General features: G+C 34.8%; 2 protein-coding genes across 2 annotated transcripts; one reads left to right on the forward strand and one right to left on the reverse strand.

Moving 5' to 3' along the window:
* Positions 1 to 978: 978 nt before the first annotated feature.
* LOC149571548 (uncharacterized) lies at positions 979 to 44,194 on the reverse strand. The gene is made up of 5 exons (XM_089813065.1): positions 43,403 to 44,194; positions 20,192 to 20,228; positions 19,765 to 20,001; positions 19,616 to 19,663; positions 979 to 2,033 (listed from the first exon to the last, which is right to left on the reverse strand). The coding sequence occupies exons 1-5, from the start codon at positions 43,702 to 43,704 to the stop codon at positions 1,551 to 1,553; spliced, it is 1,107 nt and encodes a 368-aa protein (XP_089669191.1). The 5' UTR covers positions 43,705 to 44,194; the 3' UTR covers positions 979 to 1,550.
* Positions 44,195 to 47,558: 3,364 nt separating this feature from the next.
* LOC149571549 (uncharacterized) lies at positions 47,559 to 48,215 on the forward strand. The gene has a single exon (XM_089815704.1). It carries the CDS (start codon positions 47,559 to 47,561, stop codon positions 48,213 to 48,215), a length of 657 nt encoding a protein of 218 aa, XP_089671830.1.
* Positions 48,216 to 72,089: the final 23,874 nt, after the last annotated feature.

Here is a 72,089-nt window from a genome sequence, read left to right on the forward strand (position 1 = left end):
GGAGTCTACTAATAATTTCATTTTAAAAAATTGGGTTTAGGTCTGTAAGGTTGAGATGGAATATGCAACCCATTAATAACTTCGGATTAGAACATGTTATCGAGGTGGAAATAAAATATTTGGGAATGACAGGGTACTAACCATGATAGACTTAACCAGTGTATAAACGGGATGAATGTATTGGAATATGTTGATAGACTGGGGATAAATGTAGGGGGAATACGTGTGAATAGGACATGTAAACATATGGAAGAATGAGCCCAACTTTGCACAAGAATGCACCATTTATCAATATTTAATTGTACCAGGATATTCTCTCAATAATGACCACAAAACTAAATGGAATTGGCATCAGTATGCAAATTCTGGCATCACAATAAGTGGTGCTTATTTTCTTTAAATTCTTTGATCAACAACAGTGCATTTGTTCATTATTTGAGGTTTTACTTTATAGCAAACTTCCATTATCAGATACAATGGCATTTAAGACTTGGAGGCTTCATGGTGATCAGCTCCTTGCTGCAGAAATATTTTTCTTCCTAACACATGTCATCACCACACCAAGCATTAAGCAAGCTCTAATCTTATGTTGATGCCCAATGGACAATAAAGTGAGATCACTTTCAAACACTGCTAATCAAAATTGAAATCTTCATCTGTATTACATCCATAAGGAGCTATTGCTGACTAGCTTTACATTGTATATGGTGTCTAAAAGCAAACATCATGATCAAACTTCAACATTGCATTTTCCAAAGAAAAGAATTGCAGACAAGCAAAACAAAAGGCCTCAAAATGCAAGTTACAAATTTAATTTATCACAAAGCCAAGATCCATTTTCTGATTACAACCTAGTACAAATGCAGAAAATTGAACTCTATATTTTTAGTAAAATTCAGCAAAGAACCCAACCATGCTCTCTGTCTTCGCTCTTTTACACAAGGCTCCAAGCATGGCCATCAAAAGATGACAGAGATGTAAACAAAAAGAACAGCAGCTTCAGACAGGTTTATTTAATCCTCAACATCAGCTACACCATCCTCTTCACTCACCATTACAAGTAAAAGGAAAAGCAATAAATCACGCCAAACAGTACATTAAATGCAGTTATACACATCTATTAGATGTGAAAAGAGAAAGATATGCAGTTCTCTTATACAAAGCTTTGGGATATACTAAAAATTACAGTAATGGTACACCTTGAACGAGGCAAATTTACTACAACAGATCATCGCAGTGCCCCAAAAGTCACCTGGTGAAGGATGATATGTAACACAATTAGTGAAATCCAGTTCTCATGCTTCAACATTCACCAGACAGACTGTGATGCTTGAATTCATTTACTGTTACCATAGTCCAAAATATGCAAATTTTACTTAAGGCACTCTCATTCAGATCCTCAGTGTGGTATTCCATGTTCTTCTATTCTGTAGCTGCAACAGATGAATTAGTGAGTGAGTTGACAGTTGACACAGAAATGTATAGGTTGATATTTCTCCTGACTAAAGCCAAGTAACTTCACAGGCTCATGGCACAATGTTCTCCCGCTTCTAACTTGTCCTTGCTTTGTCTGTGCAATCAAAACTCTTTCTTGCTTTCTCAAAGTGATCAGTACTTTTTCTGGACTTATCACCACGATCAATGCTTTTCCGTGACTTCTCACGTCGGTCTGTACTACTCCTTGCTTTTTCAGTTCTATTGTCCCGCCGATCAGTGCTAGTTCTTGATTTTTCTGGATGATCAATGCTGCTCGATGATATCTCTGATCTATCCACACTTTTCCTTGACTTTTCTGGCTGGTCAGTACTCTTTCTTGATGGGTCAGAGTACTCAATGCTCCTTCTTGAACCATTTCTTGGCAATGGTACCTTTCCCACTGTTGAAATAAACTTTTTCAGATGCCTTATATATTCTGGATACAGCTCCAAATTGCAATGACCACCACCGTTTAACCATAAAGGTTCATACTTCTCCTTGCAGAGCTCCCACAATTGTTTACCATGTGAGAAATCAACAACCTCATCTGAAGTTCCCTGCAAAGTAATCATATTTGACTTCAATATCAATCTTTGATACAAAAAATCATTATCAAGAAATGTGGTAAATGAAGGCCTGCAACACAATTCCAAAGAACAAAGACAAGCAATAATCTAGCAACATAAAGGAGAGATCAATATATATCCTAAATTTTTCGGCAAATGTAATTGACTTGTTGAGGACATTTCCTGGACAGCTCTCTATGCTAAAAGTCAAACTGAACAATGAAAATCCAAAGTTTTAGTGGAAAATATTTTCTTTGTCCACTTCTAAGTTAGGTTTCACTCATAATAAGTTCACCTAAATTAATTTGAAACTAGATTCAAAATTGATCATGTAATTAAGGGAGATTTAATCTCTAAGACAGATCGCATAGTTGAAACCCTAGGACGAGCCATTTATCTTCATGTCCCTCAATGTATTTAATCTCCAAATTTACCTTTCATCTAGAAGACCTAATCTTTGATGTTTCCCCGTCATATTTTGCTTTTTAAGCTATACATTATTTGAAAATTCAAGCAAGACTTTTATACAGATTTCAACAACAGAGGTTTCTATTCATGAAACTAAAAGTATATATACACAAATAAAGGTCAAAGCTTTTTCATTAAAAAATAGCAAAATACTGAATAAATATTTTCTTAAACCCAAACCAGTTTTGAAGAGGCATTAAAATCAAAAAAACCTTGTTAAAGAGAAGACTAATACCACAATAATTGGTTGCTACAAATTTTGTGCTAGCTTCTTTCCCTACCAAAACAAGTAACAAGAACCCACCTCAGAAGTCTCAACCTCAAGAGGAGTATTTGCCATGTTTGAATAATCTAAATCAATAGTATTATGCCCAAACAGATGCAAGAGAACTGAGACCAAAAAACAAGAGACAAAGGACATTTGTGATTAAAAATATTAAGAAGAACAAGAAATGGTAGCAATTGGTTAAAATTGGCTGCTCGCACTAGTGCCACCAAGTTAACATAATGCACATCCTAACAATGAAGACATTAAGGAGAGCATATCCTTTCCAACAAATGCTTAATGGAGCCCTTGAAATGCAGCTGAACCGAATAGATGAATTGTTTCCCCAAGATCCTAAACCAAATTGTACTTACAGATCATAGTCAAAATAGGTAACCTTACAAAAACCTATTGCCTTTAAAGGTGCAAACCTACACACACACACACACATATAACAGACCATACTCCAAATAGGTATATATATATATATATATATACGGAGACGCGTCCCCACTGTTTTTGGGTGCGGCACCCAAGATGAGGGGACGGCATTCCCACGTCCCCAACGGCGCCACCAACTTGTCACCACGAGGGGGACGTCCCTGCATCCCTGTTTGGGGGCTTGGGTACGGGGACGTGTCCCTCGAACCAGCTGGGGACGGCCAGCCGGCCCCCTTTTTGACACAAAAAAATGCAAAAAAAAACATTTAAAAGGTTTTGTTTTGTTGTTTTTTATTGTTTTCTGTCCCTGAGCCTCAAGTTGACATGGATGATTAGACACCTCTAGGCAGCCTCTACTGCATTTTGGCGCCCCTTGGGCCATTAGTACTTGACGTTTTGTAGTTTGTACTTTGAGGCTTGGATATTTGAAGTTTGAAAGTTGAAACATTGAACATTGTGATCACATCATAGTTGATGCTACTTGATGTAATTAAGTTTATGATGCCATTGAATAATTGATGAGATAATGATACTCATACTTTTGCTAAATTGATAATTAGATATCTATGACTTTTGAATTTGCTTAATTATTTAATTTATTTGATAGAAGTTAGAACTTAGAACTTAGATCTCTTTTGTTGTTCATAAATCATTGTTCCATGTTCAATGCAATGTAAAACTAAACTAGCAATAGCGGTCTTGATGAACTTATACTTCATATTTATGTCTTATATTGGTATACATCTTTTTATAATTAGCATTTTAAGTATCATATGTATAGTATATACTATATACCCCCATTCCCCCCTCCCATCCCCCACTGCCATCCCCAAATTGAGGCCCCTTTGTCCCCGTCTTTGAAACTTGTTCCCTTGTCCCCCCGTCCGCTAGGCTGGTGTAACTCTGAAATATATATATATAGACCCCTGTCCCCACCTCCCATCCCCTGCTGCCATCCCCAAATTGAGGCCCCTTTGTCCCCCTGTCCTGGAAACTTGTTCCCCCGTCCCCCTGTCCCCCAGGCTGGTGTAACTCTGATATATATATATATATATATATTGCAAGAAAACTCAACACAAATTTGAAGAAAGAATAAACCAATTGAATCAATGAGTTTATAATAGTAAGCATATCACATTCATATCTCAAAAGTCATTCCACATCTGATATAGCTGAAAAGCATACCGTCTGTAAGCCAGTTAAAATGTGGTGAGACAATTGTGGACCAACCAATGAATACTTGCGAGCTGAGTGCAGTGTCACAAATCAATTCATAAAATAAAACTACATGCATTATATCCCTTGCATAGTTCTCTTGAGTGCTCATATAGTGCCAAGATGCTTCACATTTTGCTATACATCTAGCCATATTGCTTCACTCACAGCAGCATATATCAGACTCAGCAGTTCTGTGCAGTGCACCACCAACACAACCTTGGGATTTATTTGACCATAGTTGAAACAACTGGACTTAGCAATAACTTTGCCTGACCCAAAAAATCCGCAATATCTTCTGCTTTCATGTGTGCACGACACCTGGGAAGCCCTGCACCACAGGAATTGGCCTAGTCAACTCTCACTTACCACTATAGCATCCAGCACATGGTGGCGCACTATGCCAAAGGTAATCATACCATATGTATTTGACACAAAATCCTATCCACATGCCACATGACGACATGTTGGACACATCATCAGAGACATGGCTGTCAGCTGTTGACCAGCACATATAAATCCTATGATTGAAAACCATGTCATGTCACTTTTCCTTGGACGAGAATAATTAATAATATATTTTATGTTGGGCACAGTAATTTAAAATTTGGGCTCAACGTAACAATATTATTATGATTAAAATAAAAGGTATTTTAATTCTTTAAATACTTGGAAGAAAATTTAAATCCAAAGACCCAATTTAGAAAGGTATATCAAGGAATTGCCTGGCCTAATTTCATCATCACAATTTCAATTGGCATTCTTCATTTTAAGCGTCTTCAATTTTGTATCTAACAATGAAAACCTTTGGCTGTATTTCTATGGTCCACAAGCATGAAAACCCTCTTAGCTCTCCTCTCTGGAGACAAAGATGAAAACTCTTGACTCTCGCATTGTCGATTCTACATCAAGGGTTGCATTGACCTTTGAGCTTGGTGTGCATGAATTCTGGATTGGCAATAAAGCATTTTCAGACAAACTATTAATCACTGATTTCCAGAGTTGTTATCATCATTGAATGCCATCGCCATCAGTGGAGGAGCAAGCACTTTTATTGCTAATCAGTTGCATCCTTTTGGAAGGTGCTGGCAAATTATACCTATTTTGAAAGTATACGTGGTGAATTTCCAAGCAAGAGTTTGATTGAACTAGTGTAAACACTATTCTACAAATCCTGCCACAACAGTTTATACCATTTGCAGCCTTAAAGGAGGAGATTGCAGCTAGGTAACAGGTCTACATTCAGCCGCACCTCATTCTATGGGTATCAATTGCCATTTTGGAGCTTTGCTCACAGGAGATAGAAACATTGTACAATCAGATCATGGGATTCCTATCATTTTAAAAAGTGTCTGATCTAATATATGACAGCCTCCAACAACAAGCAATCAATCCATCCTTGGACCTGCTGTTAATCCTTCACATCCGTGACAATTCTCAGCATTATTTGGAGGCTTGTACAGGCCTGTTTATGACTGTAACCAGCACAGGGGTGGCCAAATAAGTTGTAGATATCCCCCCAGCTATTAGACTGACTGTAGCATCAGTTGGTGAGTGCATTTTGGCTTAATTCTTAAGTTTCTTACTTCAGTATAACAACATTGCTTATTTACAGTTAGTTTTTACATTGAATAAAATATTATCTGGAGAGGTTGCAAACTTCTGTCATATAGATTACCAACAATAGTTGATCTGAATTTTCTTATACACCAGGTGACGTTAAAGGATCTCAATTTCTTTCTGTTTCAGTTTGTATCGACGTTACAAGTAGTTCCATATAGCTGTTTCTCTTTTGAAGTTGAGAAAAATACCAAAAAATGTAAAGAAAGGCAAAATTCTACATTGCTCTTACACAACATATGGTTGTGGGAAGTCAACAAGACAGACAATGCAGTCCAACTAGGCAATTCAGCGCTCCAAATGGATCTTTTGTGAATCTTCAGGATCGCTGCAAATGTAATAATATTGCCTTCAAGGTATATATGTTCCAAAAGCAGCACTCCTAATATAAATAAGTGTAAGCCATGAATAGACATGTCCCTTTAAGGGAAATGCCTATTTGTTTATTAATAATTAATATTAAAACCATAGTTATAGTATTAATATATTATATTAATCTATAATATATATCCATAGTTATATATATTATTATTATATTAATTTATCTCATATAATAATAAACACAAATATATAATTATATATAGGTTTATCGAACTGAAGCTACCACACATCAACACTCCCTCTTAGCTAGGGAGGATAAACACAAGATACATATTACCTCAATATAAGAATACCTTTGATCAGAAGATATTCAACATTTTGATATTACATTTGATTTCATGAGTATTGGTCTTCCAGAATACCAACATATGATATTCACTAATTACTCAAATAGGGTTTTGATATCACATCTAATATCAAGAGTATTGGTCTCCTAGAATATCAACATCCAATATTCACTAAGCACTCAAATAAAGTGAGATATCACATCTAACATCACGAGTATTGGTCTCCCAGAATATCATATGATATTCACCAATTACTCAAAATAAGGTTTGATATCACATATGATATCAAGAGTATTGGCCTCCCAGAATATCAATGATATTCACTAAATACTCTGCGTAATGGTCTCCCAGAATGTTGAGATGCAAGACATTCACCATTTACTAAATTTGTTTGATCTCATAAAACAAGTTATTGTAATATTGTCACCTTACAACAACTTCTCCAAATACAAGTGATGATCACTTGGAAATCATCACTTCCCCATGATATACACTGGGGTAAGCCCAATAAAATCACATAGCCACGTGGTATATTCACGAATCACAATCCTCTTAACTGCTACAATTTATTGATCACTAGAGAATCCTTCTCAACGTGGTTTACTCCCCCTGTTTAATAAGATCAAGATCGCCAAAGGTTAAACAAATCACATCCTCTATCTTGCTCCCTCTCTTTCTAGGTTGCCCATAATGAAATATCAAGCTCCCTCTAAATCTCAATCTCCCTCTTTTCATTGCAAGAACATTCTCGGAGGAAAAGATCAAGGCACATAGCTTTTATAAAAATAAGAGAGAGACTACAATAATAAATAGTATGCGTAATGACATAAAATCATTTCAATAACATAGATAAAGATGTAATTTAAATATATACTTTGAATATTGAATGCATATATGCATGTATTCAATATACTAAGTATATATCTTTAATCTATGGCTTCACATATTATTACTTTATATATTTATATAATCACCATATATTGTTTCAGCTATACTATCTCATATAATATAACTAGAAAATAATATTTAATAATGAAACATATTACTATAATATAAAATGAAGATATAACAATAATAATGTAAAGAAAATACATTACCTTACATAATCTATGGGACATGATGCTCTATCAATAGTCATCACCATTGAAAGGGTGTCTCATAAGACTTGGCATTAGACATCATTTCTATCTATTGTTTGGCTTCAAGTATCAATTATTCGTGTCTTTACACTTGTGTACATCCTTTTTATTGGATTATTACTAATTTGCATGTTTACAAACATATAATATACTCTCTAATCTTATAGACGAACGCACTTATTTCAAGTAGTTGTTGATGTCACTTTATTCATCAAATTTATATGTATGTATGTCATAGTTTGACCACATAGGAGCCACGTAATTTCTTTTCCCAAGACACATGGGCCCCTATCTCCCTACGATGGTGCTTGGCTTATCAAAAGAGGGCTTGTACTCCAAGGCGGGCGAGTGGTGGTTGCAACTAACATAAACATTTTGACTACCCTCTATGCATAATGCTTCTAATGTTCTCATGGAGCATGATAATCAATCTCTCCATCTCCGCACTCTTCTCACCAAGACAATTCCCTATTCTTTTACCACGCCAATCCTAGTACTCACCACCAGCAAGTATATATGAGCAACCCAACTCAATATTGAGCTAAATATTTCAACCTCTATTCTTTTGAACTTTGGAGTAAGTGTCATGCCAGTTTTGTGTGAAAACCTAGTGTTGTCCCACTCCTATACTTTTTAAGCTTTGGTTGTCCATTCTTGACAATAACCTGCTGAACTGAGTATTTTGATTCGCACCACCAACACTAGCAGTGTTACCAATAGGAGTATTTGTGGCATCGTCACCAACAATAGAGGAATGAGAAGTGGTTGCACCATCACCTCTTTCCTCCATCAATTGAATATATTACATCTAAATTCTTGTCAATTGGGACAAGCTGTAATAGTCAATTGTGACTTGAAGATGTTCTTTATCTATTATGAGGATTGTGCTGCTTTCTCCGTTACCTCATCAAAAATCTTTGTATGTTGAAAATTGCTTAACCACCTCCTCATATTTTTCAATGTTTAGAGGAGATCCACACAAGATTCATTTATCATGAAGTTAGTATACCCCAATACCTGGTTAGATCATGTAGCATGGCTCCATTTCCGAATAGTTACCAAGATTGGGTATCGAGAGAAAGATCTTGGGTGATTAATGAGCCTGCCTTCGTACATCCAGGAACCTTGCAAGTATCGATGTGCACTGGAAGTATTGATTGACGCAGATCAATAAATGATTATCCTAAGTACCAAATGATGTGCTACAAAATCTGCTAATGTCACTCGGGCTAAGGAGAAGCGACACCGGTCTGAGGCACTAGCAATGTTGACCCCAAAATTTGAAAAATAACTAATAGATCTTTTGTCGTATTTAGGTTGACAAAATCATATCACACACTTGCAACATGGCTCTAATACCATGTAAATTTTCAGGATTGCTGCAAATGTAATAATATTGCCTTCAAGGTATATATGTTCCAAAGGCAGCACTCCTAATATAAATAAGTGTAAGCCATGAATAGACATGTCCCTTTAAGGGACCATGTCTATTTGTTTATTAATAATTAATATTATAACCATAGTTATAGTATTATTATATTCTATTAATTTATAATAAATATAAACCATAGTTTTATATATATATATTATTATTATATTAATTTATCTCATATAATAATAAACACACACATATAACTATATCTCATAGATAATAATATAGGTTTATCCAATTGAAGCTACCACACATCATCTTTATATGTTCACACTATGCACCTGCTTTCACAATCCATGGTCCTTTTCTTGATCATGGGAATTCACATTCCTAGCATTATTTGCAATTCAATCTCACGTATTCACCCCTGTTCTGCCACTAAATTGAAGAAGTATTTTCAATAACATCACACTTTCTGAATGTGTTATGGCTTTTTGCTCCTTGTCCTTTATGTTCCAATGCCATCTAGAATTTACAATATTATCTAGGTGATTTGCATCACCTAGATAGGGTAATGATTGTCCTCCTATGCTTAAATAAGATCAGCTTGTAAAGATTTTGCGGATTCACTCAAAGCAGACTATTACAGTTACCCTATTAAAAATGCTGATATAATTGAGAATCAATCATAGAACATTTTGGAGACTTGCAAGTCTCCAATCAATTATCAAGTTGATTATTCTATAAGCTCTATGACTTCTTCCCTAGTGAATTATCATTCTCAAATATATGCTTGGATAGCTAGCCTCTATTCCTTGAATCATAGTAGTCATTATTTTTGATAAAAAAGCAGCCAAAAACTAGGGGGCTGAGACCTATACATCGGTAGTGGAACCACCAACAAAAACCTACTGACAACCAGCACAAGACCAGCTGACAACCAGCGAACAACCAAACAATCCCCCTAACGGTTCATATAAAAAACATAATAAACACTATACCAGTATATAGAGTTACTAGTAGTCACATAGTAGTCATTGTTATCATAGTAGTCATAGCTATGTTGATTAACTCCTCCATTTTCCATCTTCCTTACTTATTTCATGAGTTCTTTTTCCCCACCCGAGCAAGAACATGCCACTTTTATTGTCCCCTGTCAAAACCTTAATTTATCTTATATTTTTAGATTAGATTCTCCTCTATCTACTTTTCGATGTTAAAATTTCTCTATATATTTTGCCATGAGAAAAGGTGTTTTTTCATTTAATTAATTTTATTATACTATATTTATTAATATTAATATTAATGTTTTGATATTAATGCACATCATATATGCTTAAATTTATTTAGTTTGATTATTAATTTAATCATTGCAGAAATCATATTTTATTGTTTTATATAATAAAATTTAATCATCATTTGATTTGTTTTCACACTTTAACATTATTATTATAATGTAATACATTATGTGATATTATAACATGAATATAATATTATAATTTTATCACTATTTTATTCATTTTATTTTTTATTAATTATTCATTTATAATTTAATTATATAAATCTTGTTTTGACAGGGATATCACACTGTGAGGAAGATTTTATTGTTTGGTTTTGATCAATTTTCACCTCGAAAATCATGTTTGGTTTCTCTGATTTTTCTCAAAAAATTGTGGCTTTTTGTAGTCTGTTTTGGGTCATCATGCTCATATATAATGTATTATAATGTAATACATTATGTGATATTATAACATGAATATAATATTATAATTTTATCACTATTTTATTCATTTTATTTTTTATTAATTATTCATTTATAATTTAATTATATAAATCTTGTTTTGACAGGGATATCACACTGTGAGGAAGATTTTATTGTTTGGTTTTGATCAATTTTCACCTCGAAAATCATGTTTGGTTTCTCTGATTTTTCTCAAAAAATTGTGGCTTTTTGTAGTCTGTTTTGGGTCATCATGCTCATATATAATGTATTATAATGTAATACATTATGTGATATTATAACATGAATATAATATTATAATTTTATCACTATTTTATTCATTTTATTTTTTATTAATTATTCATTTATAATTTAATTATATAAATCTTGTTTTGACAGGGATATCACACTGTGAGGAAGATTTTATTGTTTGGTTTTGATCAATTTTCACCTCGAAAATCATGTTTGGTTTCTCTGATTTTTCTCAAAAAATTGTGGCTTTTTGTAGTCTGTTTTGGGTCATCATGCTCATATACAAAGTTTGGAGGGTTTACCAAAATTTCCTCAAAATTCTGCTAGTTGCTCTCAGTGTTTGTCTTTGTCTCCAGGGAAAAGCAGCTACATTATCGAACATCAGGTACGATGTTTTTGTGATGATTTAGGACCAAATATTTTTCTGATTTTGGGAGGCTTAGTGGTAGAGTCAGTGTCAAGCTTTTGTCTCTTGTTGTAAAGCATTCTAAAGAGGGGGATGACCACCTCATTCTTTTTTGGACGGATTTTGGCTACTCTTGGTCATTGGCATTTTGCAAATTCTGGGAGGGTCTCAACAACAGCAGAATGTTTTGAAGAATTTGTGACCAAAAGACAATATATAAATTTTTGCCTCTAGAGTCGATGCTAAAAAAAAAAATACACAATCAAATGCAGAAACAAAAAAAATCCATTTCAAATGGATTGTGGATATCTGATAAGATCAAAAGACAACAGTTAGAGAACAACCATTACAAGAGGGTATTAGAATATTATGATGTTTCTTTATGGTCATCTTAGTTAGTCTTTAGTTTATTAAGAAGTTTCTATTTTCATCTTTAATTCACAATTGTTTCTTTTAGAAACATCATCTTTGTAAATCTACATAAGGAATTTTCATCTCCTCTCTTTAATACAACAATTATGACAGCATTGATTTACCATAATACATCCTGGAAAGCTAAAGAATACCTGTTTTTTGCAATATTAATTTTGATTTGCTAAAATGGCTCTTCTCCAGGGACGTCAGAACTTTTGGGTTGAGAGGTTCTTCTATTGCTAATCAGCATGGAGTTTGCACATATAGCTAAGCAATTGGCCCTTCTTGACAAGCACACTTTTCTGTTTTAAACTGGCTGACATTGACTTTTGTGGTAAGGATTCCATTGGTTGGAGCACCACTTGTTTCACTCAATCCTATCTTCTTTCAATCAATCTGCTCTCATATCATCGAACAAATCCCCAATTCTGTCTGTTTTTTGTTATGATCTATGTTCCCCTGAGTTTCTGATACAAGGACGGTGGCACAGATTTTAAAAATGGCAAATTTTGTTGGCGATTTTGGGGACAGGGGGGACGGCAAACAAGGACAGCTATATGTATATGTATATGTATATGTATATATATATAAATATATAGTTTTAAAACTCGGTATTGGTAAAAACTCGGCGAAAAATTCGGCAATAAATCAGCACTTTTATTAAACATTTGAAAATATAAAATTTCTTAAAATATTCTTAAAAACGCATACATATATCAAATTTGTAGAATATATAATAATTTGAAAATTAAGATATCCACCATATATCATTTAAAGTTCAAACCAATATTACAGTATTAGAAAATAGATTTACAAAATAACAAACAATAAAATAAATACTAAAACCTATATAGGTTTTAATTAAAAATAAATAAAATTAAGTTTTAAAGTTCTAAAATTTAAACAATGAAACATTACAAAGTTTAATTTTAAATATAGGTTTTAATTATAAATAAATAAAATTAAGCTTTAAAGTTTTAAAGTTTAAACAATGAAACATTACAAAGTTTAATTTTAAATAAATATATTAAAAAAATTAAAAGAAAATTTTTAAAATACCTAGTTTGAAGTCGATACAGGCTGGGAGTCGATGGTGGCTGGAAGTGGGTGCCTGCAGATGCAGGTAGCCATGCGGCCATTGAATGGAAGGAGCCACCGAAAACAAAGAGCCGCCGTAAAAGTCTAAACAATGTGTGCCTCAGGATAAGTACAAACTAAAAAAAAAAAACCCTAACACGCAAGCATCAATGACCGACGACTTTTAACCGATTTTTTGCAATGATATTCTCATTTTCACGCAATATATTCTGATAATTTCGCCGCGAGTTTTTCCTTTATTTTGCTGCCAATATATGGTGCGATATATTCGGCCTGTAAAGTGGACCGCGAGTCTGGTGATATATCACCGATATTTTAAACTATGATACACACACACACACACACACACACACACACACATATATATAGGGAGATTTTAAAATATACATAGAAATTTGCAAATATACATGTCATTCATATGAAACTAAGGACAAAGCATGTCATTTAAACATTATAGAACCATAACACAACATTTGAATGCCATATAGGAAATAATATCCAATTTTAGTACTCAATTGTCAAAATGCATATCAATATCAATGAATGATATCATAAGGATAAACATGATAAATCTGAAAATCTAAATCTAAATATGCCCAAAGCTATACACCCAAAAGCTAGAGGGCTGCCATAAAGTAATAACTAATAAATATCAATGTATCATAATCATGTTCACGTTCAACATAAAAAACAAAACATAGAAAAATGAAGCAGATCGTTGCTCCTATTCTACCTCTTCTTGCAAAATTAAAACTCCAGCCAGCTGCAACACAAAATGTAAACCAAAAAAATGACAAAACAACTAAAATGTGGCATCTTTAAACCTTTTAGAGCATTTGGAGGGGTGGGGCCAAACTGGGTGACCTAGTTAGGAGCCTTAATATTATTTTTTTGCGTATAAAAATAATTTAAAATTTAAAATTTAAAAAAAAACATTTGGGGACAGTTGGTCGTATCGTTACAGTCGGGGGATGTTTAGGCATCCCCTTTCCATACCGGGGACAGCCAGCCGTCCCCCTTTTTCTCCAGCCATCCTTGAGTTTCAAGGATGTCCCCTAGTACTTTGCATTTTTTGGGGACAGCTAGGGGACATCCCCTACCCGTCCTCCCGTCCCTGGGATGTACCTGTCTCAGAAACAAGGGTATTTTGGCCGGGGACGCGTCCCCAAGGAACATAGGTTATGATTCTTTGACCAAAAGTTTTGCTGCATGATCACTTTGCCCCTCAAGTTCAACTATGTATAATGTTTTGCTTCATTCCATCAATTTTAGATCACAAATATTATCCCTAGTGATGGATCATGGAGTGCAATCTATTGATGCAAAATCAAACGCATGGCTTTCTATAGATACTCTTTGTATAAGTTATACTTGACAACCAGTTAGCCCATGACTAATGTGTGGTTTAAGGGTTAAGTAGGGTTTATCCTTCAACCTTAACCATAGGGTTGTTAGATGTCAGGATATATGAAAATGTTCATATTTTACAAGATAATGAAAAGACGCTTTAATTGGGTTAGACTATAATCGCAGGGTTAATCAAAGTGATCCTTTCCATTATAATATCATAGTTAGAAAACTCAGCGGACTCGCGAGTCCTGTGCCTGGCCAAGTTGACTTGCCAGACTCACGAGCCAAGGCCCTAGCGAGTCCAAGTCAATGACTTGTGAGTTTTAGGAAGGACTCTTGAGTTTTTAGTAAGGACTCGCATTTTTTTAGGAAACGTCAAAGCAGACCTAAAATACTTGTTTTTATTTTGTCGAGTCCTAGCCGAGTATTTTGCTGAGTCTGGAGTCTGAGTCCGAGTCTAAATCATATTTTGGGCTGATGAGTCCACAATGAGTCCAGTTTTCAAACTATGATTGATATTGTATGGTCAAAACCCTACTTGAGAGTATCATTCTATGTCAATTGAATTTATGCTAGCATACAACCATACCTACCATACAATGTTTGGATTTTTAAATAGCACCCAAGCTAGACAGGCATCTCTCAAAACTACATCGAAAGTACTACTTATAAACATGGATGGATCCACTTTGGTTGGTTGTATATGCATACAGGGATGCAAAATGTTTTGATGCTTTTTGCTCTCACCTCTAATTTATGATGGATATTGAACTGACTTAATTAACGGGCAAACTAAAGTGATCATTTGGTTGGAGAAAGGTGGATATTCTTATAATGTACAACTCAAAGCAAGGAATATGGGATGAGATTCTATCTTGCATGTAAGACAGCTAACATAAATAAAATCAAGCTCTACATGGCTCTTTTGGGAGAAAACCATTTCAATTTTGTTTGGGGATCCATCCATTGGCACCCATAAATTTAGCTCCCATCATTAAATTGACAAGAGACAAATCACATGCATAGAAGGAATTAGTCAAAGAAAAGAAAAAGTTCATTGAATGTGTTCAACACATTAAGGAACAGGTGCATGGCATCATAAAGAAAGCTAGGGTCATGCACAAGCAGTTTAATGTAAACGAGTATTGGTGGTAAAGTATGGTTGCATATAATTCAAAGATTGAAAGATCACAAGAAAGAAATCAAAGCACTCCCTAAGAGTCATGAATCATAATCAAGAAGGGAGGAGAGAATGCGTTAGAGCTAAATCTTCCACCCAAATGGGTATCCAATGTGGAGCTCCTCTGCCCATATTTCCAACCTTTTTGGGCTTCCTGAATATGATCTTGATTGCATTATACATACAATGACATATAAAAATCCTGTATCCAAGATCAGAGCAATCCAAAACCATAGAATGCTACTAGAACAGGTTGTCAAAGTAGGTCAGCCTGTCCACCAAGGAAAGTGGTTCACCAAGAGCTAGATAAGAAAGAAATTTACAAAGTTCTCACAAGCAATATTTCTGGAAAGGCGTTTCATGACTAAGTCCCAGGAACATGATGAAATGGAGTTTGTCACCTGTCAAGAAGTAACTGATCTAGGTTATAGTCCAGAATATAATTCCCAGGGATCTGAATTGTGGATGACACCATTTCCATTTTCTAAGAAATATGTGTCAACATTTATCATCAAGAAAGTGACGAAACCCAACTTTGTCTATCTAGTTGTCTAAAAGGCAAGTCCAATGTGGATTAAAAATGTTGGAACTCTGAGTTGTTATGGCAAAGGTACACAAAATCAAAGAAAAAACAAGCGGGCCAACAAATCAATTCCAGTTCCCAATATGCATGTACAACTCAACATCAATTAAAAATTATAACCATTGGATGTGGCTTCAACACTCCAATAACTGTCGGAAGTAAAACAATTCCAACTTCCAGTACTCTATTTTCATTTGCCATCCTACATTAGTCTCTAAAGGTGTATCATTTGTAGGTCCAGTTTAAGAAGGGCATAGATTGAATGTCTTCTCAGATATTTTTAATATCGTACATTACCATCATATGATTAATATATTCCATATCAATTTTGACTTCTGTGTGTTAAATGCATTTATTTCCTCTTGCTTTTCTCTCCATTATTTTCATGAATTTAATGTCTTTGTACCTCATTCAATTTGACAGATTAATGTTTTTTGCCTGAGTAACTCCTACGGCCTCAATGAAGACTACTTTTGAATAATAGGCAATATAATGCTCATTAAGATTGGATTTATTCAGGAATATCTCCCAATATGAGAGCTGAACTCAGTAAATTGCCCTATAAAATGATGAAGTCACCAATGTTTTACCATTAAATCAAATTGCATTGGTAGCAGAAAAAATTCTTATTCCACAGATTACACACATTTAATCAGCTAATAAACCAAACTTAATCCACTAACCTCAGCATGCTCCTAAAGCATGTGAAAATACCAGGGAAACACGGGGACACATTCCAATTTTTGGGATGTCTTGGGGATGTGGACACCTTGGGAATGTTCTCAGGCCATCCCGAAAATAGCACGAATCAGAGGGACTGTACCCAAAACATGGGGAAACAGAACGTTTGTAGGCCGACCCCACAACCTGACCATCCCTTGCAAAATATAAGGGGTTTCTTTTCTATTCAGCTATGTACAGACTAAAATAAAATTTCACAAATTGATGCATCATTTCACCAGGCAAAATACTTAGCATGATATGTAACATAAATTTTTATGTTTCATACTCTAATGTTTTTTACTGTATTTTTCATAGTTACACCGCCCTGGGGGACGAGGGGACAGCGGAACGGGAGGATAGAGGGGCCTTAATTTAGGGATGGTGGGGGGATGGCAGGGGGTCAGCGACAAGGGATAGGAGGTGGGATATATATATATATATGGTACTTAAAATGCTAGTTATGAAAATATGTATTGCAATATAAGATATAAAGATGTAAAAGAGTAAATACTTGAGCATTGCATTGAATTGGAACATCGAACATTAAACATAAATAGTCAACATCGGGGTGTCTCCCATCCTTGGTGGAGGTGGCGGAATCTGGTTGCGCTGCTAGGGACGAGGGGACGGAGTCCCCAAGTCACCAATGCTTTGAAGTCTCCAGGACGTGGGGAAAAAAGGGGGGGACACATCCCCATGTTACTATGGTATTTTTAAACTTTTTAATGACTTTATTTTAAAGCATATTTCATATTTTATTCTACATTATAAATATAGTTTTCTAAAGAAAACATAATATAAAATGTGTTATATTTATTGTATTTAATATTTAATGTGTATTTAATAATTATATAAATTCTACATTATTTAATAATAAAATAACATAATATATAATTGAATATATATAATACACTTTTGATGTAGATAATATTAAATGTATGATATGTTTACTATTTATCTATATTAATAATTTAAGACGATTATTTTCATTTTGCAAATTATTATTTATTGGCAATTATGACTAGCACTATTCTTATGATTTTATATGTAAATATGTGTATGTGTGTGTATAACTATAATGAAAGAAAAGAAAATTTGCTGTCCACTGTATTGGATTCCACTACCCACCCTAACTGACTGAGAATAAAAACATCTCTTGCTCTTTCATCCTGATGATGGATCACGTAATGTGATTCGAAACATTGATGGCAAAAATCGTTACACAATCTAATCCAGAAACTAAGTAATAATAAAAACATCTGTTAAGTCATTTCTTCAAAGAGCAATTCTAATTAGTGATGGTATCACGAAAACAGAAAAGGGACATTTGTGGTAATTCTTCAATTAAATCTTTGAGAAAAATTGCTAGAATACTCCCACCTGCCTATCATCCTCATGTGGAAAAGAAAACGGATCGTGAAGGAACCTCTTTTACCCTTTTAACTTGGGTAGCATATTGTTTCCTGGCATAAGGTCAAATTAAATATGGTAAAGACAGCAAGACCAAACTAAAAGTCATCTCCAAAGAACTCAATTGAAAATGCTATTTCCTCTCAGAAAGAGTAATTGTGAAACAAGGTATAGCAGGGGAATGGGCAATCGTTATTAAGCCTGCTCACATTTAAAAGGTGGAAAAATTTCTGGGGGTATATGGTAGCACATAAACAAATGATTTATGTTAAGCCATTATGAAAAAGCTCAAACAATCAGACTAATTGCTTCCTCAAATTAGAATGTGGAGGCATATTTTGCGAGTCATGACAGGTACAAAAGGGTAATGAGTGCTACGTTGACTAGTTCTTAAATATAACCTTTATGGCCATCTCATCATTGCCAAGCTCTGGATGCTGAAACATATATAGAGAAAATCATATAAAAATGCAGATGAGCTAACCAAGTGTGGACAACACAAGATCAAATAGATATTGGAATTAGACAAATAACATATGCCTCTACGAAGACATTTTGACTTTCTCTTAATGTTAAGTACCTTTTCCAAGTAAACTTCAAATTTGAAATTTGAAAAAACAAAAAATACGATTAAAGACATCAAATTTCCATAGTCCATAATATAACATCAAGTATACTCCTGGATTTGATTGCATAAACATTTTTCCATCAAATCCAGAAGCATTTGAGATCAAACAGTAAATACTGATAAAAACTCTTAACTAACTTGAAAAATATAAAGGATAAAATTGTTGTAGACAGGAGTAGAAATGCATTATATTAATGTAGTGTCTAACACTACATTATATTAATGTGGTGTCTAACACTACAATTGCATACTTAACATACTATATATATATGCGTGTGTACTACAATTTGTGTGTCTCCCCATTACAATATGTATATACTATAATATATGTGTGTGTAATCCAGAAGCATATATGATGCAACAGTGAACACAGATAAAATATTAATCAACTTGAAAATATGTAGTATTAAAACTCTGTGGACAGGAGCAGAAATGCATTCTATTAATCTACTGTCTAACAGTACAATAGTATACTTAACATACTATATATATGCATGTGTATGTGCTATAACTAGAATATATATGCTAGTTATCATGTCTATACATATAATTGTCAAGTAAACTTGTGCTCAACATATGTAGGATTAAAGCATCTTCTTAAGAAAAACAAAAGATACTTACATGCATGATAAGTACAGGGCAGTTCACCTGACCAATTTTATCAATATTCTGCACAAAAAAATAGCAGAGGAATAGAGTATTACTTCCAATTCCAGAAGGTGTCTTTTACTGTATATTCCTGGAAATTAAAATCATATTTTATGTAGTACCTTGTAAATATCAAACCAATAGGTACGCTTGACAGGATACATCACACGTAAACCTGACATTATTGGACTGTGCAAAACTACAGCTCTGAGTTGAGAAAGCCGTGATGCCAAATCCACAGTTGGACCACTTCCTACTGACTGACCGTACAGGATAACATCCTCCTCCCTTATTCCATATTTCTCTTCCAGACATCTATATGCAGCTTCAATGTCTGCATAAGTATTACATTCACTGGGCTGTTCAAGGGGCAAAAAAGAATCAAGCTTATAGTTATATTAATGTACTTGGAGAAAGTGGATCATTCTCAGTCGAAGAAACTTAAAGATTTGTTTTTATAGACATAGATGCTTATATATTCACCATCAACCACACTCAAAATGAGATTGTACAGGCAAAACATCCACGTTCTTATTACAAATGCCACACCTTTCCACTGGATTGTCCATAACCAGAATAGTCATACCTGCAAAACCAAGCGTCCAGTACCTGCATATGGTCAAAAGCTTGTCTCTCAAACACAAGAACTATTTAGTACCTATATATTAACTAAAATATTTTTAATAAGGAGATAAAGGAAGAATTTTAATAACATAGCTTAATTGTCGGTTATCTCAACTGACCAGTATTAAGACAAGTCAAAATCATATGTCCTAAAAAGCAGGAGAATAAGAGGTGCATTTCAATCAATTCCAGACCAACAAATACAAATGTTCTGTGTTCCATAATATTTTCTGGGCAAGTCTGTTGAAGAATAAATTCAGATATTTCAATAAAAATGGTCTGGTGCGCAAAATCATCTGTCTTTGAAAGGTCTAGAGACAAGGCGGGCATTTCAAGCAATTCTACACAAGTAATCCGTACCTCTGCTTGCTTTCCAGGGCTTACAGATAACTTGAGATGTAAATTCTTCAGCATACATATAACACATTACTATGTACAATAGAATCCATAATATTTTCTGTGGCAGTTTGTGAAAGAACAATGGGACATTCACAACTAAAACACAAATGTTGTATAGACCATGAGATACATAAAAAGTTCAGACTGGCAAACAATGGCCAAATGAATAACCCATTTTAAAGTAGTGGCCAAATGTGACACTAGATAACCATTTATGATTAAATTTTGAAAGTCAAGAAGGATCACAGATATAGCAGCACAAGAATGTGGTTAAAAATTTAACACCAGAACATTGAAGAAGTTAAAATAAATGTGAAAACCAAACAATTCATTTGAAATTAACTCAGAACGCACAAAGTGTTTGGGCCGCTACTGGGCTATACAGTATTAAAAAAATGTTTTAAGGAATCACAAATTGAATAGCATGTAGACAGAGAGTTTGACTATTGAGTATGCATGAAAACTAATCAAGTTACAACAGCTTACTTTCAGTAGGAAAATGAAACCACAAGAACTAGTTCATTCAAAATTGAACACCATGAAAGGCCAAGCATGCCAATCACTTTGTTTTTCTTTGCGTATTTGCACCAAGAGAAAAAATTGACTACACACAGAATATGACCATCACACACTGTAACAACCCAGACAAACAAGACTAAGTGAGCTCAGTGGCAAATACTACAGAACCAAAGTGATTTTGCAGTAAATATACGGCAAGTAATACACAGACAAATATTATTGAAGATTCCGTTATTTTTGTATATCCAGAATCCAGCTTCAAATTTACCAGACATAGAAGAAAGAAACAAAATTATATGACATTTAATGTCCAGAAATCTATCCTCCACAATAAAGTTGAAGTCAAGCATTTGTACAGAACACAGTAAACACTATTTTCCTAATTTTCCTCTCAAATGCCCAGAATTCTACAATTCCATCCTATTCTACTTATGTTGCTGGGCAAATTACAGGAATTCAATTTCTGAGGATATGGCCAAAAATTTGCAAACATGGCTGACTATAAGATAATGTTTGTAATACCCCAAAATTGGCTCATTGCCATAATCACCAATTCTAATCTATTTCAATCAATCCTAAGTTCTATGTCACTAGGCAATTTTAGTTCTGATTGTCGCTAATTGACTTAATTGTCAAACGCAGAAAACCTCAATTTGCATTAATTAGACTCTTCATTTAATTCCTAAAGTATTGATTCGTATTAGTCACATTAAACCTATCGATTAAGATTTAATTTAATTATTAAGTATTTATACTTTAATTAAATTAAATTATTTCCTAAGGCTAATGTACTAAGGAATTAAATTTATTTTATTTAATAGCTATGCCTACTTTAATTAATTGAATGTAATTATTTAATTAAATAGAAAAGGTATTTGTGAGATCATATCTCACCTATTAAATTAAATAATATCTTCAAAATCCTCTCTTCAGTTCTAAATGGAAACTCTGAGTGAACTACTTCTCAAAATTGGAATCAATCTAGTTAACTTGCTCTCACACTTATGACAAGTTCAGTTAACTACTCATCACACTCAGATTTGAAACAGTTCACTTCACCTACACAAGGAAGTTTCCATCTTAACTGAATCTTCTATCTAATCTTAACCGTTCATCAAGGTTGATCCTGACCGTTGATGGATTCCAGGGATTCTATTTAAGAGGCTCATAATTCCTCATTACAGAGGTTGAATTTTCATGCTATTGAATTGCTGTCGGATTGCATAACCACTTTCATAGCTTTATATGTGCTTTTGCTTAAAATCCTAATATCATTTAGATTAAACAATGCATAAATGTAGCTTAATTTCTTTTCTTACTTCTTAGATTAATACTTGTAGAACATATAGATTAATTTGCATAATCATATAGTTGCATCTAAAACCCTTCGTTCTAGAATGGTCTAATTGCCTGTACCTCAAATTTGAGAACATAAGCAAGCAAAATCCACCTAGATAGAAGGCAACAAGTCGCCTTGCAGGACTCTTCTTGGGTGACCAATCTCATGTTCGTTCCAAGATGAATCCGCATATAAAGACCGTGTTGAATTGTGTGTGTGAAGTCTGAGGCCACATTCCGCATATACATTTCTGGGGCCCACCATGGGGCTCGAACCCACGAACCATCTGAACCATGGGGGTGAACATTATTGACGTATTCATATAAAAGGAGTCGAGGTACACCCAGCCATCCAATACGAGATGGAGGCTCTTATAGTGGATACCCCTTTTATAGGAATAGGTCAACCAATTGGAACTAAACCGCAGACAGAAAGCAAAGAAAAGATCATGCCCCCAATCATTACTTCTCTAGTCAGAAATGACATCATCGAGTTGCTCAAGAAGACATGATAAAGTGAAAACAAAACCAGCAAAGAAAATGCTCAGCATATCCTGACAAGTATGTCATTTTGAATTCAAAGTTTGTCCTGGGATTGATGTCAAGTGTCAATGTCCAAAACATGTTTGAAAGAAGTCTCTTCAGTAGGGTGACAACAATAGACAGACACAGTCAGAATGACTGGTGACTAAGGTCAAGGAGGAATCTTCAAGGTGAAGAACCTAGGAGGACTGAGCGACAGTAGACAGACACAGCCGAAACAACTGGTGACTGACGCAAGAGAGATCTTCCATAAAGGAAACTCGAAATATGACCCAAGCAACAATAGGCAGACGCAGTTGAAACAGCTGGTGACTGTTGCAAAAGAGATTGTATGAGAAGAATCTCGAAAGGAGTGACACTAGCTACAGTAGGCAGAGACAACCAGAATGACTGGTGACTATCGCAAAAGAGATTCTATGAGGAGAATCTCGAAAAGAGTGACACTGGCGACAGTAGGCAGACAGTCAGAACGACTGGTGACTGTCGCAAAAGAGATTCTATGAGGAGAATCTCGAAAAGAGTGACATTGGCAACAGTAGGCAGACATAGTTAGAACGAATGGTGACTGTCACAAAAGAGATTCTATGAGGAGAATCTCAAAAAGAGTGACACTGGCGACAGTAAGCAAATTCAGGAGGACGTGCACCCCCGGAATCTCGGGCATACTCTGAGAACTAAGGAACCTGCTGAGCCTCATCGAGCACAATTGTAGAGTATGCTGCAAAGTAATAAGCCACTCGGGCCATCTGCAATCGGACCTCATCTTGCAGCACCTCTGCCCTCTTCTCGGTAGGCTACACTCGATCCCATAATCATTGAATCTCCTGAATCCCACTCTGCGATCCGTGCGTCTCTCACTGCTACCTATATCTGCAGCTCTCTGATCTACCGAGATGCCTGCTGAATCCGCTCCCTCTGTCGCTGAAACGCATCCTAGGATCCTATGGTAGGCTGCTCCTACATCTCATCGAGCATCTCGGGTGCCTGCTCTATGGGTGCCTATTCCTCCACCCTCGGTCTTTGTCACCGCCTCTGCTCTCCGCCACTACCTCCTGCACCTAGGTCTAACCCCATCTATCGTGCGGGGATCTGCACCTACTTGACTCTCTATCGCACCTCTAGTAGTGGGCCCTGTGGTGCCTGCTGCTGGGGAACTTGCTGTTGTTGTGCTGGTGCCTGCTATGGGGCCGGTGCCGCTCTCCCCAGGGGATCTATGAACCGTGGGACAGGGTAACTAATGAAATATGCCTGATACGATGCTGCCACCCCTACATCTGATACCTTCGGCAAGTAATCCCATTGTGCCGCAACTAGGTTGCACACATCGATCATAGATCGCCCCGCATCTAGCCTTGTCGGCCATCCTCATGTCAAGTCCTTCGTGACTCGCACGTAGGCACAAAACTCCTAGGAGATATCCTACTGCCTCCACACTCGTGTGATGGCAAACTGCTCAATAATCTGTGTGGTCCTCCCCACTAGCGACCGCGAGAAAAACATCCATCCTAGCTCCCTAAGAGCATCATCCCAATCCTTTGTCTCTCGCCAAGGTTGCCATACGACGAAGACCAAGTCATCAAGACGGGCCCTCTAGTGCTCTGTCTTACCCAGGCAAGGTAATTTGCCCCCTGTATCTGCAAATATAACGCTTTGTGAGCTCCCGAGCATCCTAAAAAATGGGCCGAATAACTGGCAGGTGCTCCCATGCCCAGATTTGGAGAACATAAACCCCAGTGGCCATGCTCTTCTGCTCGTGATATACAATCTCGTGCATCTCATAGAACATATGAGCTAGCATACACTGGCCCCACCCAAATCTCTCTGGCGCATCGAGCATCTACTGCAACATGACTCCCCATCCACACTCTAATCCGTGCTGCGCTCTGTCTGATACCAAGAAACAACTGATCAATATGGCCAAAACCGAGGCTAACCTATGTGTCTGCCTATATGTATGGACGAGCTCATCCCAGGTGATGGCTCATCCAATCGCTAGTTGCCTCTGGAAAATGGCGCACAAGGCCTCTATACCTACTAAGGGCACTATGTCATAGGCTACTCTCGGCCCATGGCAGGGGATCAGTAGAACCCTGTATATATACTTAGGAGTGATCGTCATCTCTCCCTGTGGCAAGTGAAAGGTGTTCGTTTTCGAATGGAAACGCTCCACCAAGGCAGTCAACAAGCCGTGATTCACCAGCAATACTGGGATCCAACATAGAGACGTGAGCCCCAGTCTGTCAATATGGGCCATGTCAGCCGCATCTAGACTTTGCAACAAAGCCCCATATGGCAGATAATGTGATCTGAATGAGACATCACCGAATACCTCCTACACACACGCTCGGAAAGTCAAAACGAGGACAAAATAAGCAAAAAATCGAAGCTAAAACATCAAAAATGTAATTTTTAATCAACTTGCTGTCATGGATTTCGCAAGACATTTCATTTTCTCGCGCAAGAACTCATTTTTTCACGCGAGATTGTGCATATTTGCGCGAGAAAACAAGTCCTCGCACAAAAGAGATACTATCCCATGCGAGAAATCAAGTCCTCGCACGAAGAATCAAATCCTTGTGCAAAAGGCGAACAAAATCTAAGCGAAATCCGCCCAAATTCCCGCGCCTCTCGTGCAAGAAGTGGGTATCTCTCGCGCAAGAATTCCCATTGACACGCACGAAGAAACACCGAGTTGGTGAATCTTCGCACGAGAAAGGACAGTCTCACGTGAAGACCGATTGCAGACTCCCTAAAACATGCAATAAATGACCTCGAACAGTGTGAGAACAAGAGTACAGAGGAAGGTTATCGATCACTCACCAGTGGTCTGTAGTCTGTTGGCCGGCTGTGTCGTCGGGAGCACTCGAAACAGTGATATCTCACATTGACTGCCATCTTCCTCTCAGAGCTCCTATTCACTAAAGACAAAAGGTTCAAATGATTTGAAAATGACCCCTTAGGCCCTTATATAGGGTTTGATCTAATTTTTCAAAGTGCTCCAATTTGCGCGAAAATCACCCCTGGCTAATTTGACCATTCTAAATCCATTTTCGAGATCAAATTCGAAATTTGACACACCTAAGCAGCAAAAAAACATGTTTTAAAATTTTGGGATCGACGCAATCAAACACTTGTGGAATCCAATTTTTTTGATACTTTCTAATTCTTGGAATCTTTCCAACTCAAAAAGATTTATATTTTTAAAATTTATTTTGAAAAAAGTCAACTGTGGTCAAATCTAGTCAACTTTTGGTCAAACTTGGTCTTCTGGACCTCGAAATCACTGCAAATCAACTCTGCATCTTCTACTAATCATTCTGACCCCTTCTGCATTCTGCTGATCTCGGATTTCTTCTACGTTTTTCTATCTATTGCTTTACATCATATTTCTAGTGTGTCATCTTTCGATTTCGCTCCCGAGGGGGCAAGATGATTATATCATTGAACTAGAGTTTTAAATCAATCTGAATCCTTATTGCTAGGGGCACTTGTTACCCTCTTTCTAGTATCTTTGCCATCTATCGCATCTTATAAAGAATTCAATGGACAGGTATCGAGGCAATCTAAACCTCAACTACTGAAAATCAAGCCTCATTCTGGGGATGATTCTATGAATTATAATTCGATCTTGTTGTCTTTTATCAACTCTTAGGTATCTGGATGTCCTATATGGATCCTTAAAGATTAAGCTCCATTCTGGAGATAGTCTTTTAAATGCTATTAATTTCAGGTATCTAGATGTTCTATCTGGATCCTTAAAGATTAAGCTTCGTTTTGGAGATAGTCTTTTAAATGCTTATCAATTTCGGTTATCTAAGTGTTCTATCTAGATCCTTAAAGGTTAAACTTTGCTCTGAAAAAACCCTTTAGAATGCTTATCAATTTAGGTATCTAGGTGCTCTGCTTGGATTCCTTGGGATTAAGCTCCGTTCTGGAGATGGTCCTTAAAAACTTATCAATTGGTCTCCGTAACATCAACTTCGGAACCAATCTTATTTCCTGATCTGTGCATCACACTTTCTAATTTTCTTTGAATCAAATGTGTTGCTTGCACATTCATTCAAAGAGGGGCAAAATGTAATACCCCAAAATTGGCTCATTGCCATAATCACCAATTCTGGTCTATTTCAATCAATCCTAAGTCCTATGTCACTAGGCAATTCTAGTTCTGATTGTCACTAATTGACTTAATTATCAAATGCAGAAAACCTCAATTTGCATTAATTAGACTCTTCATTTAATTCCTAAAGTATTGACTCGTATTAGTCACATTAAACCTATCGATTAAGATTTAATTTAATTGTTAAGTATTTATACTTTAATTAAATTAAATTATTTCCTAAGGCTAATGTACTAAGGAATTAAATTTATTTTATTTAATAGCTATGCCTACTTCAATTAATTGAATGTAATTATTTAATTAAATAAAAAAGGTATTTGTGAGATCATATCTCACTTATTAAATTAAATAATATCTTCAAAATCCTCTCTTCAGTTCTAAATGAAAACTCTGAGTGAACTACTTCTCAAAATTGGAATCAATATAGTTAACTTGCTCTCACACTTATGACAAGTTCAGTTAACTACTCATTACACTCAGATTTGAAACAGTTCACTTCGCCTGCACAAGGAAGTTTCCATCTTAACTAAATCTTCTATCTAATCTTAACCATTCATCAAGGTTGATCCTGACCGTTGATGGAGTCCAAGGATTCTATTTAAGAGGCTCATAATTCTTCATTACAGAGGTTGAATTTCCATGCTATTGAATTGCTGTTGGATTGCATACCCACTTTCATAGCTTTATGTGTGCTTTTGCTTAAAATCCTAATATCATTTAGATTAAACAATGCATACATGTAGCTTAATTTCTTTTGTTACTTCTTAGATTAATACTTGCAGAACATATAGATTAATTTGCATAATCATATAGTTGCATCTAAAACCCTTCGTTCTAGAATGGTCTGATTGCCTGTACCTCAAATCTGAGAGCATAAGCAGGCAAAATCCACCTAGATAGAAGGCAACAGGTCGTCTTGCAAGACTCTTTTTGGGAGAACAATCTCATGTTCATTCCAAGATGAATCCGCGTATAAAGACCATGTTGAAGTGTGTGTGTGTGAAGTCTGAGGCCACATTCCGCATATACAATGTTAATCCCTAGACTGAAGATATATGACTTTAAACTCTCTCAAATAGTAAAAAACCTCAAAAACAGAATGGTAATGAACAGGGGAATGAGATATCAGTTGAGTATCCCATAGCTATAGCACAACAAAAACCTTAGTTACTGATGCAGCCTCCTAGAGCTTGGAGGCGGAGGCGGACAGATGTGGGATGCATTTGGAAGCCCTATGGATGGTGGCAGGATACATTTATTGAGTGCTAACTTCTGTAGAAAATTATTGCTGTCTAGAACTTAGCTACAGACCAAATCACTGCCCAGAACTCAGCTACAGGCCTCAATCAGCTTGTACGGCACCCTTAATGGAGTATTTCAGACTTATATGGAACTTCTATAGCAGTCCCTAACATAGACAGCTCCTTCTGTGGCAGTATGACCCTCCAGCAGGTATGTACATAGCAAAGGAAGCCTTTGAATGTGCGAAGTCCTACTCCAACCTTGGATGGCTCTCACAAAACTCCCATCATTGCTCAGATTGGTATGGCCAGCTGATAGACAATTTGTAACAGCAGTTACCACTCAATAAATTTCAGCAGATAGACAATTATATATATAATGTTTAGCATGCTCAGATTGGTATGGCCAGCTGATAGACAATTTGTAACAGCAGTTACCACTCAATAAATTTCAGCAGATAGACAATTATATATATAATGTTTAGCAACATTATATATATATATATATATATATATATATATAAACAGACACATCCATACGCATCCACATCCCTCCCAAAAAAAAATCACACTTCCCAAATCTGCTTCACACATCCGTTTTTGAATCTGCATCCGAATCAGTAACTTAAACAAAAACATATGCCAGCACGAATGTTAGACAGTGGTATAAATGGTCAAAGAGTCAAAACTAATCACTTCCGACCAGTAACATGGCATCAATATGACTGTTGATAAGATGACACTTCTTTGATTATAAATAGATAAAATAAATATATTTTAAAGAAAATTGATATTCAGTGCATCTTATAAAATGCTTATACTCCCGTCTGGTACAAGCTCTGACAATTGAATCGATGTAGAGTCTGAAATTCTAATTCAGTTTCCCACTGTTGAGGATCAGGGCTTAAATATTTGCCCACACTATTTGCCCACACTTACTAGGATGCCCAAGATCACAGCTCGGTTCCAGAGAAATTCTCAAGCAGGAGATATGTATACAAGCTATCCATGCAACACAGGGAACAACCTAGCTCTAGAATGATGTTAAACTTTCATTTAGTTATTGCAGGCTTGCCAGTATAGTCAATCATGCCTTCAAATAGTGACAATATGACATAATACAATCCCATACACCATTCTCCAGTGCAGCAAAGGAAATATTTATACCTAACCGTTAAGAAGCACTACATAAAAATATGTTGACAGTATAGATATATCTGTTTAACTGTTGCAGATTATTCTCCAGCTTTATCCAAAATCCAAAGCAGAATATGAAATCCCCAATACAGTTGTTACTTGCATCTATAGGCACATGATATAGAGATTAGAACAACGTGCTATTATGGCAAATGAAATATCACACCCAAGGAAACCAGCTACACAAAACTATATCTCTGTGGATCCTTAGAAAGCTTCAATTAATAGTTTATTCCATAACAAAGGTTCAAATGAAATATGACTTGAACAATAATATTTTTCTGAATTGATTAATTATATAATTCATGCCAAGACTTGGTAATGAAGCCAATAAAAGAATTGGGCCACACAAATATTACACTAACATTTCACAGGTAGATAATAAAATATTCAATACATTATATATATAGTCTTATTCCCCTTAGTTGCTAATTCTCTCGTGGCAAGCCTAGATATGGATAGGGATGTGTTTGGCAGCAGATGCACTCTAGTGAAATATAACGTCTTAGTATTAGTTTTATTACACCTTTATTATTTATTTAATAACATTGTATTATCTAATTATTATTAAAATTCTATCTTAAAATGGAGATATGACAGTCCACCCTTCCTCAAATTGCTTGTCCTCAAGCAATTAGATAATTTCTTTTGTTGAGTTGAAATATATATTTATTTTAGTCCAAATTATTAGGTTGCTACCATGGATATGTTTGAATCCTTTATAATAGTCATTAACTTTCTACATTAGTCTTTCATATAAATCATTTTTATAAATCCTCTTTAACCCTACAAGATGGCAAGATCATGCGTTGATACCACTGTAATGTCCCCACTAACTAGGACATTAATTCCTGCAAAACCAATGTTAGAATTTATACAATAATAGAATATTTTTCATTATTCTACCCTCTATCCTAACCCAACCCTAAAGATGTCTCCACATCAGGATCAATAACCCTCTTGAGGATCCTTAGATCCCCAGTTACTTCTCCATCTTCTATGAAGTGCTCCTTTTAAGGTCCTTCCTAGAAGAGACATTCTCTATCCTGAGCCCTTGATACATATCCATATGTTAACATCTACAAAATATTTCGGCCTTATAACTAAATTAAGATCACTCTCTTCCTAATGGGACTCTCTTGATCTTAAGATATTAAGATCACTTTCTTCCCAAAAGTACTCTCTTGATCTTAAACAATTAACCATATTAAGATCACTCTCTTCCCTAAAAAGGGACTCTCTTGATTTTAAAATATTAACCATTAAGTCATGTGTGTTATCCATTTCAAATTACATCATTACATATATATGCATAAATTATCCACAAGTATGATTCCTTAATATAAATAAATTTATAAACACAATCAAACAAATATAATCCATAAACATACCTTCCTTACCTTCCTCTTTGCTTGGCCCATGTGTTTGTATCATTAGTTGGCCCTTCAATGAATTAGCCCTTCTAGATTATATCAACTCTATATTTTTTTTCTACAACTCTTCATTTTCTAATTATAAGGCAAGTATAAAATAGACTTTTTGTTTCTTCTTTTCCAAGATTCACAACTCTTCATAATACAAATCCTTTGAAAAGTCACAACACTTACATGGTTATAATCCTTTCAAAAAGTCACAACACTTAATAATTAAAATCCTTTGGAAATGTCTCAATACTTTATAATTTCAACATTTTTGAAGAGTCGCAACTATTCATAATTATGACCCTTTCAAAGGTACACATCCATTCAATATCATAGACACCTTTTCAGAAAGTTACTTTCTTATTTTCTTCATATTACTTTCCTCTTCCATTTTTCCTTTTTGAACTCCTATCTTCTCCTCTTCTTTTTCCTCCTCTCTAAAATAAACTCTCCTCCCTTTTATATCTTAATTTTAAGGAGTTGTGTCTATTTGTTAAATATCTCTTGACTTTTCATTAGATTTAGTTAATTTATATTATTTATTTACTTAATTATTTGTGTTAATTTTATTTATTATTAAATTCTATTTATAAAGTTAACATACTTTCTACAATATTGTCTCTTGTATTTAATTTTTTTCTTTTTTTACTCATTGAAATTTTATTATTTTTTAATTATTTAAAATATCATACTATATATTATTTTATTAATAATATAGATTAAATAATTATTATTTCCTTGTTTTATATTTTAGTATTGGTTTTAATACACCTTTATTATTCATTTAATAACATTGTATTATCTAATTATTATTAAAAATTTATCTTAAAATGGGGATATGATAGTCTGCCCTTCCTCAAAGTGCTTGTCCTCAAGCAATTAAATAATTTCTTTTGTTGAGTTGAAATATATAATTATTTTAGTCCAAATTATTAGGTTGCTGCCATGGATATGTTTGAATCCTTTATAATAGTCACTAACTTTCTATAATAGTCTTTCATATAAATTATTTTTATAGATCCTCTTTAACCCTACAAGATGGCAAGATCATGCTCTAATACCACTGTAATGTCCCCACTAACTAAGACATTAATACCTACAAAACCAATGTGAGAATTTATACAATAATAAAATATATTTCACTATTCTACCCTCTATCCTAACCCAACCTTAAAGTCATATCCACATCGGGATCAATAACCTTGTTGAGGATCCTTAGATCCCCGGTTACTTCTCTGTCTTCTATAAAGTGCTCCCTTTAAGGTCCTTCCTAGAAGAGACATTCTCTATCGAGGACCCTTGACACATATGCATATGTTAGCATCTACAAAACATTTCAGCCTTATAACTGAATTAAGATCACTCTCTCCCTAATGGGACTCTCTTGATCTTAAGATATTAAAATCACTCTCTTCCCTAAAAAAGGACTCTCTTAATCTTAAAATATTAGCCATTAAGTCATGCATGTTATCCATTTCAAATTACATCATTACACACATACACACACACACACATATATATATAGACTAATTAATTGAAGGGCCAACTAATGAAATGGGCCAAGCAAAGAGGTATGTTTATGGATTATATTTGTTTGATTATGTTTATAAATTTATTTATTTATATATCCACAAGTATGATTCCTTAATATAAATAAATTTATAAACATAATCAAACAAATATAATCCATAAACATACCTCTTTGCTTGGCCCATGTGTTTGTATCATTAGTTGGCCCATATATATATATATATATATATATATATATATATATATATATATATATATATATATATATATATCCACAAGTATGATTCCTTAATATAAATAAATTTATAAACATAATCAAACAAATATAATCCATAAACATATCTTCCTTACCTTCATCTTTGCTTGGCCCATGTGTTTGTATCATTAGTTGGCCCTTCAATGAATTAGTCCTTCTAGATTATATCAACTCTATATTTTCTTTCTAAAATTCTTCATTTTCTAATTATAAGGAAAGTATAAAGTAGACCTTTTGTTTCTTCTTTTCCAAGAGTCACAACCCTTCATAATACAAATCCTTTGAAAAGTCACAACACTTCATGGTTATAATCCTTTCAAAAAGTCACAACACTTCATAATTAAAATCTTTTGAAAATGTCCCAATACTTTATAATTTCAACATTTTTTAAGAGTCACAACTAATCATAAATTATGACTCTTTCGAAGGTACACATCCTTTCAATATCATAGACACCTTTTCAAAAAGTTACTCCCTTATTTTTTTCATATTACTTTCCTCTTCCATTTTTCCTTTCTGAACTCCTATCTTCTCTTCTTTTTCCTCCTCTCTAAAATAAACTCTTCTCCCTTTTATATCTTAATTTCAAGTAGTCATGTCTATTTGTTAAATATCTCTTGACTTTTCATTAGATTTAGTTAATTTATATTATTCTATGTTATATTATTTATTTACTTAATTATTTGTGTTTATTTTATTTATTATTAAATTCTATTTATAAAGTTAGCATACTTTCTACAATATTGTCTCTTGTATTTAATTTTTTTTCTTTCTTTACTCATTGAAATTTAATTATTTTTTAATTATTTAAAATATCATACTAAATATTATTTCATAAATAATATAGATTAAATAATTATTATTTCCTTATTTTATATTTTAGTATTGGTTTTAATACACTTTTATTATTTATTTAATAATACTGTATTATCTAATTATTTAAAATTCTATCTTAAAATGGGGATATGATAGCCCAATTGTGAACTTATATTGAATCCACCCTTTACGCAGAGCTTGGTTTTTGTCCAACCCTTCCGACAATCTTATAAAGGTTCCCGCTCTCAAAAAAATTCTTTATACAAAGCTTTATACAAATTGAAGAAGAGATTTCAAGTAAACGTTTAGAAGATTCAATTGTGAAAGAAGTTGAACATAATGGGAAAGAACGCGAGGAAGAGCTTCTTACTTCACCTTTAGGAAGGCCCACAAGATCATAGAATTCAGTTGAGATACGCAAATGGTAATTGGAGAACTTTATTTGATAATGGATAAAGCCCCTGGAGAATTAACTTTCAAGCTTGAACTTCCAAGGGCTGCGTCCTGAAAGGCAGAGAAATTCAACTTCTTGCAAGAGAAAATAAAATATCAAACACATAAAGAATGAATACTTCTCATCATGTGATTTCTTCTTAAAGACTTTAGTGACCAAAGAAAACAGATTTTTGCTCTCTTCCAAATTTGAAAGCCAACCAATGGCAACTGCTAAAAACTCAACCTGCCTTGATAAGGAAGCAACTAGTGGCCCCACAACTCATGACTGAAAAATAGAAACTTCAGGTGCGGCCCATGATGAATTATTAAAATAGTATTTGCTGGGACTTTATCTTTTTGGCCTCTTATTTAATTATTCCCAGATCCCCTTTATTTTGATGCTCGAGCAAGAGTTGTCTAGCATCTTTAATCATTTAATTATTGGCATTATAAACAAAGGGGGGCATTACAGTCCTCCCTTCCCCAGATTATTGGTCCTCAAACATTCGTAGAACATCAATTGTAGGTTGCATATCATTGATTTCATGTTGGCCAAAGGCTGCAATATCTTGAGAAAGATGGGCTGCATTACTACTTTTATAAGACTCACAATCACTGTCATACCTTTGTGTCAGATTTTCAATTGTCACAAGCACCCCTTCATTGTAAGCTTCATGCTCAATCTTGTAACTTGGGTGTCAATGCTGGCGGACTCCTCTTCGTTGCTAAATCCATGAGTCAAGGCTGCAATCTCACACGAATGAGGAAAGAAACTGCAGCTGTCCAAATCCAGAATTTTGGGCTTCTCTTTCATGTTTTCTTCAAAATAATTGAACACCACCTAATGACCATGCAAGTCTTTCCACACCAATGCCTTTTGTTCCCAGCCTTGTATGCCAGCTTCTAATTTTTCAACATGTGTAGGAGTGGTGCCCATATGAGAAGCAATGATCACACTAGTAGATGCATTAATATCATTGCCCTTAGAATCCAATTTATCACCATCGATGTCAATTTCATGTTCTTCATCAGTCTTTGAGCAATCTGAATACTTATCAGACCTCTCGTGAATGGCCTCATTGCAATGTGATGACAAAGAACTACTGGTCAAACTCAGAAAATCAGCATTGTGTTCATCAATAATCTCTCCATGGGCTGTCATACCTTGCATATTGCTTGAAGCTACAACTCTTCTTTCACATCTTCCACCATGAATGATGGGACAGCATTGTCACCAACCAAAAAGGTACCAATTAGATCTATACCTTCTGTTAGGAATAACGAGACAAACATAACAATTACATATAAATATAACCAATATCATAAACTAATAAATTGCACAGAAGAGAACACAAGACACAAGGATTTAACATGGTTCATCCCTGGGCTACGTCTACCAACAACGAGTCCAATATTCTTATTATCCAATGATTACAACTTGATTACAATCTACAATCACTTACAACTCAATACCGCCACAAGAAGCTACAATCTCATCATACTTTATAAAATCCCCAACCCTTAGCCATTTTATACAAGCTTTTTGCTGCTTAAAAAATTAGGGCAAGAATAAGTCGTCTAATAGAAAAACAGCAGCCGATGCCTTTTACAATAATAAAGTCAGTTGAGCTTTCGCAGGCACCACCCCCAGACCCCTATGAGGGCGTTGCCCCTCGACCCCACCCTGTATCGCAACAAGGAGCGCAACTAGGGCATTTTATACAAGCTTTTTCCCGCTTACAAAATTAGGGCAAGAATAAGTTGTCCAATAGAAAAATAACAGTTGATTTTACAATAATAAAGTAAGTTGAGCTTTTAGGGGCACTGCCCCCAGAAACCCCTACGGAGGTGTTGCCCCTTGACCCCACCCTATATCGCAACAAGGAGCACACCTGGGGCAAAGCCCCAAAACCCTACAAGGGGCACTACCCCCAAGACCCCCGCGAAATACTCTAGAGGGAAACCACACTAAATGAACTACGGAGAAATTAAACTCCGAATTTGATTAGGCTCCACATGACAACACCTTCTAACCTCAAATAATATTTCCAAGTAGTGTGACTTTTGAAACAAATATTCTAATTGGTTTATAGCTTCTTCCTCAACACTTTTCTCATCCAACTCATGTACCAAGAAGCTATCACCAGCATGATTGTAGGTTGGATCATTCAACTCATGCTCTTCTTTATTTTCTGTTACGAAATCTGATCGTGGGCAAACACTATTTTCAACTTCTATCATGTGTTTATCGACCCAAACTTGGTTTCCCTCAATGCATTGCTCATGTGTTAATAGTGGATTGTTGATTGCATTAAAGAAATTTTAATCATGATTCCTTGAAGTGTCTTTGGTATCTTCTAAGTTGCTGGTTCAGATTCGGGTACAGGTTCGGATTTGTTTTGGGTTCCTCGGTACAAGAGTGTGTGTGTGTGTGTGAAGCAAATGAGTTCATACACCACCATGCTATTTTTAAAGCAAAATACACCACCATATTCCATGTTTCGGTTCGAAAACAATAATGTCAACATTAATAATCAGCCATCACGATCAAATATCATAAAAACCCATCAAGTGAATTATCATCATTCTACTGTTGCAAATTAGAATCACAAAAGGTAATGCTATAGGCCCATTTAAGGCCAATGTTATGGTTGTGCCATATTGTAAGCTTCACACATTAATTGTCATACTCAATGATTCAAAGACAGCAGCTTTGGATCAGACTGGATGAAACCAAGAAAGCAAGCTTTGGGTCCAGATTTAACCACAATAAAAATCTCTTTAAAATTTGTTCAATCCATAGTTTTCTATACATGTTAGTCTATATGCACAACATACATTCCATAATAAATTTGTGACACTTTTATACATCCTGATTCTTTTCAAGTAGCATTTAATTCAAATTAAATATGATTATTAATTTGAGTTCAATCATGTGCTTGATTCTAATTCTGAATCTAATTTGGCAATAAAAACTTTTTGCAAAAGTAAATAAAGAGATTTTTTTTGACCAAATTCTCTGAAATTCTATTCAGGTTCCTAAGCTGGAATCCAAAGTTGCTCAAAAGTTGTCTGAATTCTGCCAGGGTTCCCTTGAGAGAGTTCCAAACGAATTTTGGTCTCTATGGAAGACTTTTGGCAAAATCTAACAAGGACCAGACTTTTGAGAGAATTGAACCAGGAATTCCTAGGTCCGGGAGAAAATCTGGTGATGTAGGTTATCTTCAACAAGCTCTAACCTCTGGTACTCAAAGTCATATGCTGCCTTACCATTCCAAACCTGCATTTCCAATGCACTCTTTGCTTCCAAACAAAACCATGGTGAAATCATCAAGATAAACCAAACATTATCGAATTGTAAAAAACTATGGTTAAGGAATCTTCTAGTCCCTACAATCAGCTATCTAAAGTAAAATGCTTCATATGACTTCAACAAGAAATCCTTCATTGCAGGCATTTGAATGAGTCAAGTAAAATCTGTCTCACTATATAACCATATATTATCACAAAGTGATTTCTTACCAATTAATTCTAGAGCTGTCTCATGCAAAGGAATATAGGTGGAATCCACACCCCCATGTAGCTGATCAATTGAAGTAGAGGTTGCTCAATGTATGCATCTTTCTCTACCTCATGTCTGCCATCAAGACCCATGCATTCCTCAATTTAGGCTGTACTTATATCCTCATGAACTTGCCTTTTGACTCTAAATGAGATTCTAATTCAAAATTCATTTCTTCTTTTCTCTTTCTTAGGTAATATTATCAAGACTCACTTAAATATTAATCCAAAACTATGATAACCTCCTTATTCACAGGAATAGCCAACTTTGACAAATTTTGATATTCCTAAAAGGTTGGAAGATTTTCTCTTTTGATATCTGTTATACCACTTAGCAATTTTAGTGGCAGCGATTTCATTTATCAGTTCTTCCATTTCTGTGTCCACTAGGTTGCTTCCAATCCTTCCACTTTTCCAAAATGACTCCTTGTATTTTACCTGTGCAGTTCAAACCCACTGGAGTGCATACAATCACTTTCTAATAAAATGAATTGGATTAGGTGCAAAAAGCAACCATAATTTCTGACAAGCAACGAAAAAAGCTGACATGCAACTGAAAAAACAGCCATACAACTTAAAAATCTATGACATGCAACTAGAAAAGTTTACATGCAATTGAAAATCTCGAAATGCAACCGGACAAGTTCACATGCAATTGAAAATCTTAACATGAAACTAGAAAAGCTCACATGCAGTTGAAACCCTCACGGGCTTAGCAGGGTCATATATAACCATATATTATCACAAAGTGATTTCTTACCAATTAATTCTAGAGCTGTCTCATGCAAACGAATATAGGTGGAATCCACACGTCCATGTAGCTGATCGAAGTAGAGGTTACAAACTCAATGGATGCATCTTTCTCTACCTCATGTCTGCCATCAAGACCCATGCATTCCTCAATTGAGGATGTACTTATATCCTCATGAACTTGCCTTTTGACTCTAAATGAGATTCTGATTCAAAATTCATTTCTTCTTTTCTCTTTCATAGGTAATATTATCAAGAATCACTTAAATATTAATCCAAAACTATGATAACCTCCTTATTCACAGGAATAGCCAACCTTGACAAATTTTGATATTCCTAAAAGTTTAGAAGATTTTCTCTTTTGATATCTGTTATACCACTAGCAATTTTAGTGGCAGTGATTTCATTTATCAATTCTTCCATTTCTGTGTCCACTGGATTGCTTCCAATCCTTCCACTTGTCCAAAATCACTTCTTGTATTTTACCTGTGCAGTTCAAACCCACTGGAGTGCATAGAATCACTTTCTAATAAAATGAATTGGATTAGGTGCAAAAAGCAACCATAATTTCTGACAAGCAACGAAAAAAGTTGACATGCAACTGAAAAAACAGCCATACAACTTAAAAATCTATGACGTGCAACTAGAAAAGTTTACGTGCAATTGAAAATCTCGAAATGCAACTGGACAAGTTCACATGCAATTGAAAATTTTAACATGCAACTAGAAAAGTTCACATGCAGTTGAAACCCTCATGGACTTAGCAAGGTCACTGTGCTCTAATACCACTGAAATATCCTTGCTATTTTATTTCTGATTTAACCGATACCGTTTTCATTATGGGGGCTTCTTGTTCAAGTTCTTTTGCATATTGTCATTGTGTTTCATATTCATTATCAATTATCGGCTTCAACAACATGATTTCTTCCATAATCTTTTGATTCTTATGGACACTCATAAGCTTGATGACTATCTCCACATTAGTAGTAAGTGAAGCTGCTACCCCTTCCTCTCCCTAAATGTGCTCTTCCTCTAAAGGTATTTCCTCTTCCTCTAGGACCAAATCATAAATTTCATTATAAGAAGCACTAGGTTCCACTTCATTACTTTGCTATCTTTTATCTTCAGAAAACTGTCCTCTTCCTTGAATGGATGTTCCTCTTCTTCTAGTGTTGCTCTACTGCTTTCTAGTTAGTTTCTCCTCATCTCTTAAGGCACGCTAGTAGGCATCTTCTATTGATCTTCGTTGAATCATGTTAATCTCATCTTGAATATAAAAGGAGTCCATTTGGATATCTGGAAGCCTTTTCCTCATCATCCACAACATGACCAGCTCAAATTGAGGCAATAAAATTCTTCAATATAGGCTTGCACACTCAATTCCTTTCACCTTATAATTTACTACCCCAACAAATTAAGATGATAATCAAAGAGTAAACATTTTGATTTTAACTTTGTAACCATCTTATCCCAGGATCGAATTTGTACCTTTCATTTCCTTCTTCAATCTATTTGCATGTGTTTCCACCAAAGGAATATGTGATTGTTGATCTTGGCGATAGCTAACTTCAACCTCTGTGGGTTGTCTACTTATTCAAATTCAAAATATTTATCCATCTTTGAAATCCAACCTATTAAATGTTCTACATTCAAAATTCCACTATACAATGAAGTCTCCTTTTGCAGTCGATTTCCAATTAGAGAAATGGTACTAATGGAGAGTTCATTCATTGACAATCTTCCTTGTCTAATAGTTCAAATGCCGTCTAGAGTTCATTCATTGACACTCTTCCTTGTCTAATAATTCAAATGCCGTCTCTTCATCTTCATTTACACTGTCAACTGTTATACACCCCACTTGTGTTGTTTCCAAGGCCTCTAACCTTGCCCTACTTCCCTTAATGCTTTACAAAATCCAGCATCACCATGAGCCATCATGATTTTTTGATCCTCTTGCAATTATAGGGCTTCCACTACTTGTAACAAACTCAAAAAACTCCAAATTTTGGCCTACTGTGTATAAAATGATGCTGCCTAGAATTACATACTTGAAATAAATGACTAAAATCTAGCAGCCAACACAAACAGAAAGAACTTCTTATTTGCCAAGTCTGACCTACATCCTTTCTCAAAATGACAAAATTCCAACAGTTCAAAATTGAGGTACAAAATTACCTACATAAGATTTTAAAAGGAATGCAAACCTCATACAAATTAACAGTTAATGACGACAGCCAGAAATTAAGCTATAGGCCTTACAGGCATAAAATAGAATAGGCATGTAACCATCAAAACATACAGAATCAGTTCACAGGCCTCAAAATCCACAAGTCCGTTAGTTAACCCCATTAGTTCTCTATCTTCTTCAATCAACTAGCCTCCTCTAAATATTCCACTGGCTTCATTTTCCATCAATATGTCTAATGTCACCGATACTTGGGGTTGGACATTCTGGGGACAATTAAAGGCAATCAAGAGGCTACCAGCTAAGAAAATTGATGCTAGAATGAATTGGTGACTAAACACATGAATCATTTTTTTTAAAGTAACCAATAGACCTGACCTTGTGTGCTGGATAAGCGCGTAAAATTCCCAAGTGAAAAAAACCACCTAAAAAGACTAGCAAGAGTCTACACAAGATGGTCCATGACTCAATAAATTTTCAATTTGGAAAATAATTGCCTAGTTATTATGTGATGGCCAGCAGAAGGTGGTACAAGAATACCACAACCACAACAATCCAACCATGCAAGCATAAAAAAGAATTATAAATGCCAGCAAGAAAGGAATTAGTGTTAGGGGGTTGATTTGAATTATTTAAAGTCGTGAAGAAAACTATAAGAAGATCACCATGAAAAGAAATCTTGCAACCACAAACTAAAACAAGGAAACCAATGAAAAAGGGAAAAAAAATTGTTCATGCAGGATCACTTTCATCCCAAATGCTCATATGAGCATCATGAATTGTACAAATTGACATAAAAGTTGTAATTTTGTGATTGTTGTGTTCCTTATATGCATGTCAGTGGTTCTCTAAACTTAATTCCCAAAATAATGTATAGATTTATAACTGTTATACATTCTTTGAAGGTGCATACTCCCCTCTTGAATCTTGAAAAATCAATATAGCCAACCCTGAACCAGTAACTTTGTAGATTCTCCCCATCAGCCCCAAATTTAGGTCCATGGCCCATCCCCGCCCCCCTGCCCAAACCCAATCTCCAGACCCCACATCCCACTGTTCTGAAAGTCTGTAGAACTACGGAATTTTCTTTTCAACCCAGTAAAAACAATAGACATTTTTTTTACATTGACTAAGACTACACATTTAAAAATATGTAAATTCTGTATTGCAAACTATCAATAAATTATCTGAACAGAAAAGACAACTAAATTTCATGACACTGATATTTGTGCATAGATGAGGTGTAAAATTGCCATTGATTGTTCAACCTCTGGTTTGAGATGATCTTGTACATAATTATTTGACATTCAAAGGTAATTTGCAGTACATTCAGCGTCAAATGAACTATATGAATTTAACATCAAATTATCTCAATTGTAATGAGGAATTCACATCTTCATTTAGAAACTAGATAATCACCGACTGTCAAAACACTTGGCTTATAATCTTCAGTTGTAAAATAACTGCATGAAGACTGAAGAGATTGATTATCCATTTTTCTCAACAAATTCACAGTTCAATAGAAGTATTGAATAAATCATAATATCATTTCAGGAAAGCATAGGAGCTTAATTTAAGTCAAGAGAATAATGACTGGGCCTTTTGCTACTCATAGAATAAATATTTGGAAAAATTCACAGGTATCTGTGGCTTGAACTAGTCAGTAGTCATTTCGGAAACAAATCAGCAATTTTTTTTCCCATACTTGGGTACAAATCCCAAGGCACAAGAAAATTGCTACAAAATCACAAATATTACGATTTAATCCAGATCTTGGTGTGAAATGTTAAAACCTGTTCTTTAATGATTTTTCAGGTTTTTTTCTTACCAAAGTTTTCTAAAATATATTGATAAAAACTTCATATGTTTGGTTTGCTGAATCAATCCCATGCATGATTTTTGTATTTTGTCTATACCACTCATTCACCACAAACATAATCAGGTAAGATGAGATACATCTCCAGAAAATAAAACCCACCATCTCAAGCAAAACAGAGTGAGTACATATTTAGGAATACTCCTTGGCATCAAACTTGCATGATGTTAACATGGCTAAAATAATTCAGAGGATCGAATAATCAATAGTACCAGGGTGTGGCAGAAAATATTTCACATCGATGACAATTAGGATATTTGGAGACCATTTGCATTTCCAAAACACATCCATAGTCTTAGGCCAAAAAACATAACTTAGCAGAAAAACTCTCATTGATGACAATTAGCACATTTGAATATTATTTCCATTTCAAAAGAAAAGGAATACTGTTTCGAAAACAGTACAAAATATGAGCTTTAAAGACGCAAATCTTTCTAACAATAGATCAGCAGATCAGAAAGCTAAAATGGCACGATTTGCCATCCCCGTAGGCCATCTTTGACCTCAGGGAAAATAAAATTCTTCTACTCTATTCTATGATTGGAGCCAATTTTCTTTTCATGTTTTTTTTTAAAAATATATTTTGTTAATTTTATTAAAATTTTGTAGGGAATCAATTTTCCTTTGGAAATGAAATATATTAGTTTTATTAAAAAAAATGGTTAATCTAATTTTACCAAAAGAAATGTGAAATATCAAATTGCTAATTTTATTAGCATTTCAAGAGGAAACCAATTTTAGAAAATATTGTGAAAATCTTGGTAATAGTATGCACTTATCACACTAATACCACTGATATTTGTAAAACTAGAACTATCAAAAAACCTTTAAATGGCATTAACCAAAAACAAACAAGAAGAAGAAGAACCTTTCCATCACTTCCTTATAAACAAATAAAGATGTCCGTCCAATTAAAATTCAATAACAGAATAGGGTTTTGAGTACAGACCCCATCAAATTAACGCGAAGGTGTAGACTTAGCTCGGTGAAAAGCTCATACATCTGACCCAAATCCGCCGCATTGCCATGAGAATACAACAAAGTCATCTTTGCCACTGGATTCCGCACATAAATCGCCACGATTTCTTGTCCTCTTCTCGTATGCAGTTTCAGGACATCCACATTCTGCCTGTGCGGCACATTCGTCATATTCAATGCTCCGGTATCTTTGTCAACGGTTATCTTATACGTGGGTGGATTTGGCGGAAAGAAGGCGAATTTTGCAGCCACGGTAGACGTAACTCCACCCATGGTATCCAAATTACCTCAAAGCTTTGAAATCCACCTTCTCAGAACCCTAGAAGCTCCATCCAAGCCTCAATAATCTATCCATCTCCCAGGATTTTCACTTCTACAGGCTTCTTGAACCTCCCTCCTGTACATAAATCGCAATTCCTCTGACAGATAATTTGAGACTGCAAGAATTTCTGCAGCCGATGGATTTAATTCAAAACACCAATTACCTTGAATTTGCAGGGCAAACAGCTCAAATTATGGCAGAAAAAGTCAATTCACGGCCTAAAACTCAAACATAATAACGATTCCAGGAACATTCTTGAGAGAACTCCTTCAATTCACATAGATCGTCCGCCAGGATTTACAGAGATCAGTCGTCCATCTGATAAGACGGAAAAGAATAGCAGACGTGTGTTCTTTTCTCTCTCCTCTTACTGGATTCTCTCCCCAACGGTTTCTCTCTCCTACTCTCTCTGGATAAAGATGTGATGCATGGCAAGTGGGGCACCTTTAGACTTTAGGTGTGGGACATATTTAATTAATTAATTATTTATTTTATTAACTTTAGGGCAACGTAATTAATTTTGATAGCGGCATCAAAGTTTGTGAGTGCGTGCCATCATATAAAATGATGATTGCGTATGGGAGCAACAATCCCGTAGATTTGCAGTACGGTATAATATTTTAGTGGATGGGTGGGATCCGTGACACGTGTCGTATGACTAGAGGACCAATGCTGAATTAATGTGGGACCCGCCACCGAGACGTGCGGCCACGTGCTGTGTGGGCGCTAACTTCAAGTGGGCAGGGGTCACTTCTCGTCCTTACAGGCTTCGAGTTTAGGATTGTATTTTACGTTGTTTTGAGTATTTTAGGAAATTGTTTTAACTCTGGTTAATTTATGGGATGCGCTCATGATACCATGTGGGTTTAGAGTCAACGTTTCAATTAAGCGAAGGGATCGTGTCTCTCTCAGGTTTGTTTGGGACTATTTAGACTTTTGAATAATCTTCAAAAAGTTGCGTGAGGGTTTTTCTGGTTGTTGGTGGGCGGGTGGTGTTAAGGTGGTTGTGGTGTGGTATTTTTGGGTGGTTTTTGGTTTTGTTTAGTTTTATTTAGAGGTTGTGGTTATGTTTGTACTTATTTTGTTATGGATTGTTGGATATAGCTATTCTTTATAGCCCACAAAATGGTATCATATTCATAGATTTTTATATGATTTTTGTTGGTTTGATATCACTTTCAATTCATATATTTTTATATGACTTTTTGTTTTTGGTTTTGTGTCAATTCCAAAAATTCTATAAAAATGTAAACAAAATGAATGAAAATATATTTATATTCATTTGTGTTATTCATTGTCTTTTATTTTTGTGAAGAATAGTAGCATTTTGTGTGGAGAATAGTAAGAATAGTCTATTTGTGTGGAGAATAGTAAGCGTACAATTATGTGTTGAGAATAGTTAAAATCTCCTATTTGTATATTATTATTGTTACTATGAGATATTGGTTTTAGTCATTTAATATGAGTCATGTATATATTGTCTATTTAGTGTTCAACATGTACGTGTGTTCGTATTTATTAATTTAGTGAAACGTAACATTTTATTGTATTTGTTGTTTAAAATTTAAAACCAAATATTATGGTTATATTACAATTTCATTAATAACAAGTGCCACGTTTTGCCATCATAGTTATAATGTAGTTTTAATTATAACTAATAGAATAAATATGTCATTATAGTTAATATTTAATATTTTATTTTATATGTTATAATAGATAGTTTACTTATTTTCTTCAATATAATAAATATAATATTTGAAATAATAATAAATGATATCAAATTATTTTTACCATGATTAGTTTTCAAAGTTTTAATAATAGGAGTATATAATTGATTTCATACAACTATAAACATTATATATATATATATATATATATATATATATATATATATATATATATATATATATATATATATATATATATATATATATATATATATATATATATATATAGGTTCACCTACTTACAAATTAATATTTCAACATAGAAGCAATATCAATGTTTACGGAAATGGTTGCGATGGACGCTCTAGTTTGCTCTGATAGGGCCTGCGTGCCCTAGCTCGACCTGGTTCTCGTTGCCTCCCTTTGGCGTTGAGCTTGCGTTCGGCTTGGGTGTGGCGGTTGAGGGGACGTGACTAGCGTACAGGGGGTTTGTGTTGTTCTTGACCACGAGATTGGGTCTGTTGTGAGGCGTCGGGGTTTGCTGTGGCATCATGAGTGGCTGCCCACGGCTGTGCGGGATTGAGGGGCCTTTGTCCCTTCTTCCCCTTGCTAATTTGCCAAGCCCGAGCTCGGGGTTTACGGGGGATCTTGGGGTCGCCTTTGCCCGGCCTTCTGGTGAGGATTTGGTAATGGGTGAGCTAGGTTCGGGGGTGCATGTCAATAGTAAGGGTTTGAAGGGCAATTCCCAATCAATGGAAGGAGAGCCCTCTTCGAATGGAAATTTTTGACTTCAAAAAATTAATGGATGTTTACAGAAAGCTGAGGTTCGCCCTATTCTTGTCGTTCAACCTGAACAGGTTTCGAAGGATGTCGAGTATTGAAGCAATCATGCTCTTATATGCAAATTTTTGGGCCTTCGTCTTTCATTACCGGTGTTGGACTCTTGGGCCCGTAGGGTGTGGAATCCAGAAGGAGATATGGAGATTCTAATTGCAGCCAATAATTATTTTGTGGTTATATTCTCTTGCATGTCGGATAGAAATAAGGTGTTTGAAGGTGGCCCTTATTTCTTTAACTAGGTGGGGTTATTTATCAAGCCCTGGCACACGAGCTTTAATTTTGCTGAGGAAATCCCCTCTCGTGTTCCTGTCTGGGTTCGCCTGCCGAGACTGCCTCTGGAATTTTGGAGGGAGGATATTCTTCATTCAATTTCGATGCTTCTTGGAAAACCTATGGGATCGGCTACTCAGACGCAAGATCGTAAGGTAATTTCTTTTGCTCGTATTTGTGTTGAAGTTGATTTGAATAACCCATTGCCAAATTCTATGGAGATTTGTATGGGCTCAGTTTCTTGGATTCAACAGTTGGATTACGAGACTCTCCCATTTAGGTGCACAATCTACCATGAGTATGGTCACCTACTGCGTCGTTGTCCCAGATATAAGAATCCTTCCTTGGATACCCCAGCTCCCCCTAGGGAGGACAAGGGAAAGGCTAGGGCTTCCAATGGACCTATTGACAATGAGTGTTTTACACAGGTTAAATATCAGAACAAGGGCAAAGGTAAGAAGAGAGCCTGGATGGACGGACAGACGGATGACACCTTTAACAGGTTTGATGCTCTAGGTAGAAGGTATCCCAGTTGAGCCCTCTTCTGAGGCCAATATTCAGCAAGAGATTCATGAAGATGTAATGCAGAGAGAGGATCGGCATCTTAATACAGGTGACCTACAGGCCGAGCAGTTAGATATGGATGTGCCTCATCCTGCTCAGATTATTGGGGATCTTTGTGGAGCACAGGGATCAGAGGGACCAGCAGGGGTGTCCAATGACTCTCATTAGCCTAAGGGGGCATATGGCTCTGGTAAAGGCAATAAGGCTCCTCTTGTTTTAGGCATCCATCAAAAGCCCTTCAAAAAGGGGCCTCTAGATAAGCCGATAAAAAGTGGTAGAAAGACTGATCAAGAGAAAGTGAAGATAATGGTTGAAAATTTGGTGGAGTCTGGGTCAGTGCGTCTCATTGATTCACATTTCTCTCACCCCCATAAATGATTGTGATATCATGGAATGTAAGGGGGTTGAACAGCATCCCCAGGCAAAAGGTTGTTCGTAGATTAATTGAATCTCAGTCTCCTAATATGGTTTTTATTCAAGAAACTAAACTTTCTTTGGATGGTTTGGCCAAGTGTGCAGTGTATATCTGGCCTCATGGCGCTTGGCAGGGGGTGGGTGCTTTGAATAGTTCTGGAGGGGTGGCTTGCTTCTGGGACCCAAGGAAAATCTCCCCATTATGGTGGTTATCCAGTCGGTCTTCCATTTCTTTGATTGCCACTAGCTTTGAGAATGGTGAAAGGTGTTTCTTATCCAACATTTATGCTCCAACGGACTTTGCAGGTAAAGTTCTATTATGGACCCATATTAGATTCATTCGCTCCCTGGAACCTTTTCTTCCATGGATTATGGCAAGAGATTTCAATGCGGTCATTAGCCTTGAGGAAAAAAGAGGCGGGCTTGCTAGGCTAGATCAATCATCTAATCTACTCAGAGAAATGATTGGCTCTTTATTTCTCATTGATGTGAAACCAAATAATGGAGTCTTTACATGGAATAATCGGAGATGCGGTGGTGAGGCTATCTTGGAAAGGCTTGATAGATTTCTGGTTTCCTGCTACTGGATGGACAACAGGTGGACTACCAGCTCTAAAATTCTTGATTGGAGGGGATTGGATCACTGGCCTGTTAAGCTTTCCATCACTTCATACCGGGTCACCAAGAATCCTGCTTTCAAATTTTAGTTGATGTGGCTAAGAGACTTGTCTTTACCCGATCTAATGGTCGATTGGTGGTATGAGGGGATGCCGGATCATGGTACGGCTATGTATACTTTCAGCAAGAGACTTCAGCATGTGAAATACAAGCTTAAGGGATGGAACAAACAATGTTTTGGTTATCTACATGTTCAGAAGAAGGCTGCCCAAACCAAGCTAGATAACATCACCCGCCAGATTCGGGACCTTGGGTTGAGTTTTGAGAGGAGTGAAGCTGAGGTTCTTGCCCTCAAGGAGCTGGATGAATGGGAACTTCGAGGGGAGATTTTTTGGAAGCAAAAATCTCATATTGATTGGCTTCAGGAGGGGGATAGGAATACTGCTTTTTTCCACAACTTCGTTAAGGCATGACGACATGGGAATTCTCTATCCTCTCTTGTCTTATCTGATGGATCCCAGATCTTTTCCCGTGAGGCTTTCTCTAGGGAGGTGGTCAAGTACTTCTCTGCTCTCTTTTCTAGGGAGGAGCTTGGAGCTAGGCCTGAGGAGTGGGACATCTTGGAGTGTATCCCTCATCTTGTTTCTGCAGATATGAACGAAACCCTTCTAAATCCTATCTTGCTTCCTGAATTGGAGAAAATTGTGTTTAATATGAAGAAAGGTAAGGCCCCTGGTCCAGATGGGTTTTCGATTGAATTTTTCCAAGAATTTTGGGAGATAATAAAGTATAATCTTCTAGATGTGGTCCAGGAATCATACAGGAATAAATAGATGTTGAAGTCTCTGAACTCCACCTTCTTGGCTCTCATACCTAAGAAGGAAGGAGCTAATAGGTTGGATCACTTCAGACCCATAGCATTATGTAATGTGGTATATAAGATCATCACCAAGCTAATTGCAGAAAGGCTCAAGCCATTCCTTGGCTCTTTGATTTTTGCGGAACAAGGTGGCTTTGTAGATGGAAGATAAATTTTGGATGGAGTTGTGATAGCAACAGAGGTAGTCCACTCTATGGCTAATTCTAGGAAGAAAGTTATGTTTATAAAACTTGACATGGCCAAGGCTTATGATCGAGTGAGTTGGGAATTCTTACAAAAAATTCTTTTGACTTTTGGGTTTGTGGTGGAATGGGTGGAATGGGTTCTTAGCTGTGTGACCTCGGCCTCTTTCTTTGTACTCATTAATGGAGAACCTTCTGAGTTGTTTGGGGCCTCTCGAGGACTTCGGCAAGGTGACCCTTTATCTCCCTATTTATTCATTATTATGGCAAAAGGGCTTGGCAAATTTTTAAAAGCTCAGGTTCAGCAGGGTACTATCCATGGATGGAGTTGGAGTAATAACCTTCCTTCTTGCTCTCATCTTCAGTTTGTTGACGATACTGGCCTTATGGGCATGGCTACAATTAGTGAGGCAGTTAACTTCAGGAAAGCTTTGGATATCTATCTAAAAGCCTCAGGTTAGAAAATTAATGAGGATAAGTCTTCTATTTATTTATTTAACACTCCTCAGATTATTTAGAATAGGATTGCTAGAATTCTTAGATTTCAGATCGGCTCACTCCCCCTGATGTATCTTGGGATCCCTTTGGCCTTGGGTGCTCAGCGGAAGGATTATTGGCAGGGGATTTTGGATAAATTTAGAAGTAAGGTTAGTCATTGGACATATAGATGGTTATCTTCTGCTGGGAGATTGGTTCTACTTAAGACTGTGGTGCAGTCCCTTCCCATTTACAGGTGTTGTGTCAAGGTTCCTCTGTCTAGTTTTGTGAGAGACTTTGATGTTGTTTCTCAGCAATTCCTCTGGTTTGGTAATTTGCTTTCCTCCAAGTGGAGTCTGGTTAAGTGGGAATCTGTGTGTAGGCCAAAGCATGTGGGGGGCCTCGGGCTTCGGTTGATGACTCTTGTTGTCACTGCGTTGGCTGCCAAATTATACTGGCGTTGGTGTAATAGCCAAGATCAAGAGTGGGCCAAGATTATTTCCCATAAGTACCTTCCTAGTGCAGGCTGCTCCAAGGTACCACGACTTCCTTTGATGGGGAAAGGCTCCTGCATTTGGAATACTCTTAAGAGGGGACTCAACTTGTTAAGGAGGGGCTTTCTGGATTTGTAACAGCGGTTCAGATTCTTTGTTTTGGCAGGACTCATGGAATGGCCATCCTCCTATTCTTTCCAGCTTTCCCCAACTTCTTCCTCTTTCCCAATCTTTTGTTGATGCTGGTTGGCTTAAGGTGGAGGATTTTAAGACTGTTAAATGCCTAGGCAATGTTGAGATAACTTGTTGGAAGGATCCTTAGGAGTGGCCGATGGGTGGATCCGTTGAGGATCGGGCTCTCCTTTCTCGTGTTTTGGAGGATAGGTTGTGTAGCTCTCTCAGTGGGAGGGACAACCTAGCTTGGAGTCCAAGTCCAAGGGGTAAATTTACAGTGGCTCGAGGATATGCTATTCTGGACAAGAACCTTCATGGTTTGGCTGAAGTGTACTGGTGGAAGAAAGTTTGGAGCAGCTATCTGTGGCCCAAGTGTAACTTTTTCTTATGGTTGTTAGCTTAGAGGAAATGCCTTACTTGGGAGACTTTGTGCAAATGAGGTTTTCAGGGTCCCTCGATTTGTGTTCTTTGTTTGCAAGATGAGGAGTGTATCTCACACTTGTTTTTTCTCTGCCCCTTCTCGAGAGAGATATGGCATAGATGGTGGGAGGCTTGGGGTCATGGTTGTATTCATGCTAATTCCCTTATCGATTTCTGGGAGAGCTTGGGTCGACCTCCAGCAAAGACTTCTTTCCTACAGGTGGCCTGGTTGGTCGGCCCGGTCTTTATTCTATGGAATCTTTGGCTGGAAAGGAATCGTAGATCTGTAATGTCAAAACTGGCAACTCCCAATTGTGGAAGTTGATTCTTAATAGGCTCTAGGAGATGATATATGCAAAGTGTGATATGGCAGTTAATATTGATTCTGGGGATCAAGGTATTGTGAGGAATTTGCATCTAAATGATAGCTGGTGGGGAGGCAATCCAAGCAAACGATCGAGCCATGGTAAGCAGCGGGTGTGTAGAGATGGGAGATGGTCCCCTCCCCCGATAGGTTTCTTGAAGATCAATACAGATGGGTCTTCTCGGGGGAATCCTGGGCATGCCGGTATTGGGGCTATTGGTAGAGGCGATGATGGTGGTGTAGTGTTTCTTTTTTCTGCTTACAAGGGTCAACATTCTAATAATTTGATGGAGGCTTTGGCTATTAAGATTGCTATTGAGTGTGGCCTCTCGTTAGAGTGGCAGAAGATCATTTGTGAGTCTGACTCACAGATTGTTGTGGATATGTTGCACAACCAGAGATTGGAAGATGTTAGTTGGCAACTTGCCTCTGTAGCCAGACAAATTCTGGATCTTTGTCAGTCGCTGGACTCTATTGCCTTCTGTCATATCCCTCGGGAATCGAACAGAGTGGCAGATTGTCTGGCTAAGTGGGCGTCTATGAATGAGGGTAAATGGGATATTAATAGTAGGGAAGCGCTACCCACTGAGTACCGTGAGATTATTGATCATTTGCTCCTGGAGGACAGATGTTTATAGTGTTGTGCTGGGCCGTTTGGCCTTTGCCTTGTATCTTGATTGTGATTGAATAAATTTTTACCCCTCTTTTTCCAAAAAAAAAAAAAATATCAATGTTTACTTTTGTTTTTACAAAAAATGATATTAGAGGATCTGTCTTTAAATGTTTTATTCCAAATTACACAAAAGAACTAGTAAAGGATATGTAGAGTTTTTTTAAAAGAAAAACATTAGCATACTGAAAAATAAGTTTAAAATGCAATATGGAGGAACTCCAAGAAAAGGGCTCCTATAAGACAAAACAAATTGAGCCAATCATATAATTTATATAGTTTATAAAATATATAATTAAATAATTAAACTTTAGAAAAAAAAACCTTTATTTCAAAAATAATTATATGTCATTGGAATTTTGGGCAAACTAAATGCAATAGTATTTGCCTACGGAAAGTACAATAAACATAGTCAATTTTTCATCTTAGATGCAACATTTAACGTGAGTCATGAGATATATTGTTATTGTTATGAAATAATGCTTTTAGTCATTTAATGTGAGTCATGTATATATTGTCTATTTAGTGTTGAAGATGAACATGTGATAATATTTATTAATTTAGTGAAATGTAAAATCAAACACATTTTATTGTATTTGTTGCTTAAAATTGAAAATCAAATATTATTGGTTATATTACAATTTCATTTATAATAAATAAACATAGTCAATCTTTTCATCTTAGATGCAACATTATTGATTTTCGTATATGTTTTGAGCTAAGTTTGAATTTGTCATTGTAATTGTTTATTCTTAATTGAAAACTCAAATTGATTGGGATCATGAAGAAGGTTTATAATTGCATTTTTATAATGATTAAAAGAGTTGTTGATGAGTAGAGGGTGCATATTTTTTTTTTTTTATTTAATTGGAAGACTCGGTCCATTATATTATGAAATTTATTTCTATAAAGGTGGGCCACAATAGCTCAATCCATTGATGAAATAGAAAATGAAAAAAAATCAAAATATGTTAAAGTAAATTAGTTAAATCATAATGACCAACAATCTAATATATGCTAAAGAGTTTAACTTAATTATACTACAAAAATCAATACTAAAATTTAAGTGAATAAAATAAGCATACTTAGCTCTAGATTAATTAAAGATCTTGATGCAATAGATGTTGCCAACTAAAATGACAATATAATGCAATATATGACTTACCAGACACACACCTTAGCACTAAGAACTTTAATAGATATCACTCTATTTCACTTTTATGATTACACAATTCAGATTGAGTAAATCTCCACAATCCATAAGTTAGTCAATGTGTGTGTTTGGATATGATTATGTGGGATTTTAAAACATCAATGTTTTAGATCACACTTTTTATCCATCATCAGAAAAAACCTACCTAAGATATCATCTTGATGATGGATTGTGAATGCTAAAATAACTATCACAATTGAATCCTCAAGCATGCAGCACAGTACATGTTGATCTAAATCCAACTCATAGATCTTAGCTTTAGTAAGATTTTTCCTATTAGCTTAATTAATTCTAATTAACTAAACTAACCGACCATCTAATTCCCTCATAAATTCTACCTACTAATTAGTTAATTGATTAATTAGCATGATATCTTAATTTGCCTAATATCCTAATTCCTAGCTTCATTAGCCTTTTTTCACAATTTAAAATTAACTTGAACACATGTGAGCACATTTTTTTAATTTTAAATTATCTCCACCTATTACACTTTCATAAACTAGTCACCATATCATTTTCTCTTTATTTCCCACCACTAGCCACATGGCTTATAAATGGCCATGATACAAGTCGCCTTGAATCATCCTACTCTTACATCTTGTCCACCACTTCACATTATTGTTGTTCTTGCCAAGGTTGCTCACACATTTGAGAAAAAGATCATCTCTTGCATGATCAACTCTCTTGCCACTTGTCAACCACCTCATCCTCTCCATATATTATTATCCCTTCACTCCCATTCAATCGCAACCATCCATTTCTCTCCAAAAATATACAAATTGAACATTTATCTGATACATTTCATCCACTTCCATTGCATTATTATCTAAATAGATTGATATTGGAGTTTATTTGTCATCATTGTGCTATTATATTAATATATTCCACATAGGAATCCATTTCTATCACAATTGAGCATTTAAATTAGCTTGCATATATTAAACATATAATCTTATTTAGTTAGAATATACTTTTATCTTAGTTTCATATCATAAAATCCATCCTAGCGACCATACATCCTTAGGATACATCATTTAAACTCTATTATAATGTTGAAAGGAGAGAATTCCACATTATGAATTAAAAGAGAAATCAAATGGAGATGAGTGCATTCATTTTGACTAAAATGCATGTATGAAGTAGTATGTTTGTATTGACATTCTTTTATATTTATTTCTATTAGTAATTAGTGTGTTTACTTCGTATACATTTTGGCATGCTTGATGAGACTCACATACCTTTAAAATTGACAAAATAAAAAAGAGTTTTTTCAGAGATTGTAGGTACCAATAATGGATCAATGTCTCTATCACACAATGGCATCTCTATTATGAATTAGCATCTTCTCCCTATGGATTAACCCTCTCATTTTTTGTTTTTTTTTTAATTACTCTTTGTGCTTTATTTATTTCATCTAACATTTTGTTGCAAGAGTTGTTATATGTCTTTTTATGTCTTAAAATTTAGGTTCTTTGGAGATTTTATTATTATTATAGATAACTCTAGTTGTAAGTTCCTAATAGTTTCTTGTAGGTCTGGATTTGTGTCTCCGTCAACATTTCATCACATGTGCTCTTTAGCACCCATGACCTACATCGACATCTTTGTTTGGTCAAAATTAAGGTTTACACTTCTTTCTTTTTTTTCATATCCTTAAAGAGACCCCAAAAAAATGAAATATCTTTGAAATTCCAAAAAAATGTTGGAAATTGAATGGAAAAGTGAGATGTTGATGGGGGGGGTTGAATCATGATCTCTAAAAAATTTACCACTTCAAACATAGACTTTATTGAACTTTATTCACCACAATAACCTTATTCATGCATCATCAATAATAACATGTAATAACAGATCTAACATCTACTTGCATGAATGAAACACATAAACAAGTAATCAACACATGACACAAGATTTGGTAACACATAAACCCTCCAAGCTGAGGGTAAAATTGTGATGGGATGACACCCACAAAATCTTCACTACTGCAATAGCAAAGTGACTATTAGGGCTATAATTTGATCAATTCTAATGATCTACTCTATGAGGGGTCTACTTTGTTAAAAGCTAATAATATTATTAAGTCTACCTTTAAACTTCACAATTAAGTGAGTACATTGTTAAGAGATTTACAATAGGCTTGTTAGGACCACTTTGTTAAGAGATTCACCTGATACACTTGTTAGAATGTAGCAATACCTTAATCCTTTGATCTGCACTAAAATGTTGATAACATATCTTCTTTATCCAATGTGTAAGTACCTAGATGTGACTAATCTTTAATATTTCCTCATTACATTGCTCAATTGCCTTACTCCTTCACAACTTGTTGATTTTCCTCTAGCTTCGCATACACACATTCCTCTAACTCACAACAACATTTTCTATCTTGAAACCCTTCTTTTATAGCCATCTTAAGAAGTTTCTAGATCACAATCAATGATTAGGATTCATCCTTATTGCCTCTTAATCCTTGCTATTTTTTGATTGGTCCATCATATTACATAGGGATTAAGGATACGTAATCATAGGCATAATTACCTCCTTGATTAGCTCCTCAAACTTAGAAACATGATTCATGCCCAGCTGATCAGAATATAGTTTAGGAAGATGCAAAGGATGTTGGCACAAGAAAAAATGGAAAATAACAAAATCTATTTTTTAAAGTATTTTCCATGCTCTAGTATTTCACATTTTCTAAGGCCTCTAGGGCATTTTTGGGGTTCGGTAATGCATTAAGCTTAAACCTTTATCCATTAAATGTAGAACTATAGAATATCTTTCCAGAAATTATGACAATTCGTGATTTCGAGCTACGAGTAGAAAGTTATGACATCTACAAGTAGATGTGATTTTTAATATAGAATTTTGCAGTTTTCATAGTTGTTAGAGTTTTTTTTGTAATTAATTATCTTGTGGACTCTTCATTTTCATTTCCAAGGGATAGTGGTGACCCTTGGGACCCATCAAACTTGAATAAACTCTATTTTTGAATTGAATTGATCACTTTATGGCTTGCAAAAATATCTATTGTTGCATTTTAATTGCTTTCAATTAAATCACAATACCATAGGTTCTACACCAAGTATTGTAATCTGAATTCTTAATTCAGATCATTGACAAAACAATTTTCATATGATTTTGTGCCATTCCAAACTCGCATACTCAAACTATGTAACTCGACACTTATACTCCCTGATGCTCGACCATGCTTGGCTCTTCATGTCATCCCTCGATATGAACTACACTTGGCCTAAACTATTTTATCTCTACATTGCTCGGCTCATATAGCACTAGACTTATATGATTTGTCATCATCTAGATAGCTTGATAACAACTAACTACTCGATGACTGTTGAACTTGTATACTTATGCTCTTTATAGCTTGGCCTATATTGTGGCTCAATCACAGTGTCGACCGACCAACTTTTCCTTGTGAATGACTAAGTATTTTTCACTAATAGATAATACTAAGATTTTCTTTAGTGTTAGCAATGTCCCTCTTTAGCACTAGTGGTGAAAACACTTATCAGGCTCAAAATCTGACATAGCAAAATCTTCAAAAAATTCAACTCTCCCTTAGGGTGTACTCCATACTTGTAGCTCAGTCATCATGTATTATATTGTAACTTACTTTTAAATTTAATATTTTCCAAAAACTTTTTGTGCACCTTTGTCTCCTTATTAGTCTATTTCTCCCTACATAACATGTACATTTTTTTCTTTCAAAATCTTCATACTTTCTCCCCTTCATATTCATACTTTCCATTTTGAATACATTATTGCCCCTTGTTTTTGTCACTTATGTCGAGTAGTGACATTCAATTGTGGACTAGGGATTATACCAAAGTCATTCAAAATGGGTGGTGCAATCTCATGACAATAGTCATTTTATTATCCCAATCACTCTTGAGTGTCTCAAGAACTTTTCATTCAATCCCCAATCTAACTGCAAGACCCACCATGTTGTCTACTATTGACAATTATTGACTTTGTGTTAGGTCTTTAACAACCTGTAAATGCCTTTATATCACTTCTAAATGCAATAGTACAAAAATAGCAATATGTGACTAAAAAAACCACTAAAATTTGTATATATGTGACTAAAATCAGTCACGTGACTAATAGTAGTTAATATCCAGTCATTTATAATGCTACTAAATTTACTACTAAGTGATTTTAGTCACTTATTTAATCACTGATTTTGATCATCAATTTAATCACATATTTAGTCATATATTTGATAGTTGATTTTGTCACATATTTAGTGGTATATTTAGTAGCATATTTAATCACATGTTTAGTATATTTACTCACATATTTGGTAGTGTATTTAGTATCATATTTAATAGTATATTTGGTCTCATATTTAGTAGGATATTCAATAGCATATTTAGTCACATATTTGGCACATATTTGATAGTGTATTTAGTAGCATATTTAATAGTATATTTGGTCACATATTTAGTAGCATTTTCAATAGTATATTTAGTCACATATTTGGTAGTGTACTTGATCATAATAGGGCATGATGAAATTGAACCACCATCCTCCTACTTGTAAAGTAGGTGCTCTTCCATTGAGCTAGCACCCTTTAAAGAATACATAATATATTATTATTTGTTTCATTTCATTCTCAATATAGCACCCAAAAAGGTTATATACCAAAGAGTCAAAGCTAAGAAATTCACATTTCATGTACTAGGAATTTAAGAATAATCAAATGAAATCTTACACCTCAACAACTATTTGGGGCCATAGAGACATTATAGCAACTATCATTGTATAGAACAAAAAATTATATATAAAATTCAACTTCAACTGATCAAGAGTGACAAACATTAAAACTGAACCATCTTAATGAAGAACACCCCTATAATCTACCTCATCACCCTATACATGTGAAAGGAATTCAATTAATGATAAGCATGAAAATCATATGTAGAAAGAGATACAGAAACATAATGTAATTTTCTTTAAAACATATTGACATCAAGACCAACTCACTTTTACAATTTGAGCCTCCTAGATCAAGTGTCAAGATTTTAAATGACTACACATAAGAATAATAAAATTTAGTGAACTAATTAAGAAGTTCAAACAACACAAAATTGAATTCCTTCAATTGAGACATTGACTGAGTAGAAGTACAAAAAGAAATAATTAAACAAGACTTCCATTATGGAAAAATCAGCATTGATATAATTTGAAATGGAGAATATCAAACAAATGGGAAAAGGGAAGTATAAAGATTCTACAAAAAGCAAGCTTGCAAGAATAAAGTGTAACACACCTCCTTCTGAATGGGAAGTTGGTTGGTTCTCCTTTGGAATTCGAAGTAATGGCGGTGCTTCTCCTCAAAAGGAGCCTATCAAAAGAATAGCTTCTAAAATATCAATACTAAATTCAAAAGTAAAATGATGATTCAGAAAAATATCAACACCATACATGTATAAAGAAGCTAGTTGCAAGCTTACCACTCCTTTCTCGAGCTTGGCAGCTTGCATTCCAAGATTTCCAAGTCTTCTACATGGATCTATCTACTCTTATGGAGCTTCCATCAAGGAAACTGGAATTTTATCACCAAAAGTATCAACATATATCATGATAAGGTACAAGAAAAATTGTGATATCTTGACACAAAAATGAGGAAGAGAATCATTAGAAGAAACCTGTAAAAGTGTTCTAATTCCAATTACAAATTTTATTCACCCTCTTCACCTTCACCAGCTTCATTAACTTCCAAATGCAACAGATAATCCCATCCTAGGACATTCATCTCTGAAACAAGAAAATGATATGCCTGGACCATAATTATTGGGTTGCTTTCTTTCATTAAGAAGACAAAGATTTGGAAATGTAGCTTTTGACAAATGCATGCAAATTCAAATACTGATTCCACTTGTTTTAAGACAATGGACATTAGTATGTTCAAAAAAATATAACTAACATTACTTATGAACATAAAACAATTTTCTAGCAAAGTAAAATAAAACTTACTTAAACATACAATCTATACACCCAACTTAATAGAAATATAAATAACATATGAACTTACCATTTCCCTAGGAGAATCACCATATTAACTCATGATTCGGTTAGGAAGAATTCCATGATTTGTGCCAATGTGGATTGCCCTTCCATATTTCTTGCATTTCTCTACTAGATGAACAAAAACCTACAACAAATTGCAATATATGTAAAATATTCAAAGTTTAAACATTTTAATCCATATCAAGCAAATCTCTCAAACTACACTTGTTACTAACTGTTGTAAAACTAATACCAGAGAGAGAGAGAGAGAGAGAGAGAGAGAGAGAGAGAGAGATCTTACCTTCTCAATCTATTCCAGCTCCTTCCGATAGTCTTCTTCAATGTATTCTAGCTTCTCAAATTGTGTGTAATTGTCAACTGCAATAAAGAAAAAATAGGTCATATGCTATCCCCACCAAAGGAAAATGTTTACTCTAATATTTTTAATACCAACAAATAATGTTATCCAAGATATTACATGTCCATTTCATTTTTTTTGAACATGTGACTCATGAAAATTAGAATCATCCACAAACAAGATATTCTTTCATGTCATGTCACTCTTGGTCCCTTATGCATTGTAGTATTTTTACACCCATTATAGATAACATATATGTTATGATCTTTGATGGATATCTATTATTCTAAAATTGAATGAATGTTCTCCCTCTTCATCACCCATATGTTAGAAGTTGCAAGGATCCTAAAAATGGTCTATGTATCAAGGTTAAGTTCAAACTTGAAACATGAATCGTTGCATTTGGAATAGTATATAATTGTGACATTTCTCTATCAATTGCATATGGTGACCGAACTCTACGAATGTGCAAAAGTTTATAGTGTATACAGAGCAACAAAAAATAATTGCTATGTTGGATAAAATATATGAAGCAACATCGAAAATAAGAAGCATTAATGTCACCAATCGAGCGCACATATGCAAAGAAAAAAAAGTAGAGTACATATTTTTGTGCTTGGTACATCCTAATACCCATAGAGTACACAATTTTCTAGTAGTCTAGATTCCACAGAAAAATCCATCTTTATACTAATTTTCTTGTTGTAGAAGTTGTATACTTCACAAAACTCTTTTGAACCTTCATGGCAAATGAGTTACAGTAGTGAAGAACAAAACATTGGACTAAAATTTTTTTGTAAACTTTGGCACGTGGTACCATCCTAATATGTGTAGATCATAAATGTTGCCAAAAGGCCACAAATAAGGTCCCACAGTACTGATACAATCCACCTTTAGTGATGAGGATTAATAACATTTCTGTATTAGCATAGCATATTATATGCCTAAGGGTAGAATTCACAAATATTTGTCCACATGGAATACATAAGAGTGTGAATATGTAAAACAAATAGTCCATTCACAATACAATTGTTACATACTATATAGCATAGAACTATATCAAGAGAACTCAAATACCCTAATAGAGATGTGACGTATCTTGTAATGGTGGAACTAGTTTATTGCATGTCCTAGACCCATCACCATACAAAGAAAAAAAAATTGGGTATAGGCATCACTTCATGTAATAAAGATGAACAAATGAGCTGCAACAGAATAAGACATATCAAGCATTAGACAAGTACTACAAACAAAATTTAAAAAGTGGCCTTCACTGCTGGGCTCTTATGGAATTTGTCATGGTTTTGGTGTTCAACTCCAAAATTACATGCATACACAACTATATTAAAGGTACATAGATGGTCGAAGATTCACGCTCAAACGCAAAATCTCCAGGACTAACAATAGTTGAAGTGGACGGATGGTGATATTTTTTCTTAGGTCGTAACTTCTGTAAAAGCCATGCCAAGATTAGAGCTATGGCTCCTACTAGGAAAGAGGTCAGTTAAAAACACAATAACCCATAAATTGTTATCTTGTAACATATCAACCTTATATTATGTGGAAATCTAAAAATATTATGAGTACATTTATGGGAGAATTCACATCATGAGGAATCCTCTTTTCCAAAATGGATTTCTTTGATACCTTATCAATAGTAGCCTTTCTAATGGCAATTGGAAAAGTGAAGAATATGGAAAAGGCCACATGAAAGGAGAACTCCCCACCATTGCAATTGAAGTTGATCCTTAAACCATTCACATACTATAATGGTGATTGTTAAAGTCAAGACAAGAACTATGAAAAACCACCAGTTGGGTATTTCTATGTACTTTCTCATGATATTAGAGTGCATATCCATTTTCCTATCTTTGAAGTTATTGATCCTAAGATTCCATTTATCTACTATTATAAATTATTAATCATTAATCATCCTAAGATTACATGTCTCTACTATAAAAAAATTATGAATCATTAAGACTATCATTTCCAAATCTAAAACAATGATGTCAGGTTTTATTAGAGGGAAGGTGATAGAGAAGTTATTACTTTCCATGGATGAATATTTCATGCATGACCATAGCAACAATGTTGTAAAGGCTATGCAATGAGAAAAACAAAAAAATGTACTCAGATGTAACTGACCAATTATCTCATAGGCATGTTTGTCCAAGTGAAGCTTGGAATCAACTATGCAATAAATATTGTAATTTGTCTTGTAGATGTGAATATATACTTGGAAAATATGGGGAAGATTATAGCATCATAAACATGTGAATATATACTTGGAAAATATGGGGAAGACTAAGCATGATAAACAGAGAACCAATATGTGAATAGGGTAATCACATACATTATGAGTATAAAGCCAACTACCACATTGGATACATAATACCAAGGTGTGGTTAGTGGACTTCCAAGATATGAATAGATAGTTGACCAATCCAATCCATCAACACATGGACCTAGTCCATGAAGACCTAAACAAACTTTCTATTCTAATGACAGATCGAGGAAATATCTAGCACAACTATGAAAATGATGTCAGTAGGGGAAAAAGAAAACCAACAAGTAGGTAATAACAAAAAAAACATGTTAAAGCTATTAGAAAGAATTGGATGCACGTTATACATCATTAATTTGTCTATCCTCCTTTTCCTAGTGTGTTCTACAACAAAATCATTATTTCAAAGAGTGCCCAATCCTAGGCATAAAAGGTTGTCTAAACAATATTGAATGGCATAAATAAATCCAAATGAATGAAAGTAGGCAAGGAAACTTTTTTTTTTTTTAATGAGTTGCCTATAAGGAAATTGATTTCACTGCACATTATATTTCAATAAATTGTATAAACCTGATAACATTGATATAATATACTTCCCATCTATTATACTCTAGTGTGCTCATCTCTCATGGTCTAACTTCCAACTGTTGATCAATCCAATAATTCAAACAAAAGACAAGTGAAGAAATAAAAATAGAAAAAATGAATCACCAAAATTTTAATCATGTACCAAAAAAATGACAATCTTGATGCTATCTCTGGTAATTTTGATCTCCATGGATTCATCTTCAAACAAAGAAAGCAACACATCCACAAAATCCTCACACTCTGATATGTTGCCCATTTTCCTCCTTTCCACATGTTCATCCACAATCCTCTCAAAATACCCACTCAAAATCTATGCAATCTTGGCCTTTGTCTTTGTAAACCTGTATAAATCAAGCCACTTGAATGGAGGAACAAAATTTATGTAATTGAAACCACTTAACAAAGGAAGAATTTCATCCAAATATTCCTTAAATGTCTTTCCATGCAGGTGACATTCATAGTATTTCTCCCCAAAAGTTATTCTAGAAACAATATTAGTAGTTAGATAAGTGACCTCTTTGTTCACATCTATAGCCAAGGAATTCTTCATGCCACACTTTGCATTCATGACAGAAGTGTGAAGAATATATCATGGAAGACATTTCTTGGGCTCTGAGGATTGAAGGAATTCATCCCTTTGGAAGAGAGGAGTTCTTGAGTGAAAACTCTACGTAGGAGTTTCCATTATGAGCCATAATCAAAAGATATTATTTTGTATGGGCTCACAATGTGATTATGGTGGTCCACAAATATGTTGTCATGTGTTTTGAGGAATTTCTTAGCCATGCATGAGGAAGATAATACAATGACTAGTTTAGAATCCAAATAGCTGGTCATAATTGGGTCATATTTGTGTGCAAGAGTGGCTAGAGATTTGTGAGGAAGATGGGAGATTAAATGAAGGTTGTCAATGATGGGTACTGGTGTTGGAACAAGGGGCATTTTTGATAGAATTTTTCTTAGATTTCTTAGTGCAATGAGTAGCACAATCCATACTGATTGAAAGATTTCCATTGGGAGCTTAAGGTAGATAATCCCTACAATCATCCTTATTTATATTATTTCGCAAGAGCAGTTTGTAACTAGGTTTACACTTATGGGGTATAGGGCTAAGGCATTTTGTTAGGCCCTAATCCAAATTACCAATTTGCAAGAGCTAGACACATGAGAGAAAATCAAATTCCATACTTTTCCAACATCAGCAACAACATGTTATGTATATTCTGAATGATCTCTGTAGCCTGAACAACATAAGAGTGTTTATAGATCTATAGCACTTTTTCATTAAAATATACGTGCCAAAGCTAATAAAGAGGACACACTTCTCATCTTTAGGAGAATAATGAATGCCAAGTGTTGATTTCATAAGTAGCCACCTGCACTTGTTAAAGTTTCCCAGACGACATTTGTTTTTCATTTTTCTCTTGGTTTGCTCGCTATGGCCTCTGAAGTTGCTCGAGAGACCAACGCATAATACATGGAGGATAACCCTAAATGCAAATTATATCAAGCCTCTAGAATTTTTTTTACCCTCTTCCTCTATATTCAGGCGTTCTCTTGTGTGGAAGTTGGTGATGCCTTTGCATCCACCAATAGGAGCCTGCTAACATTTATATTTTATAGGCAACCACTAACGTTTGTTCAAATATTTATAGAAAAAATTGAATAAAGAAATTAATTTAAATATCTATATTGGAAAATTGATACTTGATTGGTTGTTTCCTTTTAGGTTAATCACTATTTAACCGTAAGTCATGGCAATAGTTACATGTCATGGCAGGAACTAATAACACAAATTCATAGTACTCGATAATCAATCTGTTATAACATTTTTAATCCACATTACTCAATCTGTTCCTGTCAAAATTTCCATTTTGAAAATGACGTAATCATGTTATTTGTAAGTTTAAAAAGTAAGCTTGAATAATGGAAGAGCTATTCTATGTTTTGAAATTTGCATATCACTAATTCTAATGTGAAGATGCCTGTAATGTTTTAATTTAAAATAGAACTTGAGTGAGACCCAAATCACTCTAATTTTACTTGTATTTTACTCTCCCACTTAGTCTAGAATGTTAGGAATGTCTAATTGACTCTCATAAATGTGGAAAAAAATATCACAATCATAAATGAAATATTATTATTGATGAAGCATGCTAAATATAACTAAAATAATAGAATTATGCTCCTCACCTTGTCGGAACCTCACCTGAGATCAATGATCAGCATCCAATGAGAGAAATTCATCACTGACCCATACCTTAAGGCTTCCGTTGAGGAAAATCAAACCATCGAGTGATAACACTCATCCAAGAGAGCAACAATCAGCATCCAACAAGAGAAAGTCAACAGAATTCATATTTACAAGGTGGGCAAAGTGGCATAGTGGCACAAGAAGATACATATTTTTCATCCTCATCATTTAAAAGGGCCATGATGGAATCAAACATATCCATAGTGAATGCTCAAGGTATCTATGCAAAGATATAAATTCAACATAACTATCAATGACATATCAAAAGATATTAGTATTATACAAGGAAGACAATACAACAACAAATTCCTTATCATTTTGAAATTACATAGCATTGGTACTCATCCAAGAGAGCAACAATCAGTATCTAACAAGAGAAAGTCAGTAGACTTGATATTTACAAGGTGGGCATAGTGGCATAGTGGCACAAGAAGATACATATTTTGCATCCTCATCATCAAAAAGGGCCACAATGGAATCAAACATATCTGCAGTGAATGCTCAAGGTATCTATGCAAAGATATAAATTCAACATAACTATCAACATAAAATCAAAAGATATCAGTATTATACAAGGAAGACAATACAACAACAAATTCCTTATCATTTGAAAATTACAGAGCATTGGTTCTTCTTTGAAAAGAATTGATGATATCCATTACAATATCCAGTTTGCATTGGGAGACAACCTTATACAATACATCTCAACTAACAAGGTCCCATTCCTATAAGCCAGACAATGGGCACAAAGCTTTAAATGTATCATTTGTTATAAAAAAAAATTGTGTCATATAATTAACACAATGTTTAATCCAAGAAGCAAAAATGCATTTTTCAAATAAATTCTCAATTCATGATTAGGTTGCCATAAGAAGAAATGAAGATAAAGGACCCCTCTGATATATAAAAAGAGGAAGATGCCATTACTTGCAATATAAGCCATAAAAAATAGAGCCAAAGGCTCAAGGCTCAGCATTAATCCAATCAAGAAACTAGACACTATCATCTGAAAATTAACTACTATTGTCAGGCTCCAATTAAATGTGGACTTCATTATGTGTGGACAACATACACACACACACACACACACACACACACTCACACACATACATACATATGTAGATATGTGCATATATGTATATATGTTTAAACACATATATAACACGTGTTTTTATATTAAAGCAAATGCAATTGGTAGGTATAAAGCTAGATAACACAACCTTTGCTAGTATTATTGATGCTTGTGCCAAAACAAGAGCTTTGGAATAAGCTATGGACATGCATTAAAGCATAAATAATTTATGTTAGATGTTTTAGTCACAATTTCATGGTAGACATGTTTGAAAAATGGAAGCATAGACAAGGCATGTGAATTTTTTGACAGAATTCCCGAACAAAGTGTGGTCATGGCATGCCATGATTGCAAGAAATGCATCAAAATAGATTTGATGAGATAATATATATATATATATATATATATATATATATATATATATATATATATATATATATATATATATATATATATATATATATATATATATATATATATATATATATATATATGTTTAAGTTGTGATTACACCAATATCTTGAGCCTTATCCTACACTCATCAAAAAAGATGATGGCTCTGCTTACCTCAAATGTTACTCTAGACCCAAAAAGCCATCCAACACCATGAGGACTAACTGCCCATGTCTCGATATCTTTTGGGTCACTCCACATTAAATCACAAAAGGGCCCTTCATGTGGTATTTCAAATGCCTGTCAGTGACTCTAATTTGGATATAAGAACACAGATATACCAGATCATAATACTAGCCTTAAGTTCAAATCTTTCAAATTTTAAATCGCAGATGCTTGTCTGAAAAATCTTGCAACTAACCTAATCAATTGCTCGTATGTCAAGTGAAAGTCCTCCATGGACAAAAAGGACCTAATTTTAATAGCCAATAAAATAAGATTAAGTTCAAGAAACACAACTATTATGCTTCACATTTATACCTAGCCACTTCCAGACATTTTGGAAGATCAAACATACACAAAATCTATGCATTTGCATAAATCGTAATGCACTATGTGAGATTATTGATAATTGTAAAACCACCAATAGATTACAAATATATGTTTTCAACACATACCAGTACAATACATGCTTGACACTTAGATTTTTGGAAAATTTTATCCGGAGAAAATCTAACATAGCGTTGACTCCCATACACAACAACACTAACATCAAATCCACTGCCAATCTTTCCTTGGGCTATGCAATGAGCTGTCTGAGACACAACATGTACCAAATCAAAATCAACATCTTTCATCTTCTCTACATAGTTTCCACAAGATTTTGTAGGGAGACTAACAACCCACATAGCAGAGGATCATATTCAACATCAACAACAAAAGGCCTCAAGTGTTAAAACCTAAGAGAGGAATTTTGAGATTGCAATGGAGAATTTAGAGATTGCATTATTTCACAAAATTCTTGCACGTAGGAGAGGGTCATATTCATCACCAACAACAAAAGAGAGTAATCATCATAGAGATGCATAATGCAGAGGTGGATTGGTTATTTCTAGAATCACAAACTTATAAACAAAAGTCACTTAAGCAACATAACATCATTCAACTTGCATGCAAATTTCATTCTCTATATTGAATCTGATGTGTAGCTTATAACTTAGAACTACCTCCACCTTTTAATATTTGTCCTATCTTCTGACATCTCTATTGTTTAAAGAAAGTATGAACATTTTTTTTTTGGATAGGTAATGGGTTGAAGCCTAGATTAATTATTATTATTTACTGAGATTAATTTTGTTGTGTATTTATTATTGTGTGTTAAATTCCAGTAGACTTGAGCCCAAGACCTCCCAAATGAGAGGTACACAAATTACCATTGTGTTGTAGGCTATTGACTCAGCAACAATATTGGAATCCAATTAGAATTGATATATTAGATGAAGGTAAGTTTGATTTGGAATAAGCAATCTCAAAATTCCTAATCAAGGGAAAGAATTTTTCAATTGAAGATGCAACATGAATAGATTAACAATTAATAAGGAAACATCAAAAATTGCTTAATGAGGACAATGCTTTTCCCAAGGCGATATAGCATATAAGAGTTCATCAATCTCATAACATAATATATTTGTTTTAATATAGCATATCAATAATTCAAAACATTATACGACATCTTTTTCTAATGTCATCTTCCAAAAGGAAATATATTTTAACTATTGGTTTGAATTATTTCTGATGGCATGTTTCAGAACTATATTTCTCAGTTAAGAGCATACATTTGCACACTAGATGTTGGAGAGCACACATATTATGGAAACATCATTGGCCTTGACATAAGGTTGCCAACACTATGGACATGGAAGAAAGTTGGAGTTTGAATGTTTTAAAACATCAAGGAATGTTCAACCTAAGCTTCCAAGTATAGGAACATGCGTACCTGAGGTACAAAGTGCAAAAACTACCTACAACATTGGCAGGCATCACTTGTGCACATGGTCAATATGCATAATAACCTATACAGACGTTAGGATATCTAAATACAAGTGATATTTAAATCTACTTAATGGACCATCTATGTTGGAGGTGTGAAAATGCATTGGCAATGGAAAAACTATAGTGTAAAATGAGAAATGAAATAATGTTGCTTGGTCAATATCATCCAAAATATGTTAAATATTCTTAAAGAAAACATTAAGCACCGTTTCATAAAATCATTGTGTATGATATACCTATAGGATGGAAAGGCCATTCCTAAAACTGAAGTAATATCAAGATTTGAACTGCTGATTACAACTTTTTCTTCTAGAACACGACATGCCTCATTAATTACTGGAAAAAATATCATCTCCACAATTTCTTCGTTTGTAATTTTTGTGATCTAATATGAAAATATAATCAAATCTTAATTTTAAATGAGAAAAATTATAACATTGGCAAATAGAAAAAGGAAATCATTATTTCTATGTATCTTCTTAAAATAGAGAAAAATAAACTTGCATACATTATCAGTAGGTGAAAGTCCAACAAGCTTGTGAGATTGTTCTAGATACTTCTTTAATTCTGGTGCAGGCTTCTCCTTCCTTGAGCCCTAGTAATTATAGTATCCTTTCCCCATACTTTATCCTGTGAAATGATCTTGTTATCACATAGCATTTGTGATTTTATCATACTTTTTAAACAGAGACTCAAACTGAAGTCAAAACCTTAGGTCCAAAGTTGTACCATTTAAAAAATCTTAAGGGCTATCTTTTCCTTTCTACACCTTCATCACTGGCTTTATCTAAAAACCTAAATATTCATTCTCGCTTAGTAGGTCCATACAAAAAAGCTAGATATGAGTTAAATATCCTTGAAAACTCTTTAGTCTATAAGTATAAATCTTTTATGAAGACTTTGAAGTGGGAATATATAAACAAACATACCATAATCACTAATATCAGTGGTACCAAAAATAAGGTTCCATAGTAAGATTTTATTAGTAAGAATATTTGAAGTCGTAGAAAGTGAAAGAATGTGATGGGTATTTAACTTGGCCTGGTATATTAACTACAACACTATCCTATTTTGTCAAGTCTCTGATTCAAAACTAATAAAGCTCAAATATCCCTGAAAACCCTTTTGTCTGATAACACAACATTTTTATGGGGACTTTGAAGTGGATACATAGACACAAACTTATCATAATCATTATTACCATTTGTACCAAAGATGTGTTGAGCATTCACAATATTTGAAGCCATGAGCATTGAACGAATATGAAGTATTAAACTTGGCCTTGTGTAGTAGCTTCCACATTATTATATTTCATCAAGTTCGTAGTATCAGAACTAATTAAGCTCAATTAGTCACTAGCAAGTGTTTAGTGTCAAACTATAACACTAATGATTTCATTACAAATAGAGCATTGATAGATGTATTCTAGGTAGTACGTACAATGAACTTGTAGATAAGGGAGGATCATATAAAATCAACCTATATTCCTTGACTAAAACAAGCATATTTAAAGTGTCCAATTATTGACAAACAGATTACAACAATCAATAACCACCAACAACTAGCCCCTAACAACTACCCACGTGTCAACAAGAAATTATTACATATTCAGTCACTTACTTACAAATGGAAAAAAAAATTAACTTATAAAAACTTAAGACGTAAACAAGATAGGGAAGTTGACCCTCTATCTTTGACGTGATAATAAGAAACCCAAAATACACTCCCACAGATCGATCACCAATCTTTCTAGTGGTTGTGCATGATTATACAGACCCAAACCAACAAATGCAATCCCTAGCATCAAGATGAAGTAGTAGTAGAATCAATAGTTAAACATTAATTAATAATCCACAATAACTAGAGTAAGCTAATATGGGAATTAAAAGAGTTCAAGCTTAACCTTTCAAAAGAAAGTATGAACCAAGATGTTTTATTTATATGAGTACCACTGTAGGTTGATACAAGAACCTATCCAAATACTTTCTACAAAGGAAGAGCTAATTAAAGATAGTTTTTTGTGCGTGCACACCCACAAACATATAGCTTGTAGCCATCTACAGGTGGGAATCAATTTCTATCCCCAGAAACTAATCCACACATCACAAGAATTTTTGAAAAAACACTACATAGATCATAGCACAATCTCTTCCTTCCAAAATTTATGATGAAATGTCCAGCTCTTCCCTTGCTACCCAATCTACTAAATCTTATGGCATTATACTTCTCCTAAATATATGCTAAAAAGGAATTTTGATCAGTTTTTATATTAGAAATTGGAAAGTTTAAGACTAGATGTAAATTTAATGTTTCTAGTCAGTACTCTAAATTAATGCTCTGCTTTGAGCTCAGAGGAAAAACAATAGACTGCTAGAAAGATCTATAAACACTCTAAAAACTTTTTGCAATTGGGAATACTTGACCTCTAGCACTATACCAATAATAACTTATTCAAGAAAGTGAGAAAGATTTAGCTTCATTATTACTTCCCCATGCATTTGTTTTGAAATGAAGATCTAGCTGATTGAAAATGTTGAGAGAATGACAATCACTCTAGAAGAAGTTTACATAAAATTGCCATTTCAATATGATTTATTCCTCCTAACCAGGACAATACTTGTAACAGCATTGATGTTGACATCAATGGAAAGTTTACTTCCATTGTTTAGTCTGCCTTACTCCTCTTTCAAATGGGATGATGTACAACCCCTTAAGGTTTCTAGCTTGGTAGACTTAATTACCAAAGTATGACCCTTTTATTCTCTCCTCTTAGTCTACTCTCTAACGTTGCTACCCCTTGAAACATGGCCTCGATATGCACTCAACCAAGCTTCCATCTCCCTCAAGATGTTGTCCCACGCTTAGAAGTAAAAAATCTATAATCTATCATAAAAGATAGAATATATACCTTAAGAGCAAGAATTTTAAGCTCTAAATAACTATAAAATGTTACTAAAAATAAGTTGAGCTAAGGTTACCAAGGGATGACTCCAACCAACTATATAATAAAACTCAAGAAAGACTCCCCAAAAAAACAAAGTTAATAATATAGGTTGTTTGAACTTACTACTCTGCAAACACCATGTACATGTATATTCACATAAATAAGTAAGAAAATGAAACAAGAAATTGTGAGGGATTAAGGAAAATGAATTTAAAATTTTAATCTCAGCATTCTAGGTATATGTAACATAGAAAATGACAATCAACTGATGCATCAAGCCTTTGACCAACAATAATTAGTATAACTATATTTACACTATTTGATACTCATGCAAAATCAGTTTTTAAATCCCATCTTGCACAAAAATGGGTCTATTTCCTTCAAATGTGATCTCCTTATGTTATAATAATTAACAATGAATTTGGACAAAGGAATTGAACCTTCCACATAAAAAATGTGATTTCCTTACAAATTAATGTGATCTGAGACATTCTTCCACATAAAAATTGTGACAAATGGCACCATTTCATTAATAGACATACTTCTTCCACATAAAAACTGTGACAAATGGCACCATTTCATTAATAGACATACCCGTAAGAAATGGTTTATAAGTCAAACTATTTGAACAAAGGAATTGAACCTTCTATTTGTGGTCATCTCTCCCCATGATTTGTTTGCTTCTCTTTTTGAATTAGCTCTCTTTACAAGTTGACTGTTAACTTTGAGGTGGTAGAATCCTTTTTTTGAGTTTATTTTCCTTTAGCAAAGAACATTTGGTTTTTTGTGGGGTGCAGAGAAAATTAGAACATTCTTTGCATGGTCCTCAAGGACCGAATTAAGGTTTTCTTTGGTTCTAAAATTGGCACTCTAATCTTTTTCAAAGTGGCAACAAAAAGAAGTTAATGTAGTTACTATTCTGATACTCTATTATTATATTGTCTAGTTGAACTCATTATTATCCATTAGGTTTCACATTTTCATTCTTTATATGTAGTAATAGAGCAGTCTTCATTGAAGCCACATAGGTTTCCACATCAAACCATCTAAAGATGCTAGAAGTAGAGAGTTTTTGTTGTTATAAATACAAAATTTGCAGATGGCTCAGATGAGA

This window comes from Cupressus sempervirens, chromosome 2, assembly GCF_028749045.1.
Source record: "Cupressus sempervirens isolate cs-2001-9-10 chromosome 2, ASM2874904v1, whole genome shotgun sequence".
Classification (NCBI taxonomy): Eukaryota; Viridiplantae; Streptophyta; class Pinopsida; order Cupressales; family Cupressaceae; genus Cupressus; species Cupressus sempervirens.

Excerpts from the sequence above, each read along its gene's own strand:
- LOC149571548 (XM_089813065.1), bottom strand. The coding sequence starts at position 43,704 with ATGGGTGGAGTTACGTCTACCGTGGCTGCAAAATTCGCCTTCTTTCCG. Across the intron at positions 20,002-20,191 it reads ATGGACAATCCAGTGGAAAG|CCCAGTGAATGTAATACTTA; the intron begins GTGTGGCATTTG and ends CCCCTTGAACAG. Across the intron at positions 2,034-19,615 it reads GCCCTGTACTTATCATGCAT|GGAACTTCAGATGAGGTTGT; the intron begins GTAAGTATCTTT and ends ATTACTTTGCAG.
- LOC149571549 (XM_089815704.1), top strand. The coding sequence starts at position 47,559 with ATGGTTTTTATTCAAGAAACTAAACTTTCTTTGGATGGTTTGGCCAAG.